The sequence below is a fragment of the Cibotium barometz genome, chromosome 23, assembly GCF_041138505.1.
Source record: "Cibotium barometz isolate CiBa-2024 chromosome 23, ASM4113850v1, whole genome shotgun sequence".
Lineage (NCBI taxonomy): Eukaryota > Viridiplantae > Streptophyta > Polypodiopsida > Cyatheales > Cibotiaceae > Cibotium > Cibotium barometz.
Genome location: NC_141068.1, coordinates 57,061,907 through 57,133,995, shown reverse-complemented (window position 1 = coordinate 57,133,995; position 72,089 = coordinate 57,061,907). Strand labels below are relative to the sequence as shown.

The following is a 72,089-nucleotide window of genomic DNA, read 5'->3' as shown; positions in this document are numbered from 1 at the left end:
AACCATAGTATCACTGATCACCATCTTCCAATTTATCCAGTTGATTCTTAATTTTTCCATCATTCCTTCATCAGAGTATCTATGGCATCATTGGCAACTAGGACGCTCACCACCTGTCCACTCAGGGGCCGTTTCCTAATCCCTAGCCCATAATACTCGGCAATATAATCACTTATCAAGATGGACTCTCGTTGAAGATCAGCAAGATCAACCAATAGATCCATATAAAGAGCCATGGACTCATCCATTGAAGACCAGCAAGGTCAATCAACCAGATCCATGCCCGATTTCAGAAAACAACTCCAACTCTGTTCCAATATCTTCCTCGACGCACGCGTGGGTATCCTAGGCGACCCAGATCCCGCGCACCGTATGGTCAGCACCCTCTAGGATCCTTCGCAGGTGACCTAGCGCTTCACTCATAGGCCGCTTCCTTGGCCCCTCATCCACCGTACCGGAAGCTCACCATTTTAATCGCACCGAGGCTGGTCAAGACCTCGGCCGACCTTGCTACGCGAGACGTCCTTCATTGACTCTCCGTCAGCAGTTGCAACTTTTTCAGTTAGGTCTCCACGACCTTAATCACAAGATGGTCACAATGCTTTCCCAGCAATCTTGACATAAAACAGTCATTTACAAACAGCATTTACAAACAGTCACAAAATACAGTTTCTATATTAACTCTCATTTTTCCACATTATCCCTCATCAATCCACATTGCTTATTCCACATTCCAGTTATATGTGTACTCATTCTATCACATCATTTTCCATCTCATCACTTCAGATTCCTTCACATCACATATCATATATTCATATCCATATATATATCTACATCCATATCCACATTCACATCCATACATCCACATCTACATCCATACATCTATTTTCACATCCACATCTACATGCACATTCATGCATCCACATCCATACATCCATATCTACATGCACATTCACATCCATACATCCACATCTATATGCGTACATTCACATCTATATGCATACATCCACATCTCTATGCATACATCCACATCCACATTCACATCCACCTCCATACATCTACATCTACATGCATACATCCACCTCCACATTCACATCCACATCTATACATCTACATCTACATGCATACATCCACCTCTACATCCACATCTACATCTATACACCTACATCTATATGCATACATCCACATCTCCATTCACATCTACATCTACATGCATCCATCCACCTCCACATCCACATCTACATCTATACATCTACATCTACATGTATACATCCACATCTCCATTCACATCTACATCTATACATCTACTTCTACATGCATCCATCCACCTCCACATCCACATCTACATCTATACACCTACATCTACATGCATCCATCCACCTTCACACCCACATCTACATCTATACATCTACATCTACATGTATACATCCACATCTCCATTCACATCTACATCTATACATCTACTTCTACATGCATCCATCCACATCTCCATTTACATCCTCATCTACACATCTATTTCTACATGCATACATCCACATCTCCATGCATACATCCACCTCCACATTCACACTCACATCCATACCTCTACATCTACATGCAAACATCCATATCTCCATACATAATAATATTCTTTTAATTAATCTAGGATGATAGTTCCTAGAATATGGTAGGAAGTCCTCTTTTTATGCTTTGAATGAAATTATTTTATGCGTAATTTCTATAAAAATTTTGCCATAGCTCCGCTACTATGACTCATAAATCTCAATTTTTTTCTAAGGGATAAGGCTCATTATTAAAGAAATAATTAGAATGGTCTCTAATTGGATCATCAATCCATAATGGTCTCTAATTGGATCATTAAGAAAATAATTAGAATGGTCTCTAATTGGATCATCAATCCATAATAGTCTCTAATTGGATCATTAAGAAAATAATTAGAATGGTCTCTAATTGGATCATCAATCCATAAATGGATTGAATCATCAATATACATAAACTAAAAGCATAGAAAGAAGCCATTAATTTAGCCTCAAGCATAGCTTAATCTTGAATTTTATGTAATTCTTTACTATCATTAATTAATTAACTTCAATAGCATTTCAAAAACCATACCAATTAAGCTTCTCAAGCTTGAGAGGGGTTGAGAAGAGAGAATCATTGAGAAATTATAGAAAAGATCATAATTCACTATACTTATCTTATAATTTGCTTGATTCTTTGTTCACGGTAGAGGCCCCCAACCAATCAATTGGTTTAGTATGTTGATGGAGCCACCAATGGGGATTGAAGAAAGAGAGAAGTATCAAAAACTAGTGAATTATTAAAGAATTCACAGTTCTTGGCTTAGGTAGAGTAGAGTAACAATGCATAAGACTTTATATTTTTTTCAACAAGGGGAGGCTTCTATTTATAGGAAAATTTGAGCTCCTAACCAAACAAACTAATTCTAGAATTTTCCAAGTCAGTTAGGTCACTTTTTGACCATTTTTAGGTCAGTTAAGCTAACTTTTTGGAACTAGACTTGAATGAGGAGAGAGGAGAGATAAAATATCTCAATTTTTATGAGTTTAAAACTCATTCAAGCATGTGAAATATGCACCTCCTTTAAAGAACTCTCCTTCCTTACATATGTGTCATAGTTTTTTTTTTAAAAACTAATAAACCTTGTGCATTTTCAACTCTTCATCTTATGTGAAATATGCACCTCCTTTAAAGAACTCCCCTTCCTTACATATGTGTTTTTTTTAAACTAATAAACCTTGTACATTTTCAACTCTTCATCTTATGTGAGCATTTACTCATTTTTGGATACCCAAAATATCTCATATTTTTAATATTGCTCATAGTTTTTTACTAATAAACCTTGTACATTTTCAACTCTTCATCTTATGTGAAATATGCTCTTCCTTACATATGTGTCATAGTTTTCTTTTACTAATAAACCTTGTACATTTTCAACTCTTCATCTTATGTGAAATATGCACCTCCTTTAAAGAACTCCCCTTCTTTACATATGTGTTTTTTTTTTACTAATAAACCTTGTACATTTTCAACTCTTCATCTTATGTGAGCATTTACTCATTTTTGGATACCCAAAATATCTCATATTTTTAATATTGCTCATAGTTTTTTACTAATAAACCTTGTACATTTTCAACTCTTCACCTTATGCGAGCATTTACTCATTTTTGGGTATCTTCTTTTTACAAATTGGATTTATCTCCTCCCTACACATGTATTGATGCTATTGGCCCATAGGAACCTTAATTGGACCATAGTCTAAAGATTTCTGAAAATCTAGACCCTTAGACTAAGGTTCTTTATACCTATTTCCAATTAATTCCAATTGCACATTTGAAAATTCTTTTTGAATTTCTGTTTCAGGGGGATTCATCTTAATTATATGAGATATTTTTCTATTCAAAAATATTCAAAATCTGAATATTCTCTCTCTAGAATATTTTCTCTCTCTAGGTTAAAACAGTTAGAAACAAGGTCTTTATATTTCTGAAGAGGGATTGATTACAGGGAAAGATACTAGACATCAAAAAGGGGGTTGGGGGAGGAATCTTACAGACATTTTCCAGGCAAATAACAGCAACAAGGAAGATCTTACAGTTAGGGTTATGGTGGTCAACCATGTTTGGTAATGCCATGGAATTTGTCAAACACTATGATGAATGCCAATGCTTTAACATTCCCCATGGACAAGATAATGCCTTTAGTCTCGATTATTGTGCAGCAACCACCTTTTGAGAAATGGAGAATAGAGTTTGTTGGACCCATTAGCCCAGTTGTGCAACAAATGCAAGCCCTTTTGAGAAATGGGGAATAGAGTTTATTGGACCCATTAGCCTAGTTGTGTGACAAACACAAGCCTAGTATATCTTTTGAGAAATGGGGAATAGAGTTTATTGGACCCATTAGCCTAGTTGTGTGACAAACACAAGCCTAGTATATCATCCTTGGGCATTGACTATTTCAAAAAAGTGGGCAGAAGCGAAAGACACACGAAAGGCAGATGCTCGTATAAGTGCTAAGTTATTTTATGAGCATATCATATCAAGGTTTGGGTGTCCCCTAGAATTGGTTAGTGATAATAAGGGTCCCCATTTCATCAATAAGGTCTCATTGAACATCTTTTAACTAGATTTATGGTGGTCCATTGAGAGTCATCACACCATACTATCCTTAAGCCAATGGGAAAGTAGAAAGTATTAATAAAGTCCTTTATATAGTATCCTGACCAAGATTGTAGAAGCTAATGATTGGAAGCATAAGCTAAGAGTAGACTGGTGTCCCTATATGACCTAAGTCCCATGATAGATCAATCTCCAATAACACTAGATCTAAGGAAATACCTAGATCAAATGTCTCATCTCTACGAACTTAATTCTACTCTCATGCACTATCCCTAACTACTCAATCACAATAACTCGATCCACCCAAATGCTGCCAAGAATGCTATGAAAACTAGTAGTAGTGGTCATATTAAAAATCTCTCCACATGTAACAAATCTAGAGGAGTAACCCAACACATCTAATACTAGAACCTCGGGTCTATGCTCCTCATGGCCTATGATGTGCTCAACGACATGTGAAGTGTTAATCCCATGTGTAACCAGGGATGTATGACTAGCCAAATGATCATGACTAGTCAAATGCCCATCAAGATCATGGAATGCACCACTATGGTCATCTAATGTATCCCTATGAGGAATAGAGATAGGTAGCTCTATGATGCTCATAATGCTCGATGCCATTTCTGCCCTCCTCGATATCATGTCCACATGATTTAACTCACACACATCACCCTCACCCTCACTATCACTAACACATACATCATCATCATGTGCATATGTGTCAGTGGTATCAAGTGCATGTGTATCACTATTATCATGTGTATGTGTGTGCGATACATCAATATCATCATGTGTGTGTGTACAATACAACATCATCCTCATCATCCCCATCAATATCACTAACACATACATCATCATCATGTGCATATGTGTCAGTGGTATCAAGTGCACGTGTATCACTATTATCATGTGTATGTCTGTGCAATACATCAATATCATCATGTGTGTGTGTACAATACAACATCATCCTCATCATCCCCATCATATAATAATGAATGAGTTGGTCTATGTAAATGAGAATCAATGAGATGATTGGCTGGTCGGTGAGTCGTAAGTTCTCAAGGCCCATGCGAACGCCACTATGATAGTGAAACGAAAGTGGCAATATGTTCGATCCATGTCCTCCAAGGAAGATCCAAACCTGTCATGCCATAACTCTTAAAATGTATCCCATGAATGATTACTATAATCATCTCATCACCCATATAATCACCTGTAGTCATAGCATGAACATCATCATCACACTATCCACATCATCATCCACTGAATGCATGTCATAATGATACCTATCTTGAGGTATATAGTTATCTCTACTCACAAATTCAGGGCACTCAATCAAGTCCCTACATACATCATCCCATGCAAGCAATGTTGAACCATCCCTGTAAAGATAACCACATAGATCCTTAACAAAATCACCATATGTAGAACGTTTGGACCATTTGGCAGCACGGACATCCCCCTCATCAAATAAGTGTATAAACGGGCTAAGATACAACATCTCAAGCTCAAACATCCATAAGTGACATGAATATGATGTGTCATCATAGCATGATGTTGGTGAAGAAGGATCTAGAGGTCGAAGCCGCGATGTGGCAAATGTATGTATGAAGTTAGCAAAATGATATGCATGTCCTCACATGAAATGGAAAATCAAGATGACGGGCATAAAGCCAGAGTGATAGGGTATGAGCAGATGCCGCACGATTAGCGTCTGGGATGGAGACATAGTGATATCAATGACGATGATGGTGGATAGCATGGCGATCGTAGGTGGGGTAGAGGTAGTAATGGATACCCATGTCGTCCTACCAAAGCTAGAAAGTGTGGAAACACCCCTAAATGTGCTCAAAAATCCTACACTGCGTTTAAAAGGCCCCCATATGCTCAAATGGTCACCCACACATGAGCAAAAGCCAAAACAATGACTAAAATGCTCAAAATGAGCACCCATGCATAAACAAGGGCCAAGATACGCGCGTGAACGCCCTAAATACACTAAATGGCTAAAAATATGCACGTGGACGCCTGAAAAGATAAACCAAATAGCCAAAAGTGTGCATGTGACAAGGGCCAAAATGCACGTGAAAACGATCACGACGGCAAGTGTTAAAAAAATCCAAATCCAAAGAAGAAACCCACGAAAATACTTCGGCACAAGAGCACGTCAAAAGCTATGTGGAAACAAGTTGCAAAATAGGCAAGATGGGCTAATATGAAAAACCTCAAAGAAATGAAGGGACAAGATGTAAAGGAGATGGAGGGTGGAGATGTGAGTGAAAATAGGGTTAAGGCCAAAAGATGATAGAAGGGATGGAAAAAACAAACTTTCTGTCTCACCATCTTCTTCTTGTTCTTTTTTTCCCTCCTTCAGTGGCAACCACTTCCTTCTTCGTTTGTGGGTTTGAGCATTGGAGAGTTGCTGAGAGCTGCAAAAGCTCTGTGATGCTCATAATGCTCTCTTCACAATAAGCAAAGATGATGGCATGTGCAAGAGACTAGTCGCTTCCTTTGCTCTGCTGAGTCTCACAGTGGGGCGATGAAGCTGCTAAACTTGAGTTGAACTGCACATTGACTGTTGCTACTGCTATATGATGGAAGATGTGCCACAGTATTGCCACAATTTCTTTTAAATTTGCTGCGTCGGCTACGTGCTGTGAAGGCCTGATGATCTCGCTTTCTTGACGATCTCGCCTCATGATCTTGCTTGCTACTATAGTATTGTGAAGGCCTGATGTTCTCACTTGTTGTTTTCTGTGATCAATGGCGGCGTCTGAATCAATGTTGCTCCTCGACCCTCTGCTAGGCATTCTGCGCTGATCTCTCACTAGCCTCGAGTCTGTTGCTCAGGCGCTTTATTGCATTGGTAGTCCCCAAACTTGTTCGTGTGCAAGCAGCCACCAAAGGCTCCATTCCACCTTCTTCTGGAAACAAGATGCCACGGCCTCTCACTAAATCAGCAAGTTGCTAGCACGAAGGCGCACAGCTGGCAGTAGCCACTTCTCTACCATTGCTTGCTTCAGCGGGAGGGCTCAGATCACCTATCATTGCCAGATACGAAAGAGCGAGCCTACTTTGAAAATGAACCTGTGCTGTGAGGCTATAGGTTAAATTGTTTTTCTGTAAGAGGAAAAGCTTGTGCCAGCCTGAGGTTCTCAAGCAAGAAAGGGAAGACCCGTGAAGTGTGTGCGTTTATTGTAAGATCACTGAAACTTTGTTTTGTAAAAATGTTGGACTCTCTTTGCTTGCTTTCTGTGAATCTGCACTTTCTTGTTTTGTTTTGTAAAATGTTGGTTGAGCCTTCAGTGAACCAAGAAATGAATTCCTTGACTCAGCCTTATTTGAAGATTTGAACTATATCTTAGTAAAATCACTGTAACTTTTGCATGTACTTGAGTTTCCTTTATTGTAGGGGTGATACCTGATTGCGTTGGTTGTCTTACCTTTGATGATGTAGCAGCAAAAGAACAAAATAATCCGTGCTCTTCAAGCTTACCCCATATTCTTTGTAATGTAATCCAACTCATATATGCTTTATGTAGAGAATAGCTTGTCTCTTTTGTCACAAAAAAATTCTTTTTGTAGAGTACTTTTTAGAGTTCAGTTTTGTATCACACCATTTGTACTATCCGAACTACACTTGCATCATGTGTTTGTAGGTTAGTGAACCTTGTGGTGTATGGTACACACTAGTTCACTACAGTAGACTAGGTTCAATTTTCAGTAGGGTCATACTTGCAAACTCAATGTTAACTAGCAACTTTTTGAATTTTTGCACTCAAAATTGTAGAGCTTGTACACCTTTACATCAACTAGTCATCAACATGCTTTTTGCATAATATCGATACTCAGATCTGTAATAGAACATGTTATATGTCCTCTTGATGGCAATGTGTTCAAATGTTGTAAACTAGGATAAGTGCTTGTAAACGATGTTTTCTTAATATTTTTTTTTTACTTTTAATTATAAAGATTTATATAAATTTGTGTAGATTTGTGCTATTCTAACAGATTTGTAATCTTTATCTATCTTCTTTGTAAGAAAAGATCAAGATTTGAAAGATTTGATCAAGTATCACTTACTATTTTGTTTGTGTCAAGATTTGATATCAGCACAATAAACTTTGTATAATTTGTAAATTGTTCAATTCTACATTGTAGATTTACACTAATCTTTGAAAATCTATATCAATTGCACATACTCTCAAAATATACACAAAGATTTGGCACATGTCCTTGAAACTGTATCATGATCTGGTGTAATTTTGAAATCTACACAAGATTTGACACACTTCTTTGAAACTGTATCAAATTTTTGCACAGCAAATTGTACTCTGCAATACTCTGCACCAGTCTTTGAAAATTGTAATGAAATTTTTTTAAGACTGCTTCGGTAACCAAACTTCTTGTAAATTTGCTTCAAGAATTTTAAGATTTTGGAAAATAGGACAGAAATAGAGGCTTAATGGATTAATAATTGAAATTGTAGATTCTCTATGTAAGAGAATGCAAGAAAATCTTTCAATATTGGTTGTTAATCTTTGTAAATCTTATTTTGAAAATCAATAAAATTTTCAAAAAAAAATCAAGATCAAGAAGATCAATAATTTTAAGAAATCAAATCTTAATGTGGACTAGGGTTTTGAAAATAAAATTTAAAATGATTACAAAAATTTATTTCTTAATCTCGTCAAACAAAAAATTAGCAAATTTAAAAATTGTGTAAAAATTAATTATGAAAAATAATTAATATTAGTCAAGATTAAGAAAATATATTTCAAAAAATTAGATTAAAAATGATTATCATTAATTAAGATTAAGAAATAACATTTTGAAAATTATATTAAATATAATTTAGAATTGATTATCATTAATCACTCTCTAAGCAAGGATCTAAGCCGAGAACTTTGATCCTAGGGATCTAAGCAAAGAGCTCTAATATCAATGCAAGAGATTGGGGTTGGCCACTCAAAGCATGGAGTGACAACATGGGTGTGGGTCACCATCCTAGGGCAATAGCCAAGAAAGGCCATGAAAGCTTGGGCAAGAGTACCAAGAAGACATGAATGTTTATAGAGTGAATATGGTAAAAAAGGGTATAATGTTTATGAGTCCTATTCCTCATATAGTCCAAGGTCTCCGAAAGTACACATGTAAATGTTCCTAAGCCCAAGTGTCTAGGTGTCATTTCCCATGTGCATGTGTACCCAAACCTACTTCATTACAACTTGACATTAAAGATGAATAGACTAAATGTTTTAAATCCAGCCTCAAGAATATCTTGAATAGTTCCACAATACTCAAGATTGTCCTCTATGACATTGTTATCATGTCTACTAGCTTGACTTTCTTGCTCAAAAGTTGCTATCACACCATAATCAAATGTGTTTCTTTTTAGAATTCACACGTTCCATGCGAAAGTGCCTTCTCTTTGACTATATTGCATTATATAGTTTGTACTAACATTAAACAAAAGCATGACATTTAGTATAGTACATTAAACAAGGTATATACATGAGATAGAGATGAAGAATATACTTACTTGAGGGTCACATCCTCTTGCATACTCATACTCTTCTCTTGTGATCATCTCTCCATTTTACGATGCCATTGATATTACCATACGAAGCCATTCTATACTGATTACATGTGGTAGAGATTCCACATTAGGCGGGAATGAAAAGCATCTATTTTCTCTTTTGAAAGCTCTTCTCTCATCCTTTTGTCTATTGATTATATGTTTGTATCTCCCAATCCACTTCTCCATGGTGGGAATATGTAGAATGCAGAATGTATTCACCTTGTGTAATGTTTCATTCATTCTTTGTTGCCTTCCTTTTCCCTAAGGCACATTAGTGATTAGGCGGTCATCCTACTCATTGCTCCATAATGATGGCATGGAACGATCTTTGCGAGATACATGTTTTGAGATATACATAAGAGACTCTTGCATCAATCATCTCTCTGCCATGCTTGCTTCTAACCTTGCTCTTTTTTTTTGTCTAAGCTTGTGTTGTTGTTTTCTCATGGTTGGCTTGACATTGTCGAGATAAGCTCTCTTATTCATTCAACCTCATGTTTATTGCACCCTTGGGTGATGGGTTTAGGGTTTAAGCTTATGCATAGAGATATGGGGCATTATTGTAGGCCATCTAGAATGTTGTTTGTGTCAAGTTAGGAGTGGTTATTTGCGAGTAGGTGGTTATAGTGGAGGGGAAGTCCTCGATCTTCTCATTATCCTTCTCTCTTGTAAAAGAGAAGTTGCCTTTGTCTTTAATAGTGGGAAGCGTGTGGAAAGTCCTCAAAAGCTATCATCCGAAAGGGTAACTATCCACCCTGCTTATCTAAGCAGTATTGTAAGAGGTCTCAACAATGTTCTAATGCCACATGTTGCCTTTTTTGTCTAAGATTTAAGCATGGCTTTTGTTAGAGAAATCATATTTTGTTGCCTCTTATGCATGTATGTATAGGCAATGTCGATCAACCCATCACAAGACCCAAATGTGGCAAATCTACTATCTATTATAAACGAACAATATAGGCAATAGCACACTTGGTCTCAGTTTACTCAGACATAGGTATGCTTCCATCAAGCCTTTTCACATACACAAAATTAACCTTTTATGCATTCTATAAGTCTTATTTTTTAATCTTTTATATATATATATATATATATATATATATATATATATATATATATATATATATATATATATATATATATATATATATATAGACGGGCTTACAATCGGGCCAGTCGTCTCGACGCACCATGGGGACAATCTACCCCACTTGGCCATCGGGCAGACCACGCCTTTGATAGGCGTAGGACCAAGTGGCGCGGGGTCAAGTGGTGCAGGCCCATCACGATATGGTTGTGATGAGCCTACACCACCTTCCTCGACTAGACCCACCCTCGCTCCCTCACATCCGTCTTCACCACGGTGACGACATAGTAGGGAGTCTGGCATGCAGAGAGGGGGGAGCAGGCTGCCTTTACTTTGGCAAAAGCAGCACTAGGTCTTCTGATGCATCTCTCCAATAGGGGGGCTCTTCATTCACACATTATGAACCATACCCCAGGAGACCCATTCCACCATTAGATCCACGCGCCCTACCATACACAACGTGGATGTCAATGGTGTCCTCGTGATGGATGCACGAGGGAAGCAAGTCATGAACTGTAGGCATGTACTTGAAAACCTAGAGTTCATGAACTCCTTCAAAAAAAGGAAAGCACAAGATGAGCTTTCAAAGCAATACATCATTGATGTGCTTAAGTCGGAGTTCCCTTTTCCACATACAGGTCTTTGCTTCTCCGAGGAGTGGATGAAGAGACGATTCAAGCTTTTACTCTCTAATAGGAGAGCAAATATCAAGAGAGCAGCAACAACGAATAATATGGAGAAGCCTAGTGTTTGCACGCCCGAGGAGTGGAGGCATGCACACATCTTTGTGAGAAAGCACCCACGTGCTTTTCAACAACAAGTGGCAGAGAGTGCTTCTCAACTACGGAAGTGAGGAGCTTCACACTTCGGCTCAGGAGGAAAGTCCTCCTTCATTGCTCGTCTCGTAATAAGTACCTATTTTAGTAATAATTTCTTCTCCTCTTTCATTTTGTTTTTTACTATATTGTTTTCTTTAACTAATTATATATTTTCTTTTCTTTTTTTTTGTAGAGGGAGGTTGTTGGGTGTGACCCAGCAAAGGAGGAGTATGACTATGGATACAGAGCCCCCCGCCAACAATTGTGGGCATGGATGCGTACGTGAGGCGTACACTTGGTTGAGTTCGTTTTGGGGACTCAATCAGATGAGGTAAGTGAGCCTAAACCCTTCTCTTATCTACATCTAATTGTATTTTATTATGCAACCTTTCTTACCTTGTGCTTGATGGCATGTATGTAGGATGAAGGGGAAGAGGAAGAGGAGGATCCTAATTATGAGCATGAAGCGGTGGAAGAAAGTGAAGAGGATGATGATGATCACTCGGAATCCGATGAGGATTCTAGTTAGCCACCTCTTCATTGATATATGTTTTGTATATATGGCCAAAGGCCCGACACTTTGTGAAATAAAATAAATTTTGGGCTCAATTGCGTTCTTCACAATCTATGTGTTTCTTATGTTTATGTTTGTTTCGTAAAACTATGACTTTTTCATTTTTTTTAAAAAGAGTTGGGGCAACAGACTGGGGAGTCATGTACAGACTTCCCAATCTGCCCTAGCTCTTTTTTTACTTCGCAGTACTTTTGCTGCTGTGAGTAGCGAACCTGTGCAGCGAAAATAGCAACATTTTTAGCAGCGAAAATAGCCCACCCTTCTAGTTATAAAAATACTGCTATTTTCGTTGCTACACCCTCATTCTATTGTAGTGGAAAAACCCCTGATTTCATTAGCCTTTTGCATGTTTTGAAGCCCACAAGGTTTAGAATTCATTGCATTCAGCCAAGTAATAGCATTGCAATTGTGATTAAGAGTGGAATCCATTTTAAAAACATAAGCCTTGAGCTCCATTATGGATGGGTTAGAGTGGGAAGTTAATTTTTATCCATTTAAATAAATTTTCATATATTGTTAAAATTGGTAGCTTAGAAGCATGCAAAATCAAGCAAAAAACACTTAATTGCATACATATCTTAAACTAGGATTAGGAACCCTAGTCACTCTCCATCAAGTCTAAAAAAGCTTGAAGTAGTCAAAGATGGGAGATAATCAGCAAAATTGTTGCATGGCATGCCCATTGCAATGAGGCCATCGAGGGCACTCTCACCCCTCTTGCTGAGTCCATCTGTTCCATATGGACCGACATCATTCAATAACCCTCCATGAGGGAATCTTGAGGGAGGTTTATGTGTAAATGGAGAGGGGCTTTATGCGCACACATGGCACCCATGTCCCTTTCTCTCTAATAGGGACGTGAGGCAATGCGTGCCTCAAAGAGAAGTGCTAAGGGTTCCAGAGTTATCTCTACTACCTCTGGTGTTGCCACAGCAACCACCCATTTCCAAGGTAATCCCCATGAATCAATTGAACCTAACAAAAATACTTAAAGGGGAGGACGACAGAATATGAGGGAACAAAATTCCCCTAGAACCCCTAGAGGCTCAAAGTCTAAGTCAAATCCTAAATCACTATGTTCAGGATGGTGACAGTGTCTATCTTGTCTATATAGCCACAATGTAATCCAATAGGGGGAGAGAAATTAATGCTTTAGGATCCCATATGCCACTATAATGCTATCACTATGGGGACACATCCTCCCAACTAGAATGGGTACAAGATATGCCACAGAAAATGGCAAGGAAATTACTTTGATATATATGTTGAGCATTGTAGCAATGCAAGGTGTACTAGAATTTGAAGGCGATCTTCATGGTGGACCAGTGGTCGCTTGGGGATCAAAACGCTCAAAGAGAGGACTTATATCTCTTCCAGTAGGGAGGAAATGAAGACCATTGGCTTCGATACGTCAAGGCAATAGACTCTCGTGTGGACTTTTGCCATCAATGGTAAAAGAAGCTCAAAATTTTCGAAGTTTCGGTTAGATTAATGGCCACAGAGAGAGATGAACCCTTGGGTATAAAAAAATTGCACTTCACAAGAAGAGCAAGAAACAAAGCCTTATTGGAGGCTGAAAAAAAAGCTAAGCACATTCTACAAGAGAGTGCCAATGTGGAAGATCTTAGGTAGGTGCTTGAGGACTTTGAAACATATAATGTGGACAACCGCTTTGTACATTTTGAGAAGGCAAAGAGGAATCTTGATGGGATGCTTGGAATGCCTTACGATAGACTGACTGAAGTTAAGGAGAACTTTGGCTTGAGGAGATGATTTCTTGCTCTGATTAATCCCTCATATTCTACAACAGACAAAGACTCAAGAATAGTAGTATCCGTAAATGGCTCAAGAGTATCTTAGGGTAGAGTGTGACTAACCTATTGAGTTGGTCATGGTGGAGATGGGGTTGGGTGCTGGCAACTCCTCAGGGACGAGAGTGTTAGTGGGAAAATCTAAAGGTTGAGCAAGAAGGCTAGAAAATATACAATCGACCTGAGATTTATCAATAGGAGGAGCACTTGGATATGGATTAAGTAATTTACTTGTGACATTTGAAAATATAGGGTAAGTTGGATTAGGTGATGAACTTGATGCTTCCTCTTGACCCTCTCCAGAAACTAGGCGGTGGGTGGCTGGGTTTGTTGAGCTTCATAAATTCATTTAGCTCAATGATATTCTCCAGAGATATGTTAGGATATTCAATATGTATTTTATCAAAATTATAAAGTACGGTAGTCAGCATGGTTTCTATATGTTTGTGGATATTTTGATATAGTTTAATAATGCCAAAAGGATGATATAGTGTAGATTCAGAGAGATTTAAATGTTGGTGAGTATTATATACTTCTATAACCAGCCATGACTTATGATCCACTGGTAACTGCGAGCTACAACATTGTAATTGGTAGGTGTATCAGGAACATCATCTGGAATAAACAGGTCTAATTTGTTGACATTGTTGTCCAAGATGTTTGAGTTTTATAACACTCGATACCAACTACAAAGGTTGAGCACAATGGGATGTAACGGATAGAAGAAAATATCCCTTAGATCAGCTAGTACTAGGTCCCTCCGTGAAATCCCCATGATTATAGTAGGGTCAACATCACGCTCTATATTTTGTTTAATAAGTGTTGATTCTCCTAGGCTCAAATCATCAGACAGATTGATTTCATATTGTAGTAAAGAGAGTGTTAGTGTAGATAAAAAGAGAGTCAAAGTTTGGGGAGGGGCCCGAGGAGTTACTGGCAAAACGAACCTATTTTTGAGGCTCTTTCAAGAAGTAGTCTCGCAGCTTGTCGATAGGCTCTTGTCTTTGGCTGCGTTATTGGATTGCCAACTGGCACTCCAATTCTTGTATCCGAGAATCCTTGGTGGTGAGAAGGTCTCATATGCTGGTTTTCCACACCATTCTTGCGGCGTCCAATTCTTCAAAGTGTCTTGTTGCTACCTCCTATGCTCGTCTGGCCGCAACTTCCATTTCTTGAGCCTCTGCAATCTTTTGAAGCCTTTCAATGACCAAGGTTTGACTAGCATGGAGCTATTGAGTAATCTGTAGCATTTCCTCTTTATATGTGTCGCTCAACTTCTGCATCTCCAAGGTTTTGGTGTTGATGGTCTCATTCAATGCCCATACTTTTTCTGCATTTGCTTTATTTATGTGTTCTCTTTCTTGTTGAAGTTGGAGAACTCTTTGATTAGCATCCTTAAGGGATGTGGATATTGATTTCAAGTAACTCTCTGTAGTTCTTCTTCCTTATTTTGGAATGTGTTTTGAACTCTTGTGTAGCTATTGAGCTTAGATGCTTGCTTGTTCCTTGTTGTGTGCCACTTCTCTTTGAATATGTTCTTTTGCTTGCTCCAATTGTGCTTTCAAGTCTGTATTTTCCTTAATTCTATGTACCAAGGTTTAGATGAGAACAAGATTATTACTTTTGAGTGTTTGATATCTCACTTTTTGCTTCTGAGCAACCTTTAAGCTTTTTAAGATTACATCTCTGTGTGTTGCTTTTGTTGCTGTTAAATGCTCTTGGAGTGTTTGAACTTGATTGGTTGTATCCTGGACCTACTTCTATAGTGTTGTATTTTTGTCATGAAGCATATGAGTGATTAGGAGATGGCATCGCCACACCCTCTGCTCTTGTTCCCAAAGAGAAGCACTCATTTCCGCTGCTCCTTCCAATCTCTAGAGTGTGGCAACTATAAGAGACTATCCAGGTCTTCCATAGTTTCATGAAGGAATTTGTCGTAATCCAGGTGATAAAAGAAATACGTCTTTGGAATCCTCTCTGCATCATCCAAACGTTGCCTCTTGTTGGGGTTTGATGTCTCCTCAATTCTTTTTTGCTTTCCTTTATCCAGTCGTTCTTCAGGGAGTCCTTCTTGTAATGATGTGGCTTCTTCTTGGCTTTGGTGCTCTTCTTTTGGCAATTTTTCCTGTTGAGTGGCTCTCTCTGTATGCAACTCAATAGAAGCAGGTGTATGTGACATGGTTGAATTCCAAAGAGGAGAAAGGTTTTTGAAAATTAATTGTGCCGGGCTTGGAGGTGGGGTTTGTTAATGTGTCTCTGCTACCGTCCCCTTTGGAGGTGCTCATAAGCTGAGACTTGTTGCTTTCGCTACCCCAGTACTTCCTGGTAAGATGCTATATATGATTCATCACCTTTGTCATCAAGTACGAATTGCATACCTTTGAGTGGTGTGCCTTCAGATAATTCTCCATTTCTTGATGGATATACCATACCCAGTCATCCTCTTTTTCTTCATGTACCTTGGTTATTTTGTTAAGGGGAACCCTGTTGTACCTGTCCACCACTGGCTTTACTTACATTATGAGGGACATAGCTCTACAGGATTTTTCTATCACCTCATCTTTGATGTTGTCATACTACTCAGCCCTGTTGGAGTTGTAAGAAGTTTTCTTTAGCATGGCGTCTAGTGGCATCTTCTTGAAATTGTGAGAATGTATTTTAAGAGGTAACTGGAGAGCTTCCCGTATCAAATCTTTCAAGAGTAATACATGTTCTGTGGTTCCATTTGCTTTAGCCACCTTTCCCCTCTTAGTGGCCTTGTCATATGACTTCAGGTACTCCGCACATAATTCTGTAGTATCGATGGTTTGGGGGAGGCATTCTGCCATTCACCCTATTCCAACTTTCTCTAGTTTGTCTTTGACCTCTGCATCCTCCAAGATTTGCAAGAACTATGGGTTGTGGTACTGCAGAGCTATCTTTCCATAAGCAGTCTAGACTTCCTTGCTTATGATGGAGCCATGGAACGCCTGTGCATATATTGACCACCCAAATAGCTCAACTTTGGGCCCCTTGTGGGTCTTTTCTTTCTACTAACTGGTGATCCTGTTGCACTGGCTTGTGTTACTGCCAGAGTTCCCTTAGCTTCCGGGTCAGAGGTAGCTGAGGTCGACATCTGTATAAGAATAAGAAGAAGGTCAGTCTGATGACTAGTGAGAACATGTGACATGCCTCGTTGTTTTCTCTTCTTCTTCTTTTTGAAGTGCGTGTAAGGTTATATTTGATGAGAAGTGTGTTAGTGGTGTGAGCAAATAAGGGGGTATGAATTTATAGGCGAGAAGGTGCACATCGTGAGAGTGCAGGTTTATGTACCGTGAGATGACAGGGTATGAACCCCATGAGATGGGCTAAAACCGTGAGATGGTTAAACCCGTGAGACTGTTTTTCATGAAATAGGTTACAGTCGTGAAAGTGTAGGGTGTGAAACCCGTAAAACTATTTTCCATGAAATAGGTTAAAGCCATGAAATAGTCTTTCTAGTGAGACAGGCTAAAACCGTGAGACTTTTTTCCGTGAAATAGGTTACAACCATGAAAGTGCAGGGTGTGAAACCCGTGAAATTGTTTTCTGTGAAAGTGCATGGTGTAAACCCATGAAGCAGTTTTTCGTGAAAGTACAGGGTGTAAACCCGTGAAACAGTTTTCCGTGAAAGTGCAGGGTGTAAACCCGTGAAATAGTTTTCCGTGAAAGTGCAAGGTGTAAACCCGTGAAACAATTTGTGCATATACCCTGTTTGAGAGTTGATTGGTGAGTGTAGTTTTATGTCGTGTTTAAGGAACGAAACACTCATTTGTAGCAATCAGATTTTGTGAAAATGTAGTCCCATGAGAGTGCAAGGTGTGAGTTTCAAACGTGATTGTGGGGTTTTGTGAAACAATGAGAATGTGGGTTTACACAAATAAGGAAAGCAATCAAACACACTTCTGTAATTAAATAAACTCTTGTTCTTGTATGAATTTCCTATCATGCAATTTCGATTATGTTCAAGAAGAAAAGAATCGAAACGCGAAGGTAAGGCACAAGCTCCCACCTTAACTTGGATATGTCGATTGCGCGGCAGATGATCAGGAGACGGAAATCGAAGGCATGGAGATGCAAGCTCAGGGATCGCAAAGCGATGGAGAATGATGAACATAGAATGCACAAAAAAATTAAAGAATTTTTTATTTTATGGCGCGGCTGTCGGATTGGGTGGTTGCCTTAATGAAGTATGCCACGTGGTCTCCCATCATTGGTTGAAGAAAAAGTGACCATTTTACGGCATGAACTGATTGGACTGTTTCACGTCGTGAACTATTTGGAACCACTTTACGACATGAATCATTTTGTATAGAGTGCATGCAAGGTTGATACCCTACATTCCTTTCATGCTCAAACACTCAATTATGCAATCAAAAGTTGGTTGAATGAAGTGAATGATCATTTTTCATTTTAACCCGTCTTTACCTTGTATCCACTTTTGAGTAATGGATACCTTTGTACTTTCTCTTGTTATTTCCATTGGAACCAAGGTGGTACTTTGGCATTTCTGGGCATTTGTTGTTGCAAGCATTTGAACTCCGTGTGAGAGTGCTTGATCTTTCCCTCCATCCAACAGAAGAGTCTTTACTGAATCTTGTTGATTGGGATTTGTATCTTTGTCCATTTGTTACACCTTTTCTTTTTTCTTCTCAATAACATTGCCCAGCTTCTCTATTGTGGTGGGTACAAGTGGTGGGTTTGCTATCTTTAGTCCATCCTTTTGAATTGTCTTCTTTCTCCACACCAATGTTTGTGTATCCTAGCATTTGTTTTAGTCGAGATTTGGCTTTAGTTGCTCTTACTGTCCTCTTTGTTTCTGAAGGTATTTGCAAAAACGATGGGCTTTGGGTGGGATTTGGGTACCCATATTGTTGTATTTGCCCTGGTAATAGCCTTGTACCACTAGCAATTCCATTCGAATCCATTGCTTACGAGTGCCTTGTGGAGTGCAGCTTCGTTTGGAATACTTCCAGTTAACATTTGAAGGCCACCTCTATCCCTTGTCGGTAATTTAAATTTTTTTCCCTGATTCCTTAATCACTCCCTTTGCAACATTGTATAGCTGGTTTCTGAGTTGATTCTTAGGCACCCACTACTGAGTACCTAGTGACTTTTGCTGTTTTTTTTGTATCGATTGTGGGGTTGATGTCTTCTCTAGTATATGAGCTATTGTTACCGTGCTTGGTGTTTCCATACCATCAATCATAGCTTGCTTCCCTTTGTTTATTGGGCTCCATAAGGGCACCAAAACGACATTGTTTTCCTTGTTTAGTTGTGACATTCTCTTTTTCCATTGGATATTATAATTACTAGCACAAATCCAAGATCGACCCAGGATCATTTCTTCCTCCATAGATCCTACAGGAATAACAAACACCTTTCCAACCAAGGGATTATTTCTGATGGAAACATTAACACTTAGAAATCCCTTAACTTTGGTAGAGTTGACAAGTGTGCACTTCATACTTGTGCATTGGTGGCCTCAAGGTGTGGTTTGTCTAGAGCTACCCATGTCTCATATGAGATCAGATTATGACTTGATCATCCCGTATCTATTAATGTAATGCTCGTCGTATCACTTTTAGTCATAGAGACTTTCACCCTAAGCCATGTTGGCTCAATGTCTAGTTCAATACCCTCTTCTAGAGTATATGTTTGGCCTTGGCCTCTCTTGGCTTAGCTTCTTCCTAAGCTTGCTTAATTTTTTCTTTTGTGAGTTCCTTTCGTTGTTTTAAAAAACTCTCTTCTTGCACGAGCATCTCTTGTGTCAGTCGTCCAAAATATTTTTTAAGCTTGCTTCCATTGACGTAACCCTCCATTTGTACACCCTCAATTGTTTCAATTCTAACCAACCCTTGAGGTGTAATTTTCGACACTCGGTGCTTCCTACACTATACACGAGCACAAGGTTCCCCGTTTCTAGTTTCTTTTGTTTCAAGTTATTGTCAAACCAACGTTTTTTTTGTAATTTTTCGACCATAAGACCATGTAATGCAATTAGTTGGGTTTCATCAAGTTTCTCTAAGTCAATTAACCTTTCGGCTAATGCATTCTCAGTCAGTCATTCTTGCACCACAATTCTCAGGCTTGGAACTAGGTACTCCATAGGCATTACCACTTCAACACCATAAGCTAGACGGAAGGGAGTATATCCCATCGCTACCTTATACGATGTTTGATATGCCCATAAAGCTGTTGTTAGCTTATGTTCCCAATCCGTTTGACTTGCTTCTAATGTTTTTGTCAAGATAATACACAAAATCTTATTTGTACTCTCTGCTTGACCATTAGCCTATGGGTAATAAGGGGATGACTTTCGGTGGACTACAAGGAATTCAGCAAAGTAAGTGATCAATCACCTCATTAATGAATGTGAACCGCGATCACTGACTAATTCTAATGGGCATCTGAATCTCGAAATGATTTGTTCATATAAGAACTTAGCCATTGTTCATGCTTTAGCTCGCTTAGAGGCTTTGGCCTCTGCACATTTTGTGAAATAGTATGTGGCCACGATCACATATCAGGCTTGTGATGGATGCGCAACTGGACTAATAGGTCCAACAAAATCAATTTTCCATTTCTCAAAAGGTTGTCGTACAATAATAAGGGTAAGTGGCATCCTATCCCTTTGCTGCAGAATAGCAAATCGCTGACACTCTTCGCACCTTTTAACAAACTCCATGGCATCCCCAAATAACGTAGGCCACCATAGCCCTGCTTGAAGCACCTTGCGAGCTGTAATTTTCCCAGTAAAATTTCCTCCAGCTATCCTTGAGTGTGCTTCATCTAATATTGTGACAAATTCATCTTCCCGCACACATCTCCTTAAGATATTGTCCTTACCTATCTTGTATAGTTCTCCAGTAATTAATTGATAAGGTGCAGCCAGCTTAATAAGTCGATGCATTTTATCTTTGTTCAAGGGTCGTTCTTGTGGAAAACCATAAGCTAGATAATCTGATATTTCTTCACTCCATTCAGGCACCATGTCTAGTTTGAACAAACAAGCATCTGGGAGGTCATCATCAACACCAGTTGCCAGTTTTCCATTTGGAATTCTCACCATCCAACAAATGTTGTGTTCCCTTTCTTACCGCCGTTGACCGTGAAGTCGAGTTCCAATAGTAATAACAACCAGCGTGTGATTCTTCCCGTGGTTCAAGGCTTGTTCACCAAGTATAATAAGGCCTGATGGTCCACAAAGAACATAAATTTGTTGGCCAATAGGTAATTCCGATACTTCTTGACAGCATAAACCATGGCCAACCCTTCTCGTTCTGTGGTGGTATAATTCACCTCTACATCAACTAGTGAAGCAGACTAGGTAGTCCAATTTGAACTCACGAGGCTGTGCCAATATGCATCCAATAGCAAAGTTCAAGGCATCGATGTGCACATGAAATATAAGGTCCCAGTTAGGTGGCCTCAGAAGAATTGGCACAATGGCCAGTGCTTTCTTCAATCTATCATATGCTCCCTGGCATTCTTTAGTCCATTCAAAGACAATGAGTAGCTTATATAATGGTCTAGCAATTTCAGTATAAAATATTATGAAGCGGTGATAATACCCAACGTGGCCCATAAATCTTTGCACACCTTTGTAAATTAGGGGGTGGGGCAATTCCAAGATCAACCTGACTTTGCTTTTGTCAATGGATATATCGTTCTTAGAGACAATGTGTCCCAATATCACACCGTGTTTGACCAAGAATTGGCACTTTAAAGGGTTTAAGGATATACGGTATAATCGACATCGCTCAAACACTTTTCTCAAACAAGCCAAATTGTCTATCCATCGGGAGTGTGCACACATATCATTAATGAATACCTCCAACCACGTTTGCAACTAGTAGTCTTTGAAGGCTGTGCGCATTAATCGTTGGAATGTTGCTGGGGCATTGGTGAGACCGAAAGGCATGACTTTATAAGCAAACATCTCCCACGTTGTATTGAAAGATGTCTTATATGCTGGTCTTTTGGTGCTATAGACACCTAATTGTAACTTGAAAATCCATCTAAGAAGTTGTAAGCTTCTTCACCAGCTACTCTCTCCAAAACGTGTTCCGTATAAGGTAATGGGTAATGGTCCTTCCTAGTAGCTGCATTGACCTTTTTGAGATCGACACAGACCCTAAGTTTCCCATTCTTCTTTGGCACTATTACAATTGGTGACAACCAATCCATATATTCTATCTTGTAGATGAAGTCTGCCAGCAATTATGAGTTTATCAATTTCCTCCTTTATATAATTACTCCATATTTAGGATTTATCTGGTATGGTTTTTGTCTGGTTGGTCTTGATCCATCCATGATTGGGATCCTGTGTTGCACCACTTCAGGTGATACACCCTTCATCTCTTTTTGTAGTTCCAGGCGGCGAAACAATCCTTAAACTCCTTAAGGAGAGCAAAAAGCTCATATTCTTTAGCCAAAGTCAAGTCCTTAGCAATATAAATAGGTTTAGTTTCCTCCCCTGGTTATGCAATATCAATTTCCTTGACTTCAGTTGGGGGCCATTGTATGATGTGGATAACCCATCTTCCACTTTTCGTTCGTCAATTGTGTATGCTTTGAAATGGTTTAGTACTAAAAGCAGGTTTGGTTTATCTTCATTCTCACTTTTTGTTTTAGCCATCACCTTCTTAGCCTCTCATTTGGCTTCTGCCAAAGCTTTGTTTCGTTTTCGACGCCGCCCAGCTTTCGTACGCTTAGGCATTTCCAGTTCTCGAAGGGTGACTTCCCCCCTATGTTTCCCTTCAAGGGATATCTTGCTCAATTCTTCACCCCAATTCTTAGAAAACTCGTCGTGTAACTTAGTAACTTCAAGGTATCTCAGCCACTACGCATCTGTGGGTTTTCTTCGGCGGCGGCAAGGCATTTTGTCGAGTGATATACCGTTTCTGCTTCGCTATCTTCTAAGGCGTTGGGCACTGGTACAGCCTTGTGATCCAGTCCCTTCTATGCTTGAAACTTCCTCCTCCGATTCCTCCTCACAATGGGTTGCCAATTGACCATACGGACAGAGGTAGTGGGAACAGTCCCATATTCAATGTATTGGGTTCCTCGGGGTTGCATCACATCTATGGTGGTGGCTAGCACATGCATCCAGTTTTCACTGAAATCTGGAGGAGGAAGTGATGCATACGTTTTTGCTTTCGCTTCCTCTTTTGAAGCTTCCACCATGGGCTGGCATATTTGTACGGATGTGGTTCACTCCGTTGTGACCAAATTATAACTAAATTTGGTTTTAGCGCTTGATCCCTCTCTTCTCTTGATTGAGTAGATCCGATGTTGATAGTATCTTCTTCAGATCCACCGTGGTGTCACCTTTACCTACTTTTTTCACCCTTCTTCTCTTGCTAGTTCTGGAAGTCGTGGCATCTGCTGGGTTCTTCCCTTTGTCCCCTAGTTGGGCTTGGACTCGTGTCAGGACATTCACTGGCGTGATGTTTCCAAGTTGCACACTTAGGGTCCGAATGATGGTGGCCTGGTTAGAAGTGGAAGCAAAACCACTTGGGCGGTATGGGCAATCTTTGATCAAATGATCAATCCCACATTTAGGACAAGTGAGAATTGGCATGTCATTAGGGTGTGCAGTCAGTTGTTGAGTTTGACACATATGAACCACATTCTTGTTAGGACATTCAGCGATTCGATGTGGTCTACCGCAACCAAAAAATTATAGTGGCCCTCTCCTCATATTTGCGTTTATGTCCTTACCTTTCCATTGTACCGTGGTTTGAAACACAGGTACGGGTGTTTTATTCTATAAAACATAAAATTATGGTGCAATCTCTATAGCTTCCTCATAGTAATCACTACTAATTTCTACCTCACGCACCATCTCCATATCCTCTGATGGATCTTCAATCAGTACTTGGTTGATTTTAGTCTGTGGTGGTTGTGGTGGTAGAACAGGTGGCGGCAGAGGTGGTGTCTTATATTCGAAACATCTCCCTAGGTAAATAAGGAATGGTTTGGCTATCTTGCAGCTGTAGTGATTTGCACGGGTGGTGCTGGTAAAGCCAGTGGTGCTGGTGCTGGCACAACTGTGTTACGGTTTGGAACCTCGGATATCTACACATGGAGGTGTCATGATTCCCTAATTTTACACAATGCGCACAATAGAGTAATGGCCTTGCTCTTAACTGTTGGCATTCAATGGTAGTGTGATTCAATCTGCACATAGAACACCACACCGAATCTCTACGAGGGTAAAGATGGGTATGCCCATGCCCAAATGTCTCTCTTCCATCCTTCACCTTCAATTTGTCCAGTATGGCATTACTATGTTCATCGTCCCACAGTCATGTTTCCAACTTGCTTGCTACGAGTTCCTGTTTCCTGATGACTCGAAACTCACGAAGTCGCTGCCAAAGATATTTTAACATCTTCTGGTTGTGGCAATTCCAGCATATTATCTTCATATTCAATTTCCAGCTTACAACATGCATCCAGAGTATCTGGTCGGGCTCTAATACTAGATATTGTGGCCTCTGAGTCCTCTCCGAAAGCATGGCAATAATTGATCATCAGTTAGCCTCTCTCATAGTTTTCATCTTGCATTCCAGTGCTTTAGCCCCGGGACACATATTCTCGCCGCATAGACTCAATTTCTTTCTGTTTGATGTGATGCAGCTGTGCCACATAGGACTCCATCTGTCACCACGTCGAGCAAAGCTTGACACAAACACATTCTTGAGCCGAGTGAAATTGATCTTATCTTCTGGCTTGAGGATTCGAAACCATTGATAAGCTTTTCCTTCTCAGGTCAGTGAGAAGGCGTGAATCATGGTCACATCAATTACTAGCTCGGCACGTTTCATATGAGGACTCAAAGATCTCCACATGTTGGATCGGATCCCCATCTCTTGAGAACTTTTGTATGAGCTTTAAAATGATATGTGGCTTCATTTGGGATGGTCTGGATTCTAAAGCAATGCCTAGTTCCTTGACCATTCCTCGGCCCATTTTTGCAGCCATATTCAATAAATCTCTCCTTTGTGGCCGCATTAAGATCTACATTTGGATCCACCCTTGGTCTTTGAGGAGCTACTCCCCCTACCTAGACCTTGTCCTCTTCCAATATTGGCACTTATAGGCATTTCTGGTCTATAGGTCGGTCCGGCCACTTCATTCTGGAGTGGCTCATCATTAGTAGCCTTTGTACACCTTTGTAGAATCAAGAGCTCCATGTCCTGTGTGTAAGAACGTGGGATGATTGATCATTTGCTCGCGATGTCCTTGGTTGTACAGGTGGTCCTCTACGTCACCAGTGTCCCTCGGTAGATTATCCCCTTCATCTTGGGTTGCGAACCCTTCTTTTCTTGGCTCTTCATTAATGGGCTCTAAGTTTGGAATTTCTCCCTCGCTCCTGCCCATAACCATTTCTAGCTCTTTGCCACGTGATTGAAATAGGTTCACATTTTTCATCTCCTTTTGTTCGACGCGCTAGCCCTTCGAGTATCGAGCTCTTGTTTCCTTAAGCTTAATTCTCGCAGCTGCCGTTCTACTTCAATCCTTTTCAAATCTAATTCTACTTCCTCTGAGGTTGGAAAAAATACTTGACTGGTCCTAGCTATGCTTTCCAAGTCTCTTCTCGTTCTAGGGGTGCCAGTGTTAGATAGCCTAGAACTTGAAGGTTGGGTTGGTAATTCTTGCCTTGGACCTAGTCCAGTACTGGTTGACGGACCCATGCCCGTACATTACCCTTTCTCAATATTACTGGTCTGGAGACCAAAAAATCAATGGGCTATATCAATGATACCACTAGATCTGGTAGGGGAGGGTGGTTTCTCCTCTTCCCCAAACCTAGAGAATCGTAGCCTTTCTTCCATGGATTCTTCACTACTTGTCTCAATGGTGGTTAGATTCCTTAAGACACTCAATTGAGTGCTTCACTGAGTGGCCTGAACCAACACTCTTTTGATAGGAAGATCCTGGGTGATTTGATGCACTGTCGTTGTCAGGAGTGAGGTCGTCTCCGATGAGCTTTCTAGACCTCAAGTGCATGTGAATGTGATTTGATAAGCTAATTTGCTACCCTAATTGAATTTTAGTAAGGTACTGTCGATTTGTTTTCTCAAGCCGTGAGACTGCAGATAATAGTTCTCGACGTGAGAAGTCAGAGAATCATTCACGTCGTGAAATGGTAAACCATTCACGTCATGAGTTCCCATGACGTGAATGGTAAACCATTCCAATCATGAGTTCCCATGTAGTTCATGCCGTTGAGAAGTAATTGGTTCACGCTGTGAGATGTCAAAAAACCGTTCATGTCGTGAACTTTAGTGTTTCACGTCATGAAGCAATTTTTGCTAGTTTACGGATTATAATTTTGTCGGATCTGTGGTGTCAAAGATGTCAGGATAACCTATTTTTAGCAAGGTAATCTCGTGAATTGTGGCACTGATTGCGGGAGCACTTCACGCCATGAAATAGTAGGAAGTAGTTTATGTCGTGAACTATTTTTCTGTAGTTTCACGTGTAAGGTTCCCGCATCGATAGAGAGGAGTTGGGGTGCAAATTACTTATCCAGATGTTCCAAAATGATTATGCTAGGACATAAGGAATGTAATGCTCATTCACGATCACGAATTTGGTGATACAAACATCAAAATTGAAAGGAAAAAACAGTGGATCTTCCCTCTAAGGTCACTCCAATACATGCCCACACAACAAAAACGACCAATTTCTCCCAAACTTTCACTTCCACTCAAACCTTATCCATTCATTCCATACACAATGCACTACTAGAATGCAAAGGCAATGATGAAACTTGTGTAATGGGAGAGCTGAAGAAACAAAGGTGTTTCCCCGGTAGTGGCGCAAAAAATATTATAGGCTACCACACCTCAAGATGGAACTCTATGCATTCACCTTTGGAAGAAGCAATAGAACACATTTGTCGTAGGGCCCTTACCAATGCTTCGAGCTCATGTCCCTTGAGGTCTCCAAGCTCACTTGAGAAGCTCCAATCCTCCAAGCTTCACCTCCACGCTGTCACCGTAGAGTCGCTCACACCACCACACAAGGCAATCACTCTCTCTCACTCCACACAAGCATACAAGCATACGAGTATAGAGAAGGCACATGTGCTAGAGTACTCTGTCTCTTAAGAAAAAAGTAAGAACTCTCATAACACAAAGGGGGATTGTGTCCATTCATTATGAGAAAATGCCTTATATACAATTGGCCCTTATTCACACTTGGGCGCCCATTCATTATGAGAAAATGCCTTATATACAATTGGCCCTTATTCACACTTGGGCGCCCAAAACTTACTAACTAAGGCCTTGGGTGGCCAATATCTCATAATGTACAACTTTTATAGTGCCTTTGCATGACACTTATTAATGTTCTCAAATGGAGGAGCATATTTGTTAATCCAAAATGGGATTAACAGCTACCAAAGCCCTTCCCCTTCTCTTTCTTTGCATTTGTGGAGAATGCAATGTCACTACCATCTCTACCTTTAAAACGCATCTCCTACTCTTCTTGCATTACACCGAACTCCTCAAAAGTAAGAGGTGGGTTGTGCACCTGCATGTTCAATAAGGTCACCAAACTATCATACTTTGGAAGCAAAACTATGATGTGCACATGTGTGCGAATTCCTCACTCATCTTAGTGATCCCATTGTCGCCATCTGATCTTGTAGATTCTTTATCCATTATATAAATTTCTCTGTCACCTTTCTATTGCAAGCTATTCTCAAGGTTTGAATCCTTATTTGATTCCTTGTCTCATATTGGCTCTTTAGAACTTTCCATGCTTCAGAAGCCATGGTAGTATGTTGAATCAAGGTCATCACCGAATCAATGATGTTGGTGACGATGGCACATAACGTATATGCATTCCTTCGCCTCCATGCCAACATGAGAGCAGGATCTGGCAGTATGGTCTGTATTGGATCTGTTGGGTCTGGGGTAGGACCCCACTTTGCATCAACCCTTGTTGTGGTTTCCCACAAATCATATGAATCAAGAATAGACCTAATCTTGAACTCCCAGAGAGTGTAATTTGTCTTATCCAACTTTCCATCACCAAAAGGTGGAGGATGGACACAAGTGGTTGCGTTATTTGCAGGTTGGCATCTCTGTAACGTGGCTTCAAATATCAAACTACCAAAACAAGCTTTGCCTAGAGTCCATGCTCTTATACCATGTAAGAAAACATAATAGAAGAATCAAGATCAACTTGATACAAAGCATTGAATTACAGAAAGAAGAGAGTAAATAATATTACTGCTTGCAAACGTGATTATAAATGGATGGATGGGTAATGACCTTGATGGTGATCTAGAGAGACTCTGGATGGAGGATGTCTTGCTTATAAGAGTGCTTTAACACAATGAACTTGATGATAGAATTAGAGTGCCAAAACTAGTCTATGTGTAATACCTAGGGTCGATATGGATGTGGGTCGATACTCACGACTTGGTCCTAATTGAGTAACTGACCACATCATTCGTCAAGGACCATATTATCCAAAATGACCAATTGACCATATCATCCCACACCCATCAGAGATTGTCTGGACCCTCAAACGAGCCTCGTAGTATAAGAATAATGTGTCCTCGATTTGTTGTATAACGTAAGCTTGCTAATGTGGTCACATAGCCTGCACAAGCATGCATCCTACTTAGAAGAGTGCCAAGTCTACATAAGCCATCTCCTAACCACATTTGGCTACCATTCAGTATCTAAACTGGGAGTTGACAGGTGCTTGAGCCTTACAAAATAGAGCACATCCGTCACCCACAGTAATAACACGAGTGGAGCATTGAGCAAATGCTTTTCCAACAGTGACCTCCTAATCAACACCAAGCAATATTGGGTGATCCCAATAGCTTGGGATGGACATAAGACAAACAAAGCTAAGCCCTAGTCTTTCCTCGACGGCGCCAAATATGTTTAAGCCTTGTCATTTGGTACTTTGCCGTAGAGCCACAATGCAACTTCCCGTATGGATGATCTAGCTCCTCCATTTACATCCTCAAGTCCCTTATCAGCCCAGAATGCTCCTTTGCCTAGATGAAGGAGATATCCTTTGCAGTGGTCCTATCTCATAAAGGGTGGGTGGAGAAGAAGCTAATGAGAGGGAGAATCCTACAAACAAACCTATCATCAAGCATGCAAGATTTAATAGACCACAAGCAAGAGGTAGGTAGAAGCAGAGCAAAGCTCACCAATATTCTATTGCAAGGGAATGAATGTGTCTCGCTTATTGTCAAAAATGACATATGCAAGTGATTAGCTTTCACACTAGGCTTAAAAACAATCCCGAGCCACTAGTTCTAGTCAAAAGCAAATAGACAAAGCTAGTGACTTCTCTATTCAGCGAATTAAGCTTTGGGTAAAAGCCACTTTATGAAGTCTAGCACCATCTTACAAAAGATAAGGCCCGTTCAAGTAGGCGGGTAAAACCATGTTAACTTGCGAAGTGGTTAACGTATAAGAAAGATGATTCTAAGTGGGCATCCACTCCATCCTGTATCCTTAATTACATAACCTTCAAGAGGGTTTTTTTGATCAACTAGGGTTGTAAAAGAAAATCACTTCATAGAAATGTTTTAAAAGGAGTTTAACAAAGTTGTTTGCATAATTGTGGAAGCTTGCTAGCTACACAAACTAGATGCATTGTTGTGCGTCACCACTAAATATGTTACTCTCTTAAGAAAGGGATGTTTGTAAAACTTGAGAATAAGTATAAAAGCTAGCATTGCATACAAACATTCCATAAGTATTCGGAGGTAGGTAGGGAACCCTATGCTAAGCCCATCAAACAAACAAATGGATGGTTAAAAAAGGCATCTTTTTAACCCAAAAAATTAAGATTCAAAAAACTAAAGCATCTTGTAAATGTATATTAGAGTCATTGATGACATGATTGAGAGTTAAGAACGTCAAATAATAATGATGTGTAATCATTTCTCATGAAATTCCTTGAGTTCTAAATTCTCTTGAAGAAAAGTGTGAGCATCAATATCATCAGAAATTTCTCCTAGTAGCGATGATGAGTTGATTTGGTAATTGGATTGAATACTTGCTCCATCATCCAGCACTCCCATATCTGAAGTAAAGGCCATTTCCCACCCTTCTCTGAAATGTTAAGAGAACATAGATAGTCTCTCTCTCTCTCTCTCTCTCTCTCTCTCTCTCTCTCTCACACACACACACACACACACAAGGTGAATTTATTTTACTTCAATTAATAAATTGTCAATACAACGCTGTAAGATAAATTTCATTTACTTACAATGAGCTAAACATTTGTGTGTGGTCATCATGAGCTCCACCAGGCTCATGCTTTATTGGAGTCGATTCATTAGCAGGTAGATTTTGCCCAATTGTCCTCGAGATTCCACAAAAGGTCAAAAGGGTTTAGTCCCCCCTTCTCTCTCTCCTCTCTCATAGACCCTTGGGGTCGTTTGAAGACTTTAATATCTCAAAATCTCAATCTCTCTCTCAAACACACACGCACGCGCACACAGACATGCTAACACACACATGAGTGCATACCAAAAATTCAACAGTTGTTATGCGCCCGCATGAACACATGCAAGCTCGACGGGTGCATGGTAATTCAACAGTTGTAAAGATTATTTGTAAATTGTATTAGGCATGGTAAAGTAAAATACATGTGCAAAAAGATTAAATGAAGAATGGTGCCTAGAGTCTCTCAAGGGTGCTTTGGTCTGGTCACTGGTGCCCGTCTCTCCTCGTTATCACCTAGCTTTCTAGCCCTCTATGCTGTCAACCCTCTAAATGAATGATGTGAGTAGTGTCCACTGGCCAAGTTTTTTGTGGGGAATAGGCACCGGAGATGACCTTTGATCTCGTGTGTGTGTGTTTGTGTGTGTGTGTGTGTGTTTGGACGGGGGGAGGGGGGTTGGGGTGCATACAAGAGCGATACGTTGTGACTTTTGATCTCATAGTATTGACAGTATGCTGCTCAGTGTCGACCTCATTCATGTCGCACACTCTCCATACCAGCAGCTCTTCATCATCATGTGTGAATCCTGTCGTGAGGATGAATCCTCTGTGCTGAAACTACATATGAGCGCCTAGGTATTTGCATGCCTACGGATGTTTATCTGCCAGAGCTCCTGAATGGTGGCAATGCATCTAGAGAGAGTCCATGCTTGTCCATCTTGTCGTTCTGGCATATGCCTCAGGCATGTTAAATGCACGGAATAAGACAAGGCCAACAAGCCATGCTAAATGCGTCAAACAAGCCAAGGCAAAGAATCATGTTAAATGCATTTAACGAGCCATGTTAAATGCATGGAAGCTGCTGTTCTGATGTTGACTGCAGGCAAGACAAGGCCAGCCACTGTTTTTCCTGTCATGTATCCTAACTGCCATGTGCTCTGTATGTAACCTGCTGAAGTGAGGCATCAATATGTGGAGTGGGCGGGATGCAGGCTCACTAAGATGATGTGCTGCTGGATGGAGGGTTTTTCTGTGTTTGAGTACTGAGAGCATCATAATCTGTAGTCTATCTATTTAGTTGCTGGTCTGCTTGACTAGTAAGTCAGAAAAGAGGGACTTAGTTTTGACTTCCTGGCAATGTGCCGGAAAGCATTGCCTGTCTAAGTCAGCCAGTGATGCTTACCCTTGACCCTCTGCTGGAGGTTCCACAAGGGATTTTATGCCTGTGAACACCACTTGAAAGTACGTGTATTCTATTAATTTAGAAAGAGTTCAATGCATGTATGTAAACCTTGCCCTGCACGATGAGTTCATCTAGGAGAGGCGACAGCCTTCCTCCATCCCAAACTTGCTCAAAAAGTCGTTCTCTTTGGCATCATGGCATGCTGTGGAAGTCCTCCGCTGGTGTGCTTCAATCAATCAGACAAGCTGTGGAAGTCCCCCAAGGGTGAGCTATGACTGGGTGATCTTGTGGGATGGTATCATCCCCCATCTCCCTCAACCTGCAGAAAGAGGTGAGGAATTGGTTGGTTTCTCATCGACGAATCTCGAGCAAAGAGATCCTCCACTTTAGACCATACCTGATCAGCACTGGTGAGAGTTTGCACGGCCGGTGAGACCACCTCTGTGATGGTCCGCACAAGCACTGAATGCGTCTCTGAATCCCGATTCTCCGAGTCTTGTAATTCCATTACGAATTCATCCTCTTGATCCTGAGTCCATCTCCCAGAGTTCTGAGGACGCTCGAGCTTCCTCTTAGTGCCCTGAACAATATTCCACAATTTCTTGTGGATGAACCAGATCCGCATTTGCAGCTTCCAATGGGCATACTTGGGTCCTTTCAACTTGTCATCCTTGTTCATATAGGGGAGAGCCATATCCACAGCAAAACAAAGAACACAAATCTCAGCTCTCCAAGACTCTCTCAAGTGCATTGAACGAAGCGAGGCTCCAGAACCAATCAACCCCCTCTCAAACCTGAGAGAGACAGAGGCTGGACAGCAACAAAACAATCCAAGAAACCACTGGGAACCTGAAACCGGCCTTCAGAAATCTGACGGGCGGTGAAACAAACACTCGCACACAAAACACTTCATTACCCATGGGGACCTGGAAAAGGAAACAAACAGGGGGAGCTAGAGTGCTCCTGCAAATAGTACACAAAACACTTCATTACCCATGGGGACCTGGAAAAGAAAACAAACAGGGGGAGCTAGAGTGCTCCTGCAAATAGTACAAGGACACCGATTGGCCCCAAAACGCAGTGGCATCCCTTGCGGTATTTCTTTACTTGATCAAAATTTGAGTACAAAGTACAACTTGTAGAATCCTCTACCAATAGGATCCCTCGAAGCTTTCACCCAGGACTTCCAAATAAGAACTCTCGTTATTACAGCAAAGCATTCCTTAGAGAAGGTACACCTGTACAACACCTCCCTGCTTGAAAAGGTCTTCTCCATCATGGATCCCACAAACCCTTTCCCAAATAGCAGTAGGGCTGTACCAAACCACATGTCCTTCCCTATAGTCACAGCTTGCATGTAACCTCGAGAAAACTATAACCTGTTCACATGAATCCAAAGACATGCGTTCCACATGAAACCAAAGACCTGTATCTGATAAACGAAAGACCTGTATCCCATAAACCATAGGCCTATTTCCTCGATACCAAAGTCCTGTTTCCTCTCGGAAAAAGCAATGTCCTGTTTCCATGACAGATATACCATCAAATCACGGTTGCCAAAACCTAGAGAGAGAAAGATAGAGGACGTGTCAAGCAATCCCTGAATACACATAAGTCCAAGACGAAGAGCAACAACACATCTCTTCAAAGAACATCATCCTGTGCATCTTAGCTTGATCCTCTGTATCCCAATCTCGTAAACAAGGCCTGCAATCCACGATGAGAGAGAGAAGAATATCCATGCACCAAGGCCTGCAATCCAGAGAGAGAGAGAGAGAGAGAAAGAAGAAAGAAAGAAAGAAAGAAACGTCCTTTAGAGGCCACATCTGACCTATAGGACTAATCAGATACATCCATGTGATTACATTCCACTTCGGGGGCAACAAAATGAAAATAGAGATAAAACTAAAAATAGTTCAAATTCCCTACACGACCGTAGGAGAATCCTAGATAACATGAAGGATTTCTCTAGTAGCTACTCTTCATTACTACCATGTTTGGTTGTCCTGAAATCTGCAATAACAGCTCTACCTCTACGGTGAGAGAGAGAGAGAGAAACTGATCTCTAGTCTCCACCCCTGCTTCCATCATTGGCCGTGCGCTCCTCTACTCGCGAAGAGAAAATGAAAAAGAAGACTGCACTCTGAATTTGGCACCACCTGTAGTCCCTCTTACTCGCCAAGAGAGAGAGAGAAAAACCTCTTGGTTGTTAGCCCCTAGGCGCCTCCTTCAGCTCGCCTCCTTCCAAGAGTCGAGCGTTCTGTGGCCGCCTATAGTCCTCCGCCCCTTCCAAAAGAGAGAGAGAGAGAGAGAGAGACCTACGCTGGCTGCTTCCACACATGCAACCTGCCTGCACCCACCTGGCTGCCCGACTGGTTGTAGAGGGTCTCCCGCCTAGCGCCCATTGCTACCTGAAGCCCATACGGGCAGCCACCTGGCGTAGAGAGCCTCCCACCTGACACCCGCCTGGCTGCCCGTTGCTGCCGCCGGTTGCTGGCTGTAGCCCATACGCACAGCCACCTAGTGCCCCTTTGCTGGCTGCAGCCCGTACGCACAGCTGCCAGGTCCAAGGTGAAGCGCCTGTATATACCACGTGCCACTTGACGATGACCACACGACGACTTCACGACCACCACCCTTCGCTTTAATAACCAGAAACACGATTCCACCTGCTTTCCAAAAAGCCAATAGCAAAAACGCAAACTTCCAAAAATAAAATATTTTTTTAATATCATCAAAGGTTTAAAAACCTTATAACCTTTAAAATCCTTTTTGTCCCCTTCCACACTTGGGCTGGCCACACATATGGGTTTCCTTTTCATATCCAAACTGATGCATGTTCACACTGTCCATCCCGTGCCCGTGCCCGTGCCCGTGCCCACCTGCTTGTTGTCCAGAGAAAAACACAGGGTCATAACAGAACCTCCTACTATGAGGGTAGGGACTCGTGGAAGAAGAAGGAGATGTAGTGCCACTTGTTTGGCAACACCACATACCACAACTGATGCAGAAGCAAAAGACACAGCCACAACTCCAAGAACTTGCTTGTGTAGGACAAAACGCATTCTGTAAGACTGGCCCACAGCAGGGAGAGAACTAGCTGGACCAAAAAACTTCACAGCTTGCCTTTGTAGAAGAAAACACAGCCAAGAAGGCTGGCCGACAGCAAAAAAAAGGCTGGTTGGACCAGAAAACGCAGCAAAGTGGTGAAACGCAGACACTGTTTTCACTGATCAGCAGCCGGGAGAAGCTATGGAAGAAAACGCAAGGCACAATTGAAGACGGTGAGCAGTTTGCAGAAGGCTGGAGCAGCCTGAACCCAAGCGAATGATACCATGTTGGAGAATGCACAGGAGGAAGCATAAACTGAACAACAAGAGAGAGTAGAGAGAGCTTATGGACAAGATCACCTTTTATAATAGCAAGAAGCTTTACAATGGCAATTAGCCAGCAAGATAGTGTTGAACTTGTGCAAGGGAATGAACTGTTAAAGTGAAATATGGGAGGCCTCCTTATATAGTGCATATGTGACCTGGCCGACTGCTCCTAGAACAGGCCGACTCGTCCACGACCTACTACACAGAAGAATTACATAAAATACCCAAAAATAGGGTTTGCCCAAATACACTGAGATGCACCAAATTCTAACAGTGTGGATGCCCAAACTCACTTATAAGTTGTCTGGTCACGGAGCTGGTTATGAAGAAGTCGAAGCCAGTATCGATTCTGACAAGGAGAATAATGGAGGTGCTACAAAGAGAGTGAGTTTCTGTGTGGGAGAGAGTGTGTGCGCGTGTGCATGCATGTATGTAAGAGAGAGAGAGTTTCTATGTGTGGGAGAGTGTGTGTGTGTGAGAAAGACAGTGAGAGAGAGAGAAGAGAGAGAGAGAGACAGAGACATAGAAGTCTATGTGTGAGAGTGTGTGGTGCATGTGCAGGTGTGTACATGTGTGTGTGTGAGAGACCTGCCATATGGAGTCTCTGCCATAGGTCCGGAAGCATAGAGAATGCCCAACTAGTGACACCAAGACCGAATCCCACCGTTTTGTCATGTTGGGGGCACTGACCTAGGTGATAGGGGCAGGGAGGCGTTGCACTACAAGGAGGATTGCAGTGACTTGCCTTCCATCTCTCACACTTCCGGATTATTACGGCAGAGAGTTGGGAGAGGGGCACCCTTCAAAGGCCTGACTTGATTGGCTGGCTGAACAGTAAGCGGGCTGAGCTAGGCGGCAGTTAGCTGTGGCAAGCAAGCGGGCCAAGCTAGAACAACGCAGGGCAGTTAGTTTGCTCCCCCACTGACACCTTATCTTAAAGGTGGGGGTACACCCAGCTGAGAGAGAGCCAAGGAAAAGCCGGGAGAAAGACAGAAAGAAAGATGTCAACTAATGTCTACGAGGCCAAAACGCTGTTACATGTGATCCAAGAGTAGACTGAATGTCAAGACAACATGAAAAAAGTAAAAAGACTAGCTGCTGAAGAGAATAGACAGGGCCAACAAACTACGTAGACTCTGTGTGTACCGTAAAGTAGGCAGCACCATTTACTGTATGCTCCATATGTAAACTGGAAATCATAAACATGGAAACAACAAAGTACCAAAGCAAAGAAATGGCCCATGTACTACATGGGCCTCAAATGTGCAATGAATGAATGAGACTCATCATGCATCATTCTCCTCTAATACAGTACACATGGAGTCAATGTCCACTGGCTGGGGCAGTGCTGGTCTATGGCACCAGAGAATGTTACAGATCTGGAGCTAACAAGTAGATGGTCTGGATCTCGGGGTGTGGATGTGCCTGGCTCTTTGAAGGGTTTGTGCCCGATTTCTAATGATTCCACGTGTGCAAGGTGCTAGTGGATCCCCCGTCCCACGGGCACATTTGTAGTGAGCTCAGGTGTGTCGCCCATAGTCTCTCTGCCTGGGCTGGGTATCTGTCACAGTAACTTGGTGATGCCCAAAGAAATGATGGATGTCTGAGTGGTGACCTGCTGATCATGTCTCCTTGTGTGTCCTCAATAAGGCCTCTTCTCCGTCATTAAATCAAGGGAACTAAAAGGAAAACTAAGGTTAATTCAATTTCCACCTTATATTAATACACTGGATTGGATTGGTGCCTGAATGAAGAATTAGATTGCAAAATTGATTGAACTTGGGACATACTTGACAATAACTCCTATTTCTTCTATTAAATCAAGTCTTATTGGACATTTCTTCAATCCCTTTATAGTCTATTAAATATAGTCTTATTGATTTTATACATTCAGAGGATCCATCAGATGTGGGAGACACAGGACATGTTAAGAAGGTCTAATATATAATGGTGCATTATTATTTGTAATCATCGACTTAAGAATAAACTAGTACTCAATCTGCGCATTATTGCGGTATATAAAAGACATTAAGAAGTGAAATGCAAGAATGGAAGTAGGAATACAAAAGGTCAATCGAATACAAAGGGTCAAGTAGGAATACAAAGGGTCAATCAGAATACAAAGGATCAATCCAAGGGATTTTTTCTTCTTATTTTTTAAAAATCCAAGATTTCTTTTTTCTCTCCTCTGCATTGGTTATCCATGGTTAATATGTAAAAGATATATACCAAACCTGCAGTCATCTGCTTTGTGGAGAAGGTACTTTTCAGTGTCAAACCAGGGGGCTGGGATCTGATATGAAGAAGACAGTGGCAATTGGGTCATCGCGTGAACAGCATCAGCAAATTTATTCTGCAGGGAAACACGTTTGAAGAAATTCAGAAAATATATCGATAAATTTTGTTTATCTACACATGCATCATATATTGAAAATTTTACGAAAAGAACTTAAACAAATTGATTATATCAGTTTAGTTATCGTGGAATCGGAATTTAGTATTGTCGGATGAAATATTTGGAAATCTATGAGAACTATTTTCTTACCTTCCAAGCTCGAATTTTTTGCAGCTGCAATTGTATGTAGAGCTCCAGCTGTGTAGCTTCTTCTATAGACGATATTACATCACCAAAACTCGTGCTCATTTCATAAATGCTGCATTATAATTTCATAGCGTTAATTTTCTCTTTGCTCCAAGGTCCCAAAACCAGCAAATTTCTTAAACTCGCACACTTTATTCCAAGACAAATAGTATTCAACCTTTGGAATAAATATATATGTGGTTGATCTTTTATTCATACTGTACTCAACCTTCGCGTTGCCACAGTATGTAAACGACATTAAGAAGAGAAACGCAGGAATGGAATCCAGAATACAAAAGGTCAATCGAAGGGATTTTTTCCTCTTATTTTTTAGAAATCTAGGATTTCCCTTTTCTCTCCTCTCCTTGTGTCTTGGTTGTCCATGGTTAATATGTAATAGATGGAGGACTCAATTACAAGCATACGCGGTTGATCTTTCATCATGTGGAGGACTCAATTACAAATCTTGGTTGCTATCAATGAGTTAAAAAATCCAACTTCGTATGAGATTCTTATGCATAGAGTATGTAAGAAGATGTGCTAAAGTGTAGGCCTGACCAAATGGGATAGATGATGGAGAAGGATGATGGGGAGAGCATATTCAATATGTTTACATCTAAGAGGATAGCTACATCGAGGCCTTTACTCTCGGCTTTCTCACAAAGAGTATGTAAGAAGATGTGCTAAAGTGTAGGCCTGATCAAATGGGATAGATGATGGAGAAGGATGATGGGGAGAGAGCATATTCAATTAGATAAGTCATGAGGTGACGTTGCTATAGTATACTAAAACCGTCAAGAACCTATGGATGTTCCATATATCATTACGGATGTTGTTGGAGAAGTATTTCTCATTGGAAATGTTTTTGGCTATTATCTAATTCTCATCCATGTTTTCCAAAAATCAAGCATTCCTCACATGTGTGTAAACACCTTAAAACAATTTGAGTTTTAAATGGGAGCTACACATATGTCTTTGCCACAAGTGTGGCAAAATTTCATGCTCCCATTAAGTTTTCAAACTAATGTTAAACTATGTGACCCTTTTTCATCATAACCAACTCATTAGGATCAAGTTATGCTACTAATTGATGGCTTATTGTAGTACCCATATATCACTAGCAAAACTTTTGGTATTCTTAGAGAATATCACTAATATTATCATTGTTCAAGTGCATTAAAACCCCCAATGGTTTAAAAAAGAAAATGTACCTCAGTCGACACTCTGTAATGGCTATATCCTTGTAACACTCTTGTATTATATGGTGGTGAAGTTCCTACAAATAAGTTTACGTAAGGCATGCTTCAACTTGATCATGAAACAAAGGAGTTGACCACACAAGTATACATATGGAGATAGTGAAATCTTACATGATCAATTAACTTACCATGTGGGTTGCTCTTAATTAAATGAAGACAATTTTTTCCCCAAAGTGCAAGCATGGTATAAGACAAAAAGCTTGAGTTAACACTTTAAAGAAGCTTACTTAATAAATGAAGATAATTTCTACCAGAGTACAGCACATCATAAGACAAAAAGCTTGAGTTAATACTTTAAAGAAGCAAAAAACAAACATAACCCTTATCAAAAATGGGTGCATAATCTATGAACGCATAATCAATACCTTTCTACTACTTGAGTTCCAATGGAATTGGAAGCTTGATTGAGTTTGTGTGTAGCTTCTTGAAATGTCTGCAAAAAGTGAATATAAGGAAATACTTTGTACAAGCTTCATCCAAGTCAATCACCAAAAGAAAAGGAAGATGAAGACACTCGAATATAATTTTTTGTTTGAATCTCAAAAAATAGATCGAGTTGGCCAAAAATTTCAATATATCACTTAAGATACTCGAATATTTTTTTTTTTTAAATCTCAAACCAAAAAGAAAAGGAAGATGAAAATACTCAAACATAATTTTTTGTTTAAATTTCAAAAAATGGTAAAATTTCTTCAATATATCACTTGACATACTTGAATATATAATTTTTTGTTTGAATCTCAAACAAAAAAGATAAAGATACTCAAATATACATTTTTTGTTTGAATCTCAAAAAATAGCTCGAGTTGGCAAAAATTTCCAATATATCACTTAGCCTTGCTTGAGGCCTTTCACAAAGCAAGCCAAAAAGTCTTTACCTCTTCACATTCTATCTTTCTTGGCGTAGTTTTCTCCACGTGACCTTCATTGGTTGAGAATTTGTTAGTTTGGCTACAACACACCATTTCAATGTTTATTCTCTCTCTCTCTCTCTCTCTCTCTCTCTCTCTCTCTCTCCCACATGTTATCCATTAGGAGCTCCTGGTACCGTACTTTTCCTCATAGTTGTTTCAGTTTCAGTTAGTTGTTTAATTGTTTTTAGCTTTCCTTACACAGACATTGTATCAGATCCACCAATTGTTGTAACCTTTTTGGTCTCATAGGTCATTTTGGCCTTTTGAAGACGTTAATATATCATTTCATTTCATTTCATCTCTCTCTCTCTCTCTCTCTCTCTCTCTCTCTCTCTCTCTCTCTCTCTCTCTCGTGTTTGTGCATGTGTGTGCGCGTGCGCATGCACCCATGCATGTCCACATGCATCTATATATGCATGCATGTGTGTGTGTGTGTGTGTGTGTGCGCGCGCGCGCGCGCACGCACACGCTTTGAGGGGTATTCTTAAAGGTGTTTAAGATGTCTAATATATTTACCATTTTGCACGCTCATGCTCCGATTGCTCAGCAAATCTCTTGATGACATCTTCAATAGAACTATAGCAAATAAGTTGACAAAAGATAAAATATTATTTCTTACTTGAAAATAAGCAAATGCCTAGATAAAATGGAAAAATTTAACATTATTTAAATTCTAGTGAGACAACGCCAATAAAGCAAATGAAAGCTACCTTCTACTCCCTTCAAAGCAAGTGACTTCATCATTTTGTGAGAATAGGATAAGAGCTATGTCAATATCACATAGAATTGAGAGCTCATAAGCTTTTTTCAACAACCCGATTCTTCGTTTATTGAAGGTCACTCGCCTATTGGACTCCTTCTCAATCTTTTGAATTTTGATTGCATTTTTTCCCATTGCCACCAAACAAGTAAATTGACCTTAACAACAAACAACTTGGAAATCAACCATGAGTATTTTGATCCTTCAAGCTTTACTTTGAAACAAGAGTGGTACAAAGTCTTAGCAAATGAAATAAAAGTAAAGTCAAAATTAGGAAAATACATTCAAACATAATTTTTTGAAATCCTAAGTTAAGCATCTTTTTAATGTGATTTGAGATTTCAAACACTATAAACATCCATCATTTTGCAAACTATTTTCAGCTAACATAAAGCAATAATTTCTTAGGATGTACTTTCCATGCACGAGCATGAGTAAACTCAAGTTCACAATGGGGAGCTTCCTATAATAAGACTAAGTTAGGCATCTTTTTGCAATGTGATTTATAGTGTTTGCAAGTTCAAACACTATAAACATCCATCATTTTGCAGGCTAACATAAAGGCATGTGAGCGTCAATCAACTCAAGTTCACAAGAAGGTAAAGATACAAAGCATGGACCACTATCAGTACTTGTTGAAAAGATTCTCTTCAATTTTGAGCCACCATATATATTAGCAGGTTTAATTAATTAATTAAAACTAAACTATGCATGCTCGCATGACGTTAATATTATTATCATGCAGTTATGGTATTGAACAAAGAACGCAGCAATTGATGTGCTTCCTTGGGAACAAACGAAGAGACGAGAAACCTGCACGCAAATTTAAACTAGAGAGCATATAAGTTGTGTCAAATCCCCACGAATCCCCTCGTGATCGATCTTGGTTCGAAACTCGAAACCTGCAAACAAACGAACAAACAAACAACAAGGGGGTGCAGGCCTGACTCACCTCCCAACCATGACAATTGTGGGCAAGCCCACAATCTTGGCTGTCCCCACCGAGCCACGAGCTGAGCTAACTAGGTTGACGTACCGACCAATCTCCTCCTCGCGACGTCCCATACCGCCACGAAGCTGCCCTCGCGGGCCTCGAGACTGCTGCCGGCCTCGGCTGCATAAAGCAGGTGCACGTCTGCACTAGATCCAGGCTCCAAGACCATAGAGCTCTCACAAACTCGCGAGACTCTCTATATCCCAATAACTAACCTTGGCCACCCTTTTATAGGCTCTTGGCCGGTCATCGGGCGTCCACACTTGGGCGCCCGCCCGTCCATACTTGGGTGCCTGCCCGTTAGTATTTCCCTAACTCAGCTCGTCAATCGGCCTGCCTAGTTTCAAGTTTCCCCAAGCCTCGAAACTAGTCTTACGTGCGTGTAGCACACGGTAGATACACACTGTGCACATGACATACTCCCCTTCCTCTAAGAGCTCACTCCTGAGCTCACTAAAAAGCCATGGTAACATCTCTGAAGAGTAGTCAATGTCTCCCATGTAGCATCCTCCTCAACACGATCCTTCCACTTGATCTTGTATTCCGTGATAAGCGTATTACGTAATCTTCTTTCACGACATCCAAGAATCCTTTCAGGTTCATGCGGAACAAATGTCATGTCCTCGACATCTATAATTTCTTTAGGAGTAACTAACTGATCTGCTCCACCCAGTACTTCCTTAAGTCTACTGACATGAAATATAGGATGAACTTTCACATGAGAAGGCAAATCCAATTCATATGCAACTGAATCAATCCGTCGTGTAACACGAAATGGTCCACAGTATCTAGGGAATAATTTCGGAGATCGACATGTCCGTAAAGTTTCGGAATCTTTCGGAACTCGCAAATACACCATCGTTCCTTCAGAGAACTCTCTAGGTGAACGATGTCTATTAGAATAAAACCTGTCTCGGTCTTGAGCACTTCTAATAGATTCCTTTGCAACTTGTAACATTTCTTGCATATCTTGCAAAAAATTACATGCTGCATCATGCTGAAGTCCTGAGAATCCTACTGTAACAGGTGATCTAGGTTGAAAACCATACATAAGCATGAAAGGACTAAACCCTGTACTCGTATGCTTAGTACTGTTATATGCAAATTCTAACATAGGAAGGTAATCCTCCCATGAACTCTGTCTTTTGGATACATATGCTCGAAGCATATGCTCCAAAATCTGATTCACTCTTTCGGTCTGGCCATCAGATTGAGGATGATCTGAGAAACTCAAATTCAAAGTTGTTTCCAACTTCTCAAAAACAAGTTTCCAAAAATCACTCGTAAACTTAGAGTCCCTATCACTGACTATGTCCTGCGGTAACCCGTACAATCTAAACAATTGCTCGATAAACTGCCGTGCTAATTGCGTAGCTGTAATAGTCTTCCGGGTCAGTAAAAATCTAGCCATTTTTGTCAAGCGATCTACCACAACCCAAATAGAATCGTGGCCTTGATGTGTTCTTGGCAATCCGGTAATAAAATCCATGGAAATACTTTCCCATTTATTACCTGGGATTTGCAAAGGATGCAACAACCCAGCCTGTCTAAAGCGTTCAGCTTTATTTGCCTAACAAATCTGACACTTGAGAACATATTCTACATACCCTTTCATCTTTGGCCAATAAAAAGTGTGTTTCACTAATGATAACCTCCTGTGTACCCCAAGGTGTCCAGCAGAAGGAGCGTCGTGACACTCCTTAAGAATCTTGGACCTAATGTCCGAGATCTGTGGTACACAAATTTTGTCATTACGGAACAGTAAACCATTCCGAATCATCCACTGGCCTCCTGCAGCCTGAATGGTAGACTGCTCAGTCATTGAGTCTTGGTCAATCAATGAGCTCTCATCCTAGATCTTCTGCCAAAATGGACCAAAATAACTATCAGTCCTGCAAAGCCCTCTCAATGACTGAAATAAGTCAGTAGAAATCTCGGTGAACGACAAAGAATTCACCTCTCTAATTCGACTAAGCGCATCTGCAACACTATTCATGGACCCTTTCCGATAACGGATCTCAAAATCAAAATCTTGCATTAACTCCGCCCAACGAGCTTTCCTGCCTCTCAAATCATCCGCATCACACACATACTTGATTGACTGATGAGATCAGTCAATACCACAAACTTGGAGCCATATAAATAATGTCTCCAAACCTTGAGAGCATGAATCACAGCATAAAGCCCCTTCTCAAGGATTGACAAACGAGATTGAGTGTCGTCTAGCTTTTTACTTTCAAAAGCAACCGGTCTACCATCTTGAAATAAAGCAATCCCGATAGCATAGTCACTGGCATCAGTTTCAAGAACATAAGGCCGACTAGGATCAGGCAATGCTAAGATAGGTGCTTCCTTGACTTTATCTTTCAAAAGTCTGAAGGCCATATCCAAATCGTTATTCCAAGTGATAGGCTGATTTGACTTACGTCCACGACCTTTCAATAAGTCGGTCATCGGTAGTGTGAGCTGAGAGTACTCCCGTACAGATTTCCGAAGAAAAGCAACAAAACCAAGAAAAGAACGAAGTTGTTTCACTGTTCGTGGTATAGGCCAATCCAGAACCTTCTGAACTCGGTCATAGTCAATGCTCAACCCATCTCTAGTGATCTTGTGTCCCAAGTAAATGATGTCAGTCATAAAGAACTCACATTTACTTAACTTAGCATATAGTCGATTCTGTCTTAAAATAGATAAGACAATCGTGAGGTGTCTGACATGATCCTCAAGAGTACGACTATATATCAAAATATCATCCAGGAACACCACCACAAATTTCCCCAAATGTTCACGAAAAAAATCGTTCATCATTTGCTAGAAAGTGACTTGAGCATTGGTTAACCCAAAAGGTAATACGAGAAACTCGTAATGGCCATACCTAGTCCGAAAAGCGATTCTTTCGACATGCATTTCATGAATACGTATCTGGTGATAGCCAGTACGTAAATCTATCTTCGTGAAATATTTCGCTCCTGCTAACCGGTCAATCAGGTCATCTGATCTAGGGAGAGGATAACGGTTCTTAATGGTCAGCTTGTTCAATCTCTTGTAATCTATACACATTCTCCAAGTATTGTCCTTCTTTCTCCTAAGCAACACGTGCACCCCAAGGTGATTTACTTGGACGGATCTGGCCCATCCTCAAATAATCTTCGAGTTGTTTAGCCAACTCATCTTTCTCAGCTTGGCTCATCCTATAAGGTGGAATACTGACAGGATAAGCACCAGGGATCAAGTCAATACGATGATCTACTGCCCGTTCAGGTGGTAAACCTGATGTCAGTTCCTTAGGAAATACATCTTGAAATGAATCAAGTATCTTCTGTAATTCTTTACTTTCAAACACACTTAATTCATTTACATCCAAAGAAGGGATGAGAAAGGAAGAAAGTGGAATCAATACACAATGGAAAGCGATATACAAAGAAGAATCCATTATATTTTCAAAATCAATTGTATTTACAAGAGGTCCCTGAGAGGGATGGATACAATCACCTAAAATACTATACTTGGTGTCCCTATGCTGAAAAGAAAAAATATGACTAGACCAATCTATCTGGACGTCAAGAGTCTTAAACCACTCAATCTCTAATAACAAGTCTACATTTTCCTGATGCATAACATAGCATTCCAGAGTATCTTTGTAGTCCTGAATCTGGATTGGAAGCATCTCCACCTTACGATCCCAAACTTGCAGCGTACCTCATAGGTATGGTCGCTGAGTGTCGTATCAAGACTCAATTTCTGCACAAGTTTGTAGTTAACAAAGTTATGCGAACTGCCAGGGTCTAAAAGAATGTGAATTTTATGGCCATTCACTTCTCCATAAACTCGGAGAAGATCATGCAAGCCAAATACTTTAGAATTGAACAGACAATCAGAACAAGAACTAGGGCGAGAAAGTACAATAATTGACGTACCTGTCAAAGATAACTGATTAGCTGCCTTTGGCTTGGGTCCTGCGTTTGTCTTGGTACTCTTTTGCTTTGGGCACTCGTTACGCATGTGTCCTTTTTCTTCGCAGATAAAACAGCGTCCTTCCTTCTTGAGCTTTAAAGCCCCAAGGAGTCGTTTCTTCTTCGCTGGTGTCGAACTGGAACTCTTCGAAGGTTAGTCCGAAGACTTTCCTTCTGTCATGTTAGCCATAGGTGCGGACAACTTTCTTTTATGCTTGTTCCCCTACTCGGTAACGGGTTTTGACTTGGAAGAGACCATTGTATCATCATAGATACGAGCTGAATGAATGGCCTCGTCCAATGTTTTACATTTGTTATTTTTTACCTGCAATCGGTACGAGTCTGGTAAACCAGCTAACGAAAAACCCCAAAAGAGTAGTGGGATCCATCTTTGTAGCTTTTATCTGCAAGTCACGAAACTTCTAGAGGTAGACCTCATAAGTGAGGTGCTGCGAGGTCATGGTCAAAGCTGAAAACCGGGCAACAACATCGTAATCATCCTCTTTCTTGAGGAATTCTTTCTTGAAAACGTCTTCAAATTGTGCCCAAGTCGTTGGCTTAGGGTTGAGTTCCTTCCACCAAAGCAAAGCTTTGCCGGACAGAAAACTTGCTGCTAACTGTATCTTCTTTCCATCATCATATGGATGAAACTGAAAGTGAACTTGCCACTTATGTAGCCAAGTGTCCACGATCTCCTTGGTGCACTGCTTTTGCTCGCCCCCGAACGGTTCCGGAGTAATATTGGAGCCTAAAGCTGAAGCCAAGGTATCCATACCCGAGAAAGTAGAGAGGGTAGTGGTCAATAGAGCAATGGAGTTCTGCAAAGCTCGCATCTGGGCTGCGATTTGTGCCTGACGTTCCGTCGAAGAAGCTTCGAGAGCTACTTTGAACTCTTGGAAATCTGATTTTGACACAAAATCGTCAAAAAGATCGGCATCGATACCTTCCGTGACCGACAAGCCTTCGCGTTCCACGAGGGACTCCAACTCCGATTCTTGGGTCGACATCGTGAAGAGCGTAAGTGGAGAGAAAATTCGATCTTTGCACAACAAAAGTGCGAGTGAACTTGAGAGCTTGAGAGCTTGAAAACTTGAGAGATGTGTGGCAAGAAGCCCCTTGAGGGGGTTTATAAAGATTTCCCAAAAAAACTAAAAGTCCCCAAAAGCTATGCTTGGCTTTTCTTTGCTTTTGTGTTTTTTTTTCCCTTGAATATAGATATATATATATATATAACTATATATATAGATATATATTGATTTATATAACTATATATATAGATATATATATCTATATATATATATATATATATAGATATATATATATATATAGTTATATATATATCTATATATATATATATAACTATATAGATATATATATATATATATAGTTATATATATATATATATCTATCTATATATATATATATATATAGGCACATGGCACACCTAATGACATCAGTACTTATTTCATGCACAATATATCTCTAGAGGTGGTTCGCACATACGCACAGACATAAATAAGAACTGGTTCACACACACACACACACACACACACATATATATATATATATTCTAAGTTCTTAAAAAAAATAAACACTTTTAAACCTTAGAGGAGTTTTTAAACCTTTTTTAAAAAAATTAAAACTCAAAAAAAAAACGAAGGCTTAAAAAAACGTTAGCTTCTCTCGTTTTTTTTTTCTCCTCCTAGATTAGCCGCCGACAGCTGCTAACGTCCACCTGCGCTGCCATCATCGACTGCCGCCGGGTGCTTCACGACAGGTTTGTATAAACGCCGGCCTGCTGTGCGTGACCTGGGCGCTAGCCTGGCCTGGGCATCAGCCCGCCTTGCCTGGCTTGGGCGCCGGCCTGGCCTGGCCACCAGCCCACCTGGCCTAGCCTAGGCGCCTACGTGGGCCTGGCTCCTTGGCCGCCTGGCTACGCAAGCCTAGGCGCCTGCCAGCAGGGCCTTTCCGACCAGTAAGCTCACCCGCCAGCAACACGTCAACCTTGTACTCTTGCGCTCTCTCTCTCTTGCGCGTTCATCAAAAGCAAACGTGCTTTTTTTTTCTTTTTTCTCTCTCTACAGTACATGCGACTGCACAACCGATTCAGGCCTCTTCTTCATGCAAAGCAACGACCCTACTAAACTACCATCTCCCATCAACATGGGTTTCTTTGATGAAGAAAAACACATACTATTCTGAAATCTGCAGAATGCACAGAAAAAACAGCAAGTTTTTTAACACACACCTTTCTTCGACCTCTTCTTCTCTACCTACCGACTTGCTCGTTCACGAGGTACGCTCTGGTACCACTGTCAAAGCCCCACGGATCCCCTCGTGATCGATCTTGGTTCGAAACTCGAAACCTGCAAACAAACGAACAAACAAACAACAAGGGGATGCAGGCCTGACTCACCTCCCAACCATGACAGCCGTGGGCAAGCCCACAGTCTTGGCTGTCCCCATGGAGCCACGAGCTGAGCTAACTAGGTTGACGTACCGACCAATCTCCTCCTCGCAATGTCCCATACCGCCACGAAGCTGCCCTCGCGGGCCTCGAGACTACTGCCGGCCTCGGCTGCGTAAAGCAGGTGGCACTAGATCCAGGCTCCAAGACCATAGAGCTCTCACAAACTCGCGAGACTCTCTATATCCCAATAACTAACCTTGGCCACCCTTTTATAGGCTCTTGGCCGGTCATCGGGCGTCCACTTGGACGCCCGCCCATCCATACTTGGGTGCCCGCCCGTTAGTATTTCCCTAACTCAGCTCGTCAATCAGCCTGCCTAGTTCCAAGCTTCCCCAAGCCTCGAAACTAGTCTTGCGTGCGTGTAACACACGGTAGATACACACTGTGCACATGACAAGTTGTGAGCTGATTCATGGGACTGTCTCAAAACAGTCCCATGAATCAGCTCACAAAGAGTCCATAAAACAGCCGAGTACGGAACCAAAAACAGCCCCGAACTCCGCGACAAAACGGCCCCAAAAACAAAGCCTCAAATCAGCCTTAGAAGAGCTCTCAAAACTGTCCCAGATTTCCAGAAACAGCCCCAAAAATAGCCCACAAACTGGCCCTAGTGGTTTTACTTGTGCGAACTGTTGATAGTCTTTGTACAGCTGTACGGATAGGCTCTAAAGGCGGCTGCAATACAGCTCTAACTCTGCTCAGCCAGTGAAGAAAGAGGAGAGAGAGAGTATTCAGCAGCACTGTTGTACGGCCTACGCAAGGGGGAGACGAGAGAGCTATATAGTTTCCGTACCCTGTACGGCCAGTGCAGGAGGGTGAAGGAGAGATAGAAAGAGCAGAAGTTGCTGCTGGCCTGAAGGTGAATGCACATGTCCTTTTTCGAAGGTCCTTCCTTGCTCTTTTTATAAAGTCGACCAGCTTTTTCTTTTTCTTTTTTCCATAAGCGCGGTGAATTGAATTAGAATAGAACAAAAATTACATCAGCTGGAGCATGGAGAGCATCCAGGGAGAAACCATAGTACCAGACGGGTGAATCTATACAACCAGGATACAACCAGTCAAGGGGCAGACAAGAGAAAGTGGCCAGGAGCTGGGAATACAAGGGGCTTCCACAAAACAGGGTGAATAGCATGTGAGAGTTCATGAGGGCAGCCAACTCGGCCTGCACACTCTCCAAGAAGCAACGTCCTTCCATAATCTGGGTCCAGGTGGTGGATCTCAATGTCCAGGCTCTTTTCCCGTTCATCTCTGGTCAAGTAGTGATCTCTGAACGCTTCATTGAGCTTTGTTGCAAGCAAATGAGTGTGATAGAACTCGGTGTCCTTCAGGACAGCCTTCTTGGACTTGTAGCTGGTTACTTCGTCTTCTATAACTGTTAAAGCCAGGTGATCTTTCCAGTCAGTAGCCATTAGAAGCAGGGAGGTTGTCAATCTCCGACTGGAGATCGTCCAAAAACTGGTTGCCTTCCTCAATCTGTGACTCCAGGTGGCTGATATTGATTTCCAGATCCTTCTCCCACTCATCCCTCATGCGTTGTCGATCCTCAGGGTCTTTGTTGGGGGGACGGTTGGCCACAAATCGTGAGTAGTGGTAGTCAACGTCGCTGAGGAGAGCCTTCTTGGTGCGGTAGATAGCCAACTCATCTGCTGCTACCTTCAGTGCCTACAAGTTGACATCATAAAAGAATATTCTCAGACTTGGCGTCTGGGAAGGCCCCTGGAACAGCATGAAGTTCCTCTGTCTCCAAATAATCGAGAGGAGTTCCCCCCTGGCTTTATTCCAGAAAAGGCTAAGATAGCCTACAAAATCACGTAGAAGAACCTGTTTCCAGCTGGGAGAGAAACCTAAGACTTTAATCAAAGGTGCAAATACATTTTTATTGGCATGCTAGAAACAAATGGAATATGTCTTCAATCTCTCCGTTGCATCTGCAACATCTGCCATCACCTAGCTGGGCCTGAATCATCCTTTTGCCCGTCCAGGTGGCTTTATGAAGGATAAGCCACATCAGAACCGACTTCTTGGGTTCCAAGGAAGGAGCCCAGATGGACTGACACTTGAAGTTCCATTGCTTTGCAGAGTAATTAACCTTCCACCTTCTGTTCAGCGTGACATGTAGGGGGGAGGAAAGGTCAGGAGGGTCCCAAGTCGGATGCTTGAGTTTGTACCCACCTTTCTAGGTGAAGGCGCGAATATCAAGCTCAGTGTATCTCTGTAGAGTCCAGATGAGGTCCGGAGGGAACTCTCTTATCCTAGATCTAATAATAGGGAGATCACACGGGTGAGCTTTGAACTTCAGAGAGAGATCCAAGTTGCTGAGCCAGTCTTGCTCGTGAGGGTCCCAAAGCTGATGCCAGGTCCTGAGTCCCTTTTTGTGAAGGGTTAAGGCTCTTCTTCTGTAGTTAGGAGATATTCCTGGAATATTCAGTGCCGGCCACCAGATGGAGTCTCCAGGGGGAAGACTAAAGCTGTGTTTGGAAAGAGGGTTAATTGTTAGGGCAGCTCGGTGTTTGTTCCAGGCTTGAACCAAGGAGCGTAGAAGATCAGAGCCGTGAGAGGTAATAGTGCCTTTTCCAAATAGAATAGTTGACAGGGGGAGGTTAGCCCAACCTGAGAACTCGTGAAGTTTGAACTTGTGATGGTTTCTGAGCAACAAGGAGGCCCATTCTTCTTGGGGATTTGTGACCACAGATAGAAGAAGCTTAACAGCCATCTTGTCAGCGATAGTTTTCAGGTCCTTGATGCCCAATCCTCCTTGGTCTTTGGGGAGAGTGCATATTTCCCATGAAACTTTGGCAGCTTTTTGGACAAAAGGGTCACCAGCCCATAGAAAATTCCTACAGACCTTGGAAATACTCTGAAGGTGGCTGTCGGTAGGTCGCCAACATCCAAAAAAGAAGATTACGTAGGCATTGAGAAAGTGGTTGATGACCCAAACTCTCCCTGCTAGTGAGTGTTGAAAGCCTATCCATCTGTTTAGCTTGGTTCTAAACTTGTTGCATACCCATTCCCATCTTTTTTTGAGGGAAACTCCAAAGCCCATGGGGATGCCAAGAAGCCTGAAGATCTGTCCTTCCTGGATGATCTTGCAACCTGATTCAGTCACCCAGTCAGGAAGGGAAGGGGAAGTGTAGACTCCTGTTTTGCTGTGGTTGATTTTGGACCCAGAGGCTAGATAGAACAAATCCATTACTGACCAAAACTCCTTAAGTGAAAGTTCATCCCTGGCCAATAAGGCGTTGGTATCATCAGCGAATTGAGAGAGACACTGTTGTTTCTCAGACCTAGGGAGTCTTATGCCCTTGATACGGCCCCTCTATATCCTGTCTCTTATGTTTAAAGAAATTTGAAGCCGCTCTAAAATCGGCCCTGATCAAGTTTCAAAGAGACGAAAGTCAAGCAAATCAAGCCTTATGGGTAGGCAAATTGAGATCTGACGCTTCTAGTGAATGCTTTGGCAATCGAGGAGCTTGATTTGAGGCTAATTACGGACCTAGCAAGACCTGCAATTTTCTTTGGAATGCTCTAAACGGTGCCAGATATGCATTTCTGACTCTTTTTATGCTTAAAATTGATGCTTTGGTGGATGCACAGGATGCATAAGCAATGTATGCACATGCTTAAGGATGCAATGAGCAAGTTGTATGCAATTTTGTGGGTCTTTTAAGCTCTGCAATTTTTGACTTTTTTGCATTTTGAGAGCAAAATCAAGCTTTTTGCATCAAAATCATCACAAACTTTGAGTTGTGACTGAAATTGGGCTTGCCAGTACATAGTTTTGTGGGCATATTTTGTACTTTACGTGGTTATGCTGGCAAAATTTGCTCAAGGGTTTTAAAGTGCGATCATTGCATGTGAATATTTGAGTGCCTTGTTCTTACTTTTTGATTATCTTTCAAAAAAAAAATACAAAACCAAAACAAACGGATGCCAATGACCAAATGCAGGACCAAGAGGTCCAACTTGAATTGGAAACTAAACCCAAGCCGCTTGGACACTTTGGAGTCTACTCTCCAAAATCTCATGGTTCAAATGCAAACTTTGATTGGAAATAAAATTGTGGATAAAGGGAAAGCAAAAATAACTCAAGATGAAACTATGTTAGATGCTGGTCATGCTGGTGGTATCTCATGTGAGCAAGAAGCCGGTCCTTCTACTGTTAGGACCAAATGGCAGCTCACAGATCTTAAACCACCAAAATATAATGGCACTTCCACTATGAGGACTGCAGATGCTATAGACCAGTGGCTCTCTAAATGGGAGCAATGCTTTCGACTGTGTCATATTGATGATGATGGAGCCAAAATTCAACAAGCTACATATAATTTGCTTGACGTCGCTCATCAGTGGTGGCGTAAGATCGAGCAAGATAAATTAGAGCCGACCACATGGAAAGATTTTAAAATCATGTTTTATAATAATTTTGTTCCAAGTCGAGCTCTTGACACCTGGTTTTTCTTAACTCAAAAGCACTATTCAGTCCAAGAGTATGCGGACAAGTATAGGAAAACCATACTTAAAGTCCCAGATCATATTCCTGAATTTTTACAAGTGCATAAGTTTGCATTGGGGTTGAAAGAAACCTTGAGACGTAAAGAAAAATGTACTACCTTGAATGAGGCCATTGAATTAGCTTTGGTTTTAGAAGATGGCAAGAGACACCCTAGTCACGGTGGCCAGAAATCTTCCTAGAGCTGAGTGGTACGTCCTACTACAACTCCATATGCAAACAATCAATTGGCTAACGTATCTAAACCAAAAGAGACACGGGAAATTCATATGATCAAAACTTCGGCAGGGGTTAAAAGGAAGGTCTCGGCTATGGCAGAACGAGCCTTCAATCGATCCATGCTTACTCCTCAGCAAAGGGATAAGGCCATGAAAGATGGATTATGCTATGGATGCGTGGGGCAACACAAGTACAAAGATTGCCCTAAGAAATCAAAGATAGCTGCCAACATGGTAATCAACCCTTTGAATGATCCAGAAGAAGAGGAAGAAGATCAAGGTGATCGTCCCAACATGATCCTAGCAATTTCAGTAACCAAGAAAGTGCCATCAGCTCCTGATGCTTATCTATCTCCTGAGGCACAAAAGGGTTACCAGTGTATTGATACTGATCTTATTGTCATGAATGGCACAGTGAATGATAAGCTTGTAAAGATTCTTTTTGATACAGGCTCTTCTCATAATATCATTAGTTCCACGCTTGTCAGAAAGCTAAAGCTTCCAACTCAACCTTCAGATAATACTTATAATGTGGAATTAGCTGACGGTGTTGAGAGTTTCAAACAAAGAAATGATGGTCTCTATAGCTATCAATCCAAAAACTTGGAAAACACACAGAAAGCCTGGGGGACCACCAGCTCACTAGCTGGAACAAAACTACAACTTCTAAGGTTCAACCACCACCCAACACAAGCAAAACAACCCGCACCAGGTAACACCGAAATAAACACCAACTTCGGTTTCTCTCCAACCTCAAACTTCAGCACCAGGAGACTGTTCACACACCACTGCTCATCTGGTGGTCCGAGGATCTTTTACAAAGAGAGAAACTCACCACAGTACCCTTTCTCAAGGAGAAATGCTCTCACCAAACACAGACTCACAAAACTCCCGTCAAAGATTTGTTTCCATAACAAAAGGGCCAATCACACAGTCTGCTCTCTTAGACGGCTAACATGAGCTGACTTTGCAATTTTACAGATAAGAATGGTGCCATTCATGTCATAACACTTTCAAGCTATTAATGAATGCTACACCAGATCATTTCTTTTCCCGATTCAACAGTAGAATATACACAAGAGCTCATAAAATTCATTAATGATCGTACTCCTCTCCCGAACTACTACTCACGGTGGAAGCAAATCTTATGAAAAACTAATTCCTTTCTAAAACTTCCATATGAACACATTTTTTAATGCTAAAAAACTTTTCTATCAAGTTTTTAAAAAAAAAACTGTATATAGTATTTGAAATGACGTTTTCTCTCTGTCTCTCTCATATATACGCCAAACTGGCAAATGCCATTCTCACTTTCTCAACATAGCACACAAAGGTCAGCTATAAAAACTTTCCCTCTCTTTCAATTCATTACACCAGAGGCTGGAAAAGCAAAGAACTCTTTCTCATGCAGAACTGCGCCAGGCAAGACAATGTTCCTTTCCTCCCTCTGTTGCACGAATGGTAGCAAAAAAACCCTCTCTCTTTCATATACGTCAAGAGAGAAAATCTCCTTCCTCTCACTCTCTGGCTTTCGCGAAGCTAGGCAGCAAAACCTTTCTCTCTCTCTTTCCATTAGCCATCAAAGCTGAGCATACACTGGAAATCAGCTGGGTACACAAGAACAACTCTCTGCCTTGAGCCCTCTACTCACCCTTCAGCTAAGGCATGTCCCTTTGCTCAGAAACCAATGTATTCCCTCTCTCAAGCTGAACCAAATTTGTTTCTCTCTCTTTCAATCAGTGTAGGAAAAAAAAAACACCCCTTCATGACCTGTACACTCGGCTCCTGCACACCTCCATAACACCTCTTCATAACGGCTCCCTACAGAGACTCCATACACTGTTCACACACACACACATAGTAGCCCACGGGCCTGCTCCCCTTGCTCTACTGGTGGTTCTTCTGACAGTCTACCTGCGTGTATGGTCTGTTAGAAAAAGTGTGTGTGTAGGAGAGTCATAATTGCGCAGCTTTTTTCCCTTCACTCTCTTCCCCCCCAATTCAGCGTGTCTCAATCTGCTCCTGCCCAGCTTTCCTCTCTCATTCAATTGGTGCAAGCAAGACAGCATCCATTCTCCCTCACTTCACTTACGTGACACAGCAATCTCCCTTTTCTCTCTTCTCCCAGCTCCCAACTCCCAGACTCTCATTCTCTCTACTCCCCCGCGTGTCCCATCTGCTCGGGTAGCCCCTTTCTCTTTCCCATTTCCTTGCTATTTAAGACATGAGGAACGTGTCTCATGAGGAACACTTAATATTAAGCGTGTCTCATGTTTTTGATATTAAAAAAATCTTTATTATTTTTACTTCTTTAGCATGCATTCCCACGGCTTGGCCGACGTACTCTTTAATAATTGAAAGCCTAAGCTGGCTCATTCACATGTGGCACATGTGTTAGGCAGAAGAGCATAAGCGACCAACACATTTGCCTAGCTTTACTGTCCAATCATAGGTTCATTTCCCTTCATTGACATCTACTTGCTTTTTTACAAGCCACCAAAGAGGTCATGATAGATTATAGAATAATCAAAAGATAGCATGTCCGGTTAATTAAATGGTTCTTCCATTTTTATGTGGCCTGCATGTTCCAAGAAGATCAACCTTGCTAGTGTAGCATCCTAGACTTGCACCCACACCATATTTTGATGCTCATATTTGCAAAAAACTTTTGGTCCGCCTTTACTAGTCTTCGATGCTTGCGCACTCTAGGCATAAAAGCACCTGTCATTGCATTTGAAAGGATATCTCTCCATGCCTATCATGTATACCATACATGATTACAAGGGTATTTAAATTCATACTCTCCACTTGTCCCTGGTTTTTCTTTGTTAGGTAGGTACTCATTGTAGCTGATGATGGCATTCCAGTGGGCCATCATAAGATCAACTTGAAAGTTATCCACGGTTCACTGAGATTTAAGATTTCATTCCATTAAGGAGCTTGGCACCAGTCTTCACATAACTGCAAGGTTGTTTTTGATGAACCATCAGCTTGGTTTCAATCTTCTCACTATCCATATAAGCTCATACAGGCTTTGAAGGCTATATGCACATGGGTTCTCTGCCAAATGAGGACCACTGAGGGGAGTGCTCTGCCACCTGTGCATCACTTTCAAGCACCTTGCTCTTATCCAAAAAACATTACCAGCAACCACGCTCAAGTACCACAACCGGGGTAGATACAAATGTACAATGCATCACTTTGGCTCTTGGACCAAAGGAAAGGGTAGGGCTTATCCCATCTAGCATGCTTGCCATATACAGCTACATACACATGAGGTAGCTTCTACAAACTAAGAAACTAATGCAAAACACCATCTCAGAAAAAAACACAACAACGGCAAGGAAACAAAGATTTGGGATTGACGAGTGGTTTATCTTTCTTTCAAAATTCAATCCTATGAGGATAGATTGGATTTTGAAATTACACATCTAGCAAGATTTGACCTGGTATTAGGCAAGCAATGGCATGCGTGGAAGAGGCCGGTCATTGATTTTTCCACTCATGTCTACCAGTTCACCAACGCCTTCTAGTTCGTGGGGAGCCGGACTTCTCACAGAAGAAGCTTGTAAAGGCTACCAAGATGCTCAAGCTAGATAGCTGACCAAATTTTTTAAATAATTAACTCCATTCATTAGTTGTTGAGATTTCTTTTTAAAAAAGAAGGTAAAGTTGAATGCTTCTTTTTTTAAATTAAATAAAAAGTTTATTGCTTTGATATAAAATATTTTCATTGTGTTTCTTTTGAATTAAAAAAAAAACCACTTCGATGGCGCCCTCTGTCTCCTGCTCACGATGTCTGCCGCCCTTTGTCTCAGCTGTGACCGCCCTCTCTCTCTCTCACGCAACGGTATGCAAACATTCTCTCTCGGGGGGGTTAGTGGCAGCGCGGGAGGGGCAGCGGGGGCGCGTGGCGCGGGGTGCGGGTGGTGCGGGTGAGTGGGGGGTGAAGGGGCGCGGGTGCGGGTGCGGGTGCCGGGTGAGTGGGGGGTGAAGGAGCACGGGTGCGGGTGTAAGTTTTCTTAAAGCTAAGGTTTTATTTATTTTTTTAATTTTTTTTAATTATTATTATTATTTATTTTTTATATGTATACATGTGTGTGTGTGTGTGTGTGTTTGTGTAAGGGGGTGTGTGTGTGAGGGTGGGTGTGTGTGGGGGGGGTGTGCGTGTGAGGCCCAAGGGCGGAAGAGGTGCGAGGGGGGGGGGGGGGGGAAAGTGTGCGTGTGGGTGCGGGTGTGTGTGTGGGAGTGTGAGTGAGTGAGTGAGAGTGAGTGTGTGTGTGTAAGAAGGGGTGTGTGTGAGAGGGTGGGTGGGTGCGTACGTGAGAGAGAAAGAGTGTGCGTGTGAGAGAGAGTGTGGGTATGTGAGAGCAGGTGTGTGTGAGAGTGCGTGCGTGTGTACGTATGAGTGAGAAAGATAGAGTGTGCGTGCGCGGGGGTCGTGTGCGTATGAGAGAGAGTGAGAGAAAGAAAGAGTGTGCGTGTGTGTGGGTAAGGGTGCGTGCGTATGGGGGTGTTTGTATGATAAGAGAGGGTGGGTTGTGGCGGTTCGTGCGTGTGCACGTGTATGTGTGCGTGAGTGAGAGAGAGAGAGAGAAAGAGAGGGTGTGCGTGTAAGAGGAAGAGAGTGCGTGTGTATGTGTACGTATGAGAGTGAGTGAGTGAGAGAGCGAGGGTGTGTGCGTGTGGGTGCGGGTGTGTGTGGGAGTGCGTGCGTGTGGGTGCGGGTGTGTAAGAGAGAGAGAGGGGGGGTGTGAGTGCAAGAGAGAGTGTGTGCGTGTATGTGCGCGTATGAGAGTGAGTGAGAGGGGGAGAGGGTGTATGGGTGTGTAGGCAGGGGTGCGTGCGTATGCGCGTATATGTGTGCGAGTGAGGGTGAGAGAGAAAAAGAGTGTGTGCGTGTACGAAAAAAAAATTTAATGGCAAATATTAATAAAAAATACAAAAATTAGCCCAACGGACGGGAAAAAATTATAGAAGCTTACACACGCGTTCTCGTATGAGAAGAAGGCACGGGGCAAGCATCAGCGGCTGGAAAATCACTGCAAGCGGGCGACGCAGCGTACGGCACCGTTTTCGACGGTACAGGCAGCTACTCGGAGTGGGTTTTTCGGCACTTAATGGTGCCAAAAAATAAAAATAAAAAGAGGAAAATGAATAAAAAGCCACCACGGATGGCTCTGAATTTTTTAATTTTTCGGGCGCCGACGGCCACTGCCGGCGGGCGCCCAAACGGGCGGCCAAACACGGGTGGGCAGCCCTGGGCAAGTTGGGTATCAACTCGTCCGGCTCGACAAGGAGACTATTATTCCATCACTGAAAATTAAAAAATTCAATCTATGCGCGCAAAAAATGCGATTTTCAGTCGTTCACGCGTAGGCGTAAAGCGACGGACACCTAGTTTCGGGCGAGCGTAACTTGACCATACGGGGTCGGATTGCCGAGCTGTTTCGTAGGCATGTTCCCCTCATACCCTACTTCACTCCTACCAATCCTTGCCCGCATTGGCTCGCCGAATCACCCATTCCCATGCGGTCTAGTCGGGTGCCGACAAAGGCATCCCGGGAGCCAAAAATGACCGTCCCGGACTCCAATCGGACCCAAATCACACCGGAATGAGATGAGGTGATTCAACCAAGTTCTAATCACCCTATTGGATATGTTTATGAAGTATCATCCCATTTGGATCTCATTTGAACACGCAAAAGCGGTTTTTCGTTCGCTTTTTTGGAAAAAACGTCAGAAACAAGCGCCTACATGCGTAGACAAAGCGTTACCGCTTGCTTCGGGCGTCAAATTGAGTCCCGATCGTCACCTCACATAGCTTAGGACTAGGGTTATGTACCCCAATCGTCACTACCCAAACGGTGACGCGCATTTGCACGCTAGAGCGAATCTCGGCTCACTTTTATGTACAAAAATCAGTCCTATGGTCTATCTACGAGCAAAACGGACATGAGGAAGCTCATATAGCGACGTATTGGAGCATATGAATGGTCAAAGTTGGTCTACACAATGTCATCAAGCTGTACCAACAATCGGGCGAGCGTTTGGACTCTCTAAACTACGGCTCGTTCCGTGACCGTAGCATCCGAAATTGCAAGAAATTTCAGATTTAAAGACCTTAACTTATCCACTCATAACTCCGCATCCGCTCATCCGTTTTGCACAAGAGGATATTCTACATCCATCTACAAGAGCTATTCTACAATGCTATCTAATCACCTCATGCACTACGTCTTCTATGTGGGCATGACAAGACGACGAAAACAGTGTCGGAAAGAGGTTAAACAGTGACTTTTCTTCCTGCAAAATACATGAAATGCTATAGACGCCTCACACACACATAAAATCAGCACCTAAATCATCCTCATGCATACACATCCTTCACCTGCATCACCACCAATCAACAACTCACTCACTCTTCATCAATCCATCATATGTACACATGCCTTTCGCTTCACATATGCGTATACGTATCCGTCTATGAAGAGGTTTCTTCACGGATAGATACGCATGCACATAGCAAGAAGGATACGGCCACTATGCGTAGACGATATCTTTCTCTACGTTGTCAAGCACTCTTCTTTGCTTCACCCCCTTATGCAGGAAGGCTACACAAAGCAAGAGGATTGTCACCGGGACTTGTGCTATGACCATGGATGAGCGTACATAACATATACACACACACACGACAAGAGGATTGCTCTTGAACGAGAGGAAGAAGAAGAAGAAGGTGTGTCACTCACCTCTTCGCCTACGCTTGTCGCCGGGTAAGATGGGGTGCTCCACACACGTAGTAGGAGACCGTAGTGAGCCAAAGCGCGTCGAAGAAGCCTTCTTGGAAGCCTGCAACACCTCTGTCACGTCCCTCAACACACACACAGAGAAGCGGGATGCAGATAACAGAGAAAAGCCTTCACGTTTTTTGACTCAAATTCCAAATTATGATCTTTCAAACTTATAATTTGGGCTTTTAAATGCCCTCAATAGGTGTCCGGGCGCCCATACTATGACCCTAGGCCATCTTAGACATGTTTTGGCGCTCCTCCCAGGACACTCGAAACTCCTATTTTCTAACTCCTACTTTGGAAATTAAAAATTACAAGGTTTGACAGGAGATAATGAAATTACAAGGATCCGGCAAAAATTGGGACCAGATTTCAAATAATTTAATGTACAAATTTAAAGTACAAAATAATTATTTCCCGCTTGACTCCAGCTTTCCCTTTGCTTCTTCGTTGTCGCTTATTTCCGCTTTTGGAGCTCGTAGAGCATAGAGTTAACAACTCTGAAACCTATATTATCAGAAACATGCCCTTCCTCAACTTCAAAATTCCCTTCCTCTTCATCATGGAAACCTTGATGTTCATCTATCTCTCTCCCACATAGAGCTCTATTCATTAGTGTTAAGCTCACCAGTTCAAGTCGATGGTCCTTCACAATCTGGCATTCATCTAGCTTTAGAACAAAGATAACTTTTCCATCACATTCCTGATGTGTCAGTCCATAGTAGTTGATCATTGCCCTTTCGAGCATTTCAACATCAACATAAATATTGTTGAAGCCATTGTATTCAAAGCTCTTCATCTTTGACAGTGGCAAAGTGTCCTGGACACACTTGAAACCCCCTAACATGCTTGCAACATGTAAGCTTGCACACTTCTTTGTCATAGTTACACTGTAAGGGGTTGGGAGCAAAGGCCGGATAAGTCCTCTAGATCGGTTCACCATAGTAATCAATCCATAAATTGCATCATACCCTTTTCTACTAACACCTGTTGCATCACGTGTCTCCATCATTTATCGAGGACTAACCAAATCCTTAAGCTCATTAAAGAAATGTAATCATAATAAGTTCGTAATAAGTTGGTTGTCTTCTCATTAGATGAGTCTTTTATCATTTGCAAGATATCTTTCACCTTGACAACATGCTTTAATAGACCAACATGCTTTACCATTGCCCCAACACCACAACCCATCATTGCATTGGCTAAATACCTGCAAAATAAAACAAGAAAATTCCTTTCTCCCTTGCCTATAACACTGATGCATAATGGAAATGTATGAAAATACCTAGTTGCTCGAAGTCACCTCTTTCTTGCTTCACCCTTGATGGCAAGAAACTCCACCGATTGTCATTTACACTTCCTTGCTTTGTTAGGTGATCAATACGATGCCTCATATTGCATGTGGAGTTTTGAAGATGCACATAGTTATCAGTTACACGAACAAATGAACTAAACCACTCTTTGGATGTCCTACGCTACACTTCTATCTGCTTCATTAGGTTAGCCATCTTCTGATGCAGGTTCTTCACATTCTTTCTACACTTTTGATTCAGCTTGTTGACATCCTCTCTATACTTGCATTGGACATCTTGAAATGAAGATTCCAATGCAATACTTTTTTGGACCTCATCCAAGAAGAGGGAATGCAATCGCATGCAGTAACCAAGCAAGCCATTATAACCATCACCAATAAATTGAAAGAGCATGGTAGTGTTTTGAAAAGAAGGTGGAGCACCTGAGAGAGGATCCCTTGGATAGAGAGAGCCATCTGTCCACAAATCAATAGCCTTGTGACCTTGCATTCGGAGTTGATGCAAATCATTTGGGACAATATGAGTCAATCGAGCACTACATAAAGTAGAGTATTCTCGTTTGAGATTAATGTGTAAGCAAAACTTGCCTGCTGTATTTGTGATGCCTTAAAGAGGGGCCATGGCATAAGGTAGATACAGAGAAGAGAGAGGGATCAATGTGGATAGTCAATGTGCTGAGATAGAAAGAAAGTTGAATATGGATGTACAAGAGGGGGAAATGGATAAAGATGGAAGAAAGATATAGAGAGAGTGTGCATAGATGGAGACCTCCATAGTTGGATATGGAGGTAGCAGAAAGGTGAAAGGGTGTTTTAGAGAGAGAATGTAGACAAAGAGTGGAGATATGCAATTCTCTGCAATCTATGAGGGAAAAAGCAAGCGTTTGAATGTAGATATGCAAATTAAGAGGGAAAAAGTAAGAGAGAGGAGGAAAAATGATAGAGAGAAGGGAGGGAGATGAGAGAAAATCAAAAAAGGATATTTTAGAGAGAGAGTGTAGATTTGAAATCTGGGAGAGAAAAAGTAAGAGAGAGAGAGAGAGAGAGAGAGAGGGATGCAATAGGACTAGAAATTCAAATTTCACGGAAAATTTTCTTGCATGAAGCACTTACTCACACCTAGGGGTTCATGTACAGTGGTCTCGTGTCCTCTTGAAGCGCTATGTGTGGCATATTATAGCTTGTTTTAGCAAAAAATTGTGGAGAAGTTTCCCTTTTCCTTCATTTTTATACCTTCTTCTCGTAATGGCAGTCATGTGTCGGATGTAATGACTGGCATACCTCCCCCCACCTATTCTAAGTCATCTTGACTTTGTTATGGTCAAGGCATGTGTGTACATGGGTGGTGGTAATAATGTCTAATGCATGGCCACACAATGTGGCTCTAGTATACGTTCACAGTCAATGCATATGGTAAGATATATGTTGTGTAAGAGAAGGGTCTTGGAGCAATATGATCCAAGGGTTTTTGTTGTCAAGGCAGCTCATATCCTTGCTCTTAAGTTGACTTTGTGAAATCTTGCCATTTGACTTTATATCTGAGCATTTCTTGAAGAATACCAAAGAGTTGGATCCAGAGCAAGATAGCTTGATCTTTGATGGATAGATTGCTCACTTTAGGTTGTTTTGTGTTCGATGGAGTCTTGGTTGTTTGAAAAGTTCAAAAAGGGACAATGACTTGTATTGGCTTTATGCTTAAAGTTGAGGCGATGCTTTCAATTCTAGAGTTGCGATGGATTAGCTTCATGGCCTCTGGTACCCATTTGCCTTTTGCTCGTTGTGTGGAATCTTTCCCTTGCTTGATGGGTGTTGGTCGAGCTGGTGGTTGCTTTTTATTGCATGCTCGTTGTACTATTTGATTGGCCTTTGGGTGCCAAACTTTGTGTGTGGGCTTGACCATTGTGGGTTCCATTGGTGGATTTAAAAAAGGGGTTGGCTTGTTTCTGGTTATGTCTTTTGGGATCCATCTGGATGTACTTCCTTCGTAATAGCCTTGTGCATGAAGCACATGCTTGCGTACCCATTTCCTTGTATGGCATTGTATAGCCCGAGTGTTGCATTTGAGGTTCTTTCTCCTCTTATTGTTTACCTTGGAGTTCTTTTCCCCTATCATATGCGTGGATGACTCCTTTATTGTAGTGGTGGGTATAGCTAGGCATTAAGGAACCCATATATATGTATGTCCTTACTGAGACTCCTTTAGCTTCTTTATTTCTTGTTGGCCTTGTTGCCTAATCATTGCGGGGTGGTTATATTTCTTTGATGTCATAGCTGGAATGGTTGACTTAGCTGAAACAACTACTTGAATAGGGACTAGGGTTTCTGTGGTTGTCTTCTTGGAAGTTGGTGGCTCCATGTCCGACACATCATCCTGGTCATCTGTCCAGTCGAAATAGTAGTCTTTAAGGATGAAGGGCTCAAATTTCTTTTTGTCATTGACTCAAAACCAATGCCCTCTCTCTTCTAGTTAGGAACTAAATTTTACTTTTGTTGCCATGGGGTGCCCAAGATTAGTGGTGTTGTCATCCTTTCTGGCTTCATAATGTAAAATCTATGCTACACATTCGTCTAATAAAAAAGCATATCAACTTCACAATAACCTAGTGCACCCTTTTTATCACCCGCAAATGTGGAGACTTTTACTTTTGTGCTGACCAAATTTGTTTGATTTGTAAGGGAAGACCATGTCTCATAACTGATGGTGTTGCGATCAGCTCCTGAATCCACTAAGACGTGGGTCTTTTTACATTCTTCCCCTATATAGACTATTACTTGTGGCCTTATTTCATATTCTTCCTCGTCTGGGCCAATGAGCTGGGTAATCCTAAGTCGTTTAGAGAAGTCTAGATCTCCTATCACAACTTGTCATCTGTGTTTCATTTCCATGGCTCGTGCTTTGGCTTCTGCTTGTGCCTCTTGTTTTACTTCTTCTTTATGTTGCTTGTGAGCTTTTGCAATATGCAATTGCTCAAGCATTTTTGTGTTGTTAAAGGTTCATGGTACTTCTTGAGACAACATCCTGAAGGTGCAATGCGGGAGCATGCAAGCATGCGGTGCGGTGGAGGTGAAGTGGAGAAGAAGATGAGACATAGATGTAGTGAACTCACTCACAATAGTGAGCTAGGATTTGAGTCCTTATTGTTTGTATAGTATGAATGGTCGGTGTTAGTGTCTGGCCACCCACTTACTTAGGGCTAGCACATTCGGCTTTACCACCCCAACAACCTCCCACTTAAAGGCCAATGTGGCTTTAAGTATGGGGTGTAAAATATACAAGTATGTACAATCATGTTAGAAAAAACCTATCTAACACATGCCCATGAGTGCCCGGCAGTGAACTGCTCAGAAGCTAGACCTTTGGTAAGAAGATCTATAGGGTTATCATCTGTGTGCACTTTCACAAGCTCCATAAGCTTGTCCTCAAGCACAACCCTAATGAAGTGGTACTTCACATCTATATGCTTTGTCTTCGCATGAAACACTGGATTCTTTGCCAACATGATAGCACTCTGACTATCACAGTGTAATGTAGGCACCTCAACCAAAATCCCCAAGTCTCTGACTAGTCGAGCAAGCAATATAGCTTCCTTGCAAGCCTCAGATGCTGCAATATACTCAGTGGTTGACATGGATGTGCAATTCTGCAAACAAGATTGCCAAGAAACCGCACCTCCAGTAAAAATGAAGACATAACCTAAAGTAGGCCTTCTTTTGTCTATATCCCCTGCATAATCGGCATCTGTGTACCCAAGTACACACGCTTCTTTTCTTCCAAAGCAAATGCACAACTCCTTTGTACCATTCAAATACCTCATGACTCCTTTCACTGCCTCCCAATGTTTCTTGCCAGGATTTGACATGTATCGATTGACCACTCCCATTGCAAAAGCAATATCCTATCGTGTACATATCATCGCATACATCAAGCTACCAACTATAGAAGAGTATGGCACCTTTGTCATTTCAGCCTTTTTTGCATCAAATTTGGGACAATCATTTAGGCACACTTTCACATATGGAGGCAATGGAGTACTCAATGCCTTCCTCCTCTCCATATTGAAACATTTGAGCACTTTTTCAGTTTGAGATAAGTAAAGCAACTTCTTATCTCTATCTCACACAATGTGCATGTCCAAAATATGACTAGCATCACCCAAATCTTTCATGTCAAAGCTATTGTTCAACTTTGATTTCAAGGTAGCTAACTCATTGATGTTTGTTCTAGCAAGTAACATGTCATCCACATAAAGGATCAAAATCAGCAAGCTACCATCCTTAGCTCGCTTAGTATAAAGGCAATGATCGATGTCACTTCTTCTATAACCTTGAGAGAGCATAAAAAAATGGAACTCACGATATTATTTCCTTGGTGCTTGTTTAAGGCCATAAAGACTCTTCTTGAGCTTACAAACCAAGTGCTCTTTGCCCTTCTCAACAAACCCTTCTGGTTGCTGCATATATATGTCCTCATGAAGATCCCCATGTAAGAACGCAGTCTTAACATCCATTTGGACAAGTTCCATGTCCTCTCTGGTAGCAGCCAATGCAAGAACACAATGCAAAGTGGTCATCTTAACACAACAGGGGAGAATATCTCTTCAAAATCTACACCTTGTTGTTGCTTGAACCCCTTTGCAACAAGTCTTGCCTTGTACTTTGGTTTGCCATCATTTGTTGTGACCTTTAGCTTATAAACCCATTGCATGATAAAGCCCTTTTACCATCAGGCAAATGTACCAATTCCCAAGTGGAATTCTTATGCAGCAAGTCCATTTCTGATTGCATAGCTCTCTCCCATTTCAGCTTGTCATCTTTCAACATAGCTTCTTCATAGCAATAGGGCTCCTCGCAATCTGTCAACATGACATAATCTAGAGATGGAACATATCTCTCAGGAGGTCTATGTGCTCTAGTGGACCTCCTCAAAATAGGACTGATCCTTAGGAGCCTATGGTTCAACTCTATCTTCTTGAGCAATGGGAGCGTTCTGTCCTTGTTGTCCAACGTTATGTTCAATGTCTCTATTATGCACAACTCCATCCTCTTGAAATACAACTCTTCGTATTTCTACTATAGGGATAGGTCTCTTATGCATCTTTTCTTGATTGAAGTAAACGTCATTGCTGTGAACAATCTTTCTAGCCTTTAGATCCCACAAATGGTATCCCATCTCGCCAGATGCACCATAGCCAAAAAAATATGCACTTCTTCGACTTGGGAGTCAATTTATCACGAAACTCTTTCGGAATATGGCAATAAGCTTCACAGCCAAAGACTCTAAGATGCTTGTAGGAAGGTGGTTTTTCTTGTTGTCCAACGTTATGTTCAATGTCTCTATTATGCACAACTCCATCCTCTTGAAATACAACTCTTTGTATTTCTACTATAGGAATAGGTCTCTTATGCATCTTTTCTTCATTGAAGTAAACGTGATTGCTGTGAACAATCTTTCTAGCCTTTAGATCCCACAAATGGTATCCCATCTTGCCAAATGCACCATAGCCAAAAATATATGCACTTCTTTGACTTGGGAGTCAATTTATCACGAAACTCTTTCGGAATATGGCAATAAGCTTCACAGCCAAAGACTCTAAGATGCTTGTAGGAAGGTGGTTTTCTTGACCAAATCTCTTCAAGAACCTTCGTGTCCAAAACCTTGTTTGGAGACCTATTAATGAGATGGACAACAGTCTCTAATGCTTTAGCCCAAAACCCATTAGGTAAATCGGCATGGGACAACACACTACGAACCTTTTCTTGAATTGTGTGATTCATCCTCTCTGCAACACCATTCTGTGGAGGGCTATATGGAGCAGTCAACTCTCTTTTTATGCCTTTCAAGTCACAAAAATCTTGAAAAGGTTTAGAGACATACTCCCCACCATTGTCAAAATGCAAGCATTTGACCTTCTTGCTAGTCTGCGTCTCCACTAGTGTTACAAAATGTTGAAAAACTGAAAGGACTTCATCCTTTATTTTAAGAGGATAGGCCCATACTTTACATGAAAAATCATCTATGAATGTGACAAAATAAGATGCTCCACCCATTGAAAGTGTGGGCATAGGGCCACACACATCACTATGCACAAGTGCTAAAGGCTCATTTTTTCGAGTGCTACCCCTTTTGTGTGGTGACTGTGTTTGTTTACCATACAAACAATGCTCATTTTTCCAAGTGCTACCTCTTTTGTGTGGTGACTGTGTTTGTTTACCATACAAACAATGCTCACAAATAGAAAAATCAAAAAAATTGAAGCTAGGAACATAACCAAAACAAGAGAGGATTTTCATTTCACTTTGAGACATATGACCTAACCGGCAATGCCACAAGGAAACACTTGGCTGCTCGGTTACACAGATTACATTGTTTTTTATGTTGGACACATGCAGCACATACAAAGTACTAGATTTTGAGCCACGTGCTACAACAAGAGATCCTTTGGTGATTTTCCAAGAGCTATCACCAAATACACAGCTAAAACCACCATCATCCAAATTGGCCTGCACTAATCAAGCTCTTGGTGAGCTTTAACACATGTCTCACATTCTTTAGTGTAAAGGTAGATCCATGCTAAAACTTTAACTACACCACCAACTCCAACAATCTCACATGCATAGTCATTTCCAAGACAAACTTGGCCCTTACGAGATGCATCATAAGTGGTAAACCACTCCTTATGAGTGTTGCCATATATATAGGCAGTGATGTGTGTGAACACACTTAGGACCGCCGGGGCACTTTTTTCCTCTTTAGGAGGTTTTTTCCCCCGGCTTGTATATACGCCCATCATACTAGGGCTAACTCATCTTTGTACATTGACACAATCTAATACACTTTGTGTTGTGTGCATTCTTGCTTCTTCTTCTCCAAGCTTTGTGTGCTTTCCTGCAACCCTAATTCCAACAATTGGTATCAGAGCAGGCATCGGCTCCCAGGGCTACGTCGCCAGCACCCTCCGACTCACGTTCTTTGATTGAGGTGAGCTTTCACGAGCGCTTGTAGGTCCCTATACTCTACAAATACGCCCGTATGGCTTTGCGTTCTCAGAATTTGCATCTGAGGTCGTTTCGGGCTCCGTTTTTGCATTTCAAGTTCTGCACAGGTGTTTTCGTCATTTTCTGCAGAAATTTTGACAGTGTAGTTTTCTGCAAAACAAGCATATGTATTCTATTGTGGACCGTGCTACATAGCACGAGTTGTTTTCTGTTCAATCTTTACTTCATTACAGGCAGCTTTTGCATCAGTTTTCAGTCAGTGGCCATGGCTGATAACAGTAATGATGTATTTCGCATGTTGTCTGCTGAAGACAAACTGGATGGAGATAGCAACTACCCACTTTGGGCATACATGATGCAACATGTTTTGGTTGCAAAAGGAGTGTGGAACATTGTGCAGGGTACGGATGTACGTCCAGGTTCTGTGGATGTAGGATCTGTTGAGGATGTTGCAGGTTCTAGCAGCTCTATTGTTGCTGCTGTTTTACCCACTGCTGAACAAGCTCGTTGGGATGGTAAAGATGCGCAGGCTCATGCCTTGATTGCACTTTCTGTCAAACGTAACATCACCCCACATATTCGTTCAGCTAAAACAGCAAAACAGGCTTGGGATATTCTAGCTGGTTTGTATGTAGGTCATAACGAGGCAAAAATCGCTTACCTGCGTAAAGAGCTAGAATTGAAGATTATGCAAGAAGATGATGACATGAATGTTTTTCTTGCTGAGATTAAAGATCTCAAAGAACAGTTGATTTCTGCAGGTGAGATTATTCCTGATCATTCTCTTGTGCAGACTGTTCTTGATGCTTTACCTGAGACATATCAGACTTTTGCTTCCACGTGGAGACTTCTTAATGAGGACAGACCTGATGCTGTCAAGTATGATACTTTAGTCAACAAGCTCTTGCAAGAAGCGCAGTCCAGGCAAAACAGGGCCAGGCAACGTGCAGTTGATCAAGCATTTATTACTGCCCAGCAGCAGCAGAGAAGAAGTGGTAAGGCAGTCCCTTCCACTGTTTCTTCTCCTATTAGTAGGTCTGCAACTTCTTCTCCTTCCACAGGTAGCAACAATAAGTCTGAGAAGGCTCTTGATAAAGGCAAGAAAAATACCAAGTGCAACTATTGTAAGGCAAATGATCATGTCATTAAGAATTGCCCTAAGCTAAAGGCTAAAGAGGCAAAGAAGAAAGAGTCAAATGCAGCCACAATAGCGGATGCTTCTACAAATGCAGATTCTGCAAATGTTGTGCAGGATACAGAATGGGCGTTTAGCGTGTATTGCCAGTATGACCCATCTGTACATGATGCATGTTTGGCAGTTTCTGTTGACTCTCATGTATGGTATTTTGACAGTGGTGCTACAAAGCACATTACCTCGCATCGTGATATGTTCACTTCTCTTGAGGCTGTCCCTAATGGGAATACTGTCACATGTGCCAATAATGCTTCTTACCCAATGAAGGGCATTGGTAAAATTATGCTTACTGCTGCAAATGGCAGCGCTTTCACACTTTCAGATGCTTTGTATGTGCCAGGGATAAAGAAGAATCTATTGTCTGTCTCTGCGCTTGCTAGACTTGGACTTGTAGTCAAATTTGTGGATGACAGATGTACTGTTCATGATACGATTATTATATCTGGCACCTTGTTTCGTGGGCTGTATAGGCTCAATTCTTATGACAAGTGTGTGGAAGATTCGGCAAATGCAGTTTCTGATGAAAAGGCAGTTTCAGATGCAAAACTATGGCATGCTCGTTTTGGTCATCTGAACTTTGCTAGTTTGCTGCGTTTGCAGAAATTTGATATGGTTGCTTCATTGCCCCCTCTTGAGGCATCATTGAAACATGTTTGTGAAGGCTGTATTTTGGGCAAAATGCAGCGTTCTGCGTTTCCAAAGGATGGTTCTGTGCGGGCCACTCGCAAATTGCAGCTTGTACATAGTGATGTATGTGGGCCTATGCAAACTCCGTCATTTGGTAAACACTTGTACTTCGTGACTTTCATTGATGATTACTCAAGGCATGCATGGGTAGTTCCACTGAAGGCAAAGTTCGAAGTGTTTTTGTGCTTCAAACAGTTTTTTCTTATGGTTGAAAATGTATCCAATTGTACTGTGGGCACCCTCCGTACTGATCGAGGGGAGGAGTACATGTCTAAAGAGTTTGATGCATTTCTGGCTAGTCGTGGGATAAAACACCAATGTACAGTGCCGTATACCCCTCAGCAAAATGGTGTTGCTGAGAGAAAAAACAGGTCACTTATGGAGATGGCACGATGTATGGTCAAGAGCCAAGCTTTGCCACATGCGTTTTGGCTTGAGGCTGTCATGTGTGCTGCATATGTACTCAACAGGTGTCCCACTAAGGCCTTGCAGTCTATTACTCCATATGAAGCTTGGCATGGCAGGAAACCTTCTATTGGTCATTTGCGCATCTTTGGTTGCTTGGCCTATGCTTTAGTGCCTGTGCAACAACGTAGAAAATTGGATGATAAGGCTCTCAAATGCATTTTTGTTGGTTATAGTGCTGAAAGCAAGGGTTACAGATTGTATGATCCGCAGTCAAAGCGTATCTTGATTAGTCGAGATGTTGTTTTTGTGGAAGATGCTATGCAGCCCTTGTTATCATGTACCAAAGAGACAGGTGTGAGCTCACAGGATGTATTTGATACGTTGTTGCCTCTCTTTACAGGTGGGAATTCAAATGTAAGTCCTAATGAGGCAAATATTCAGCCTATGCAGATTTCAAACGACATCATAGATCAGCCTATTTCTGATGCAGATTTACAGGATGTAATTCATGAGGATAGGGCTGAAAATGAGCAGGCTAGAGGTATGCCTAAATGGCTGGTGCAAACCTTGCGTGATAGTAAGATTGAGGCACCTATGACTAGTCGTACTCGTTTAGGTTTTCAGCATGCCTCTTATACATTAGATTGTTATGCTTTGGCTGTGTCTAGTATGTGTGAAGAGGAAGAACCTCTTTCATTTGATGAGGCACAAAATTCAGAAAATTGGTTGGCTGCAATGCAAAGTGAATATGATGCTATAATGAAGAATGATACATGGTCTTTGTGTGATTTGCCTATTGGTAAAAAGGCCATTGGACGTAAGTGGGTTTTTAAGTTGAAACGAAAGCCAGATGGCAATGTTGATCGCTATAAGGCTAGACTTGTTGCAAAGGGTTATGCTCAAGAAAAGGGCATTGATTTTGATGAGACCTTGGCTCCCACTTGTCGTATGACTACCATTCGTAGCATTTGTGCATTGGCAGCTCATAATGGTTGGCATGTACATCAGCTGGACATAAAGGCTGCGTTCTTGAATGGAGATTTGCATGAGGAGGTGTATGTATCGCAGCCTCGTGGTTTTGTTCAAAAAGGGCAGGAAAACAAAGTGTGCAGGTTGAAAAAGGCTTTATATGGTTTAAAGCAAGCTCCACGAGCTTAGTATGAAAAGATACATGCATATTTGACTGCACATGGGTTTCAGAATAGTCCAACAGAAAGCACTTTGTATGTTAAACGTGTGGATAATGTACATCTAATCATTGCTCTCTATGTCGATGACATGCTGCTCACAGGACCAAATGAGAGTCATATTACTGATTTTAAGGCTGCTTTGAATGCCTCTTTTGAGATGTCAGATTTGGGGCATTTGCATCATTATTTGGGGATACAGTTTAAGCAGTGTGATGGAGGTATTGCTTTGTGTCAAACAAAGTATATTGAGACATTGTTGCGGAGATTTGGCCTTGAAGACTGCAAGCCTATTGCTACTCCAATGGAGACAGGTTTGAAGTTGAGTCTTCATGATGCTAGAGATCACTTTGATGTCACACTCTATCAGACAGCTATTGGTTGCCTCATTTATGTATGCATTACGAGGCCGGACATTCAGTTTGCAGTCTCACAGGTGAGCAGGTTTATGCATAGCCCAGGGTCTCAGCATTGGAAGGCAGTTAAACGTATCTTTCGCTACTTGAGTGGCACCATACATCTTGGGTTGTTTTATCCCAAGGGGGGATCGTTGCTGCCAGATTTGCATGCTTTTTCGGACTCAGATTGGGCTGGTTGCTATGACACAAGAGTGTCTACAAGTGGTTTTTGTTTCATGCTCGGTAGCTCATGCATATCTTAGTTGAGCAAGAAGCAACCTACTGTGGCCACTTCTAGTTGTGAAGCTGAGTACAGGGCAGCTTTCACAGCTACGGTTGAGTGTGTGTGGCTCAGACGGCTTATGGCTGACTTGGGTGTTGGACAGGAGTCTGCCACCTCTATCTTCACTGACTTGGGTGGAC

At 41.6% G+C, this 72,089-nt stretch overlaps 2 protein-coding genes across 2 annotated transcripts; both read right to left on the bottom strand.

Moving 5' to 3' along the window:
* Nucleotides 1-29,836: 29,836 nt before the first annotated feature.
* Nucleotides 29,837-59,621, bottom strand: LOC147626125 (agamous-like MADS-box protein AGL65). Its single transcript, XM_086817700.1, has 11 exons — nucleotides 59,442-59,621; nucleotides 40,498-40,705; nucleotides 40,304-40,363; nucleotides 39,752-39,824; nucleotides 39,239-39,306; nucleotides 39,002-39,014; nucleotides 38,826-38,890; nucleotides 37,579-37,687; nucleotides 37,268-37,386; nucleotides 30,298-30,393; nucleotides 29,837-30,111 (listed from the first exon to the last, which is right to left on the bottom strand). The coding sequence occupies exons 2-11, from the start codon at nucleotides 40,680-40,682 to the stop codon at nucleotides 30,093-30,095; spliced, it is 807 nt and encodes a 268-aa protein (XP_086673826.1). The 5' UTR covers nucleotides 40,683-40,705; nucleotides 59,442-59,621; the 3' UTR covers nucleotides 29,837-30,092.
* Nucleotides 49,882-51,870, bottom strand: LOC147626126 (uncharacterized). Its single transcript, XM_086817909.1, has one exon. It carries the CDS (start codon nucleotides 51,152-51,154, stop codon nucleotides 50,141-50,143), a length of 1,014 nt encoding a protein of 337 aa, XP_086674035.1. The 5' UTR covers nucleotides 51,155-51,870; the 3' UTR covers nucleotides 49,882-50,140.
* Nucleotides 59,622-72,089: the final 12,468 nt, after the last annotated feature.

Coding starts and splice junctions, on each gene's coding strand:
- LOC147626125 (XM_086817700.1), bottom strand. CDS start 40,682: ATGGGAAAAAATGCAATCAAAATTCAAAAGATTGAGAAGGAGTCCAAT. Junction 39,825..40,303: donor GAGCATGAGCGTGCAAAATG/GTAAATATATTA, acceptor GGTGTGTTGTAG/CCAAACTAACAAATTCTCAA. Junction 30,394..37,267: donor CACAAAGCAGATGACTGCAG/GTTTGGTATATA, acceptor TGGAATCTCGAG/GACAATTGGGCAAAATCTAC.
- LOC147626126 (XM_086817909.1), bottom strand. CDS start 51,154: ATGGATTTGTTCTATCTAGCCTCTGGGTCCAAAATCAACCACAGCAAA.